The sequence below is a fragment of the Venturia canescens genome, chromosome 6, assembly GCF_019457755.1.
Source record: "Venturia canescens isolate UGA chromosome 6, ASM1945775v1, whole genome shotgun sequence".
NCBI lineage: Eukaryota > Metazoa > Arthropoda > Insecta > Hymenoptera > Ichneumonidae > Venturia > Venturia canescens.
This window is the reverse complement of record NC_057426.1, coordinates 8602296-8674384: the sequence shown is the minus strand read 5'-3', so window position 1 is coordinate 8674384 and position 72089 is coordinate 8602296. Positions and strand designations below refer to the sequence as shown.

The following is a 72089-nucleotide window of genomic DNA, read 5'->3' as shown; positions in this document are numbered from 1 at the left end:
TTTCTCCCATAGTTTCTCTCGCAGGCTCCGTTCGATGGAAGAAAATGGTCCGATGGCTCCATCGTTGGATCGAGCACTTATTTCCGCTGGCCCTAGAGCCCCCACCGAGCCTGTGGCCACCGGAGGTGAATTCCTCGGGGATGATTAACGCCTGTTAGCTATCGAGCAGCGTGTTTCCTGGCCGAAGCGTATTTTGTACATCGAAGTCCCCTCCGCGTCGATACACGCCTCCCGAGTCCGTACATCGATAAGGTCGAGGAGAAAATGTTCCCATCGAATGGAACATCCCTTAAGGACACTTCGGTGGTGCAGTTGGCGTTAAACGTGTGCCAAAATTACTAAAAAAATAAGGCTCGAATGGAGACTGAATATGGCGTTTATCCTTTTGGAATGTATTTGTCTTCTCCCACCAGAATATTCGCCTCACAAATAATCTTTTTCTATTTAATATCGAAGCGAGTGAGGTCGGATAATATTCGCTCTCCAGACTGCTCGAGTTTCTTAAAAGGGCTCTGGGAAAGCTTCCCGAGCGTTTTTTCCAAAGTGAACTCACCGATGACCTCTTTTTTCACAGCCCTTTTAACGCCTGCGCAACACGTGGTCAATTATTTGCAACTCGAGCAACGTCGAACGACGATCGCATGGGTGTTGGAGATTATGGGCAGTGCGAGGAAGTTGAAGAGAACCTGAGGAGAATACGCTCCACTGAGCCATACCAGACACACCTCGGGTCACCTCGGCTCGGCTACGATGACGAGGCACATACAAAACGTTCGACCTTCTCGACACACCACAAAATACCTCGGCCTGCAACTCCCTAAAGGTTCTTTACAAATAATTCGTCTACCATCATCGATCATTCGCGACGGATTGAAATCGTCGGGTCATTGGACATGTACGCGGGGGTACAGGTTGCCTCAAAAAATCTTCGGAATTCCGGGGATAGGAGGATTCGGGATATCCCGGAAATGGGAGCTCCTGGGGGACCCGATTTAATCGTTTATTTCCCATTCAATCATATCCGGATCGAAACGAACTTGAACCAAATCATTCAACAGAGTGCGATCGTTCCATCGGAGAAAGTACTTCTCCGGAGGACCAATCGGTCGGCAGGTAGCTTGAAGAAAAATTTTCAAACATCCTGTACATTCGATACCGTCTCACTTGGAGCTCCCTCTCCCAATTATTCGAAGCTTGCCAGACTCCTAGACGAAGCAGTAACCAAGGGTCATTGCCTCGAGTGTGCTTTAAACTGGATTTACGACGAGTTCGACCTTGAAGCCTTCTTTACAAGCCTGAAATGATGTTTTTGGTAACGGGCATTCCTCGGACTGGGTTCCACCTTGATTGTATTGAAATCGATTATGATTTCATTATATTGTGATTCGGAATGATTGATCGATTTCAACGGAGTCAGTGTCTAAAAGGTTTTCGATTTTTGGCCAACGCATCATCGGAGAGCAAATCATCTACGAACGTGTATTCGAGGATCGTCAAGAATGAGACGTGTCCATTGTGCATCTGTCACCGTGACTATCTGTACCAAATGAATTTCTGTCGACGGAGCACATCGAGAGAATCAACCCCTGCTACGACAGTATTCCAATAGTTTGGTGCAACCGCACCACATCGAATAGGGCGAGGGCCCTAAAGGGAAGGGGAAGAAGGAGCAACGTGCCACATCCGGTCACAGATAGATATCCGAGTCTGTAAGATAGACCGCATTCTATAAACGGGACTTGGAAGCACAGATCACCGAGGGGTTCCATTCCCCGGTGTTTCGGGCAATTTCCGATGATAAGGAGCTCTCCTCCTGCCTCCTCCTTTCCCAAAAGCTAAACGGAATATGAATTTTGGCCACAACTGTCATATCCCCGAAGATATATGTGTATGTGAATATAAATAAGTGTATTAGTGAGGGAAGAAAAAATGAAATAAAATAGAATATTTATTCTTTGACGTATAGAGCAAACACATGATCACGGGGCTTTGGAAGATGAGCTGAGACCGGCAATAATGGTGAGTCCCTTTTCAGGTTCATTCTATAGAGATTTTTTCTTAATATAATGTATTCAGACTGAAAACAGGTAATTTGTATGAAGATAATAAAATAGGAGGAAGGTGAGCCTGTAAAATGGAGGAAATTACGATGGTACGATTAATTCGAGGCTGGAGGGTGAAAATAGCCTTAATAACTGAATTAAGCTTCGGATTAAAATGATCGATAAGGGCTGAGGAGGACGAGGAAAAAGTTGAATTAATATTCATTCCGGTTTCACGCTTTTAATACATATTATATCGGGAGCCGAGGCAGTCACACATATTAGCGAAGAGCCTCTGAGGGTTGAAACGGGGTGGTTTTAGGGGCAGCAGCAGTGGCAGTAGCAAAAAAAACTAAAGGTCGTTTAGTCTTGAAATATTCATACCAACAGTTCTTGGCTCGCGTTTGTAATAAATGAGTATCGTAGGAAATGACCCAAGGGGGATGCTGCAAAGTCGAGGGTTGCAAAACAGAGTAAAGGGATGGAAAAAAGGGTCTGAACGAGCATGCCCAATCGAGATAGGCCAGCCTACGTAACTGTCCTCGAAAATAAGGGCAACCCTTTAATCGACCAAATTCTTTAAGCCTCTTCCTCCCTTCCCCCTCCTCGCTTCTTTGAATCGGTCTTCCTCGTACTACAACCACTTCTGGAATTTTCCGCATCTTCGAAAATACCAAGGACCACCGCTAGCTACCCGTAGAAATTTAATTACAGCGTTAAAGTGAGTCGTTAAAAGTTGTGTCGGACGACGAGAGCGAAAAACCACCCTCTTCCTCCTCGTTCCTCCTTTATAACCCTTCTTATGGACTTTTCTCTCTCGTCCCAAAACCTTCGGATTATATCACGTTTACCCTACTGTCCTCGATGTACTCTGACCTTCAGGCCTTAAAACCCTCCATTTTTATTCCCAAAACCTCCAATTTTTATTATTAAACCCTACACCCAACCCCCAAAAGCTTCAATCTAATTTTTCTGTGGATTTTACTACGACGAATTTATACTTCTCACATCCTTTTAGGCATTCTCTTCTCTGAGTAGATGGAAATTGATCGTCAACTCGAGAAAATCATCATAAACCGTGAACTGAACGTAAACACGTAAGCCAAGCGTGCCATTCGATAAAGAATTTTCCATCATAGCTGGAGCGATGGCTAACACCTGAGCCTCCACTGCGGAGGGAAGATGTTTTTAACAGTTTTAAGGTACATTGACTAAAATATTAAAAGTAAAGTTATTCCCATCAAATTCAACGGGTAGAATATTTTCATTGTAAAATTTCGTCCACATAGCTCTGCCGTAACTTGAATTATCATCGGAAAAATGTGAAAAATGACTTTTCCGAATATGAAATAACAATCGGCAAAAATTTGATGTAAGAAGATAAAAACGAAGGGGAGCTCATCTCGTAATCGAAATAAAAGTGAGCGGTGATCGCACAACCGAAATATTTAGTGTCCCAGTTCCCCACAGAGTCAGGGAGCAAAGAGATAAGCTTCGCGATGTGAAACCGGGGCTAAATAGTTGGATAGTCGGAGCGCGTAGTTCGGAGAAAAGGATAAAGAGGTAAAAGCCGTAACAGCAGGAAACGCTGAGGGCAAATCGCGCGGGCAAATCGATCGGTAAAAGAGCGGCGGAGTGCCGGAGGAGCAGCGGAAGTTAGATTACCCCTCACGGCCTCAAAAGTGCTCGATGGGCGGTTTCCGGCCTGGAGAAACGCGTGTATCCGTTCGATTCTCGGCGCGCAACCTCAACTGGTACACAACGCAGCAATAATCCGAGTTTCCATCGACGTATGAGTGCGATGGAACATGAATTAACTCGCATGATTATGGGCTTGAAAATGTATGAGTGTAAAGAGATCCGAAGGGAGGGAGAGGCCCGAGGAGAGGGGAGAGCGGCCTGAAGGTGATCTAGAAAATGCAGCGGTCAGGTAAGCAACGAAGAGGACAGGTCATCTACACGGGTGGGTGGATTCAGAGCGAAGTTAGTCAGGTTCTGCCGGAGATCTGCTCCGTTGAGTTTGTTCGAGTCCCTCTCTTCGTCCTCCGTGTTCGCCCTCGTTCCACCGTGTCGTCCATCCTCTCACACCGCAGGCTTCACTCATTGTTTCTCATCCTCAAGTTGCATCCTTCGGGCGGGCGAGCGTAGGCCGCTTCTTGGCTGACGGGTACGCGCTTCTGCCAAGCAGGAACTTCGTGATGCGTCAATTGGCCTGAGGCAACTTCGGCTTTCAAAGCAACTGTGGCAGGCATGAAAAACTCGGCTTCCTACATGCACTCGCACGTATTAAGAGGGAGACAACATCCTCCTGCCATTGTAGCCATTAAAAAACATGAGCCAACATGCCACTCGTTAACTCGACAGTCGCGTTTGCTGGTTAAAGCGATCTTCGGAGCTTCTCGAAAATTGGATTTAAATGGTCTTCGTGTGAGAACTGCAGAGAGAAACTTCCACCGGAATATTCAACCTCCCATTCGACTGGTCTGCGTCCATTTTTTTCCAAACATCGCCTTTTAATGCCAGGGTAATGACGAGAAAACTATCCGGCATGGCACTGCTATCAAAAAGTGTTGTGCTTCTGAGAAATCGATGAGATTCACTTCCGTCGTGTGATGGATTAGCTTCAATTGCTTCTGGTTCATTGCCTCGGTGATGAAGCATCATCGGGTTGCGGAGATACAGTTGGACATGAGGAGTCCATCAGCGCAGAAGGCATCAATGTCTATGTGAAGGAACGCCGAGGAATGGTCGCGGTGGTGGCCCATCAATATCGAATGAACGACGAATCGTCGAGCCAAGTTCGAACGTAGTAAGAGCGCGATGAATGGCGAAGCACAGGGTAGCACAAAGCTGCTGCGCGTTCTCGTATCAATCAATGGAGAGGCAACAATGTTGCGGCTATCATTGTGCCTCTCGAAGCGGAAGATCAACGCGAAGAAGCCGTTCTCTAAGGTCGAACCTAACGACACGGAAAGCCGCGCTCCTTCGATCCCGTGGTTGGCACGCGTGTAACGGTAAACCAGTTGAACATAGAGCGAAGACGGATTGGAATGGTCGGTAGAGCGCGCGACGTACTTATTCATATGGAGGAGCCGAGCTCCCATGGCCAAGACTCGATCCAAGTCCAACGGAAGCTTGGACACGTGTTACGTGACTGGTAAAGGGGTTACCCGTGTGCTACGACACTCGTTATCCATCCGCCGTTTGACGAATCGCGTCCCGTGTGCCTTGGAGCGTTGCCTTTGAACTTGGTGTCCCGGACAATCGCGGGGCTACTGAAAGGAGTCACTTCCAGGGGCGGGGGGAGCTGATGAAATGGTTCACCGAAGCTGAGCGCCGATTCGTGTTAATCTTTATTCAATCGTCAGGCAGATTCACTCGGTTCATCAAAGCCATGTATGGAATGATCCGTTGCGAAAAAAAGAGGTCGGAAAAGCAGAATGCCAATGAGCCAGGAGCACCCCTTCGAGATGATGGATCACGAACGCCCTGAAGAAAAGCAGCGCGTGTCGAATCGACTTTTGATGACGAGAAACCTTCGACAATCGTCTCACGAGTTGGCCGTTACGGGGATGAGAATCCTACGACAAATTGGATCTCCTGCAAGTTCTTTCGGCTACAAAGTCTTACCAGAATCGCAGGCTGTTTTAGCCTCGCGAGGAGGAAGTCACGCTACGAAATGCAAGCTCGAATCGAGCCCAACGCGAAACCGCACCAGTCAATCTACCTCTCGGGAAATACGCTTTCTTTCAATTCCGCGATGCAACGCTCTGCTTGTGTCGGATGATCGAGGGTGCGCATATAGTCAGGAGACTGACTGGATAACGTGTGTTAAATCGATGCTGCTGCTCGTGTCTCGAGGGGGATTCGTGTGGGATCCTTCCCCATTCCCCTTCACCTTCTTTGCCCTTGTCTCTTCGCTCTTCGCGAAGATTCGCAGATCCGTTGTGTACAGGAAGTTCGAACGATCGGCTGGAGGATCCAGGAAACAGGCTCCAAAGTTCCAGCAGCAAAAATCCTTCACTGCGCTCTCGATCCTTTTGTCGTTCAACATCAAATTAGTAACTCTTAACAGCCAAAGCTTCTGTCGATACAAACTGACTCGATTATTTTTATTGATTCATATCTCATAAACGATCCGTGAGAGACAAGCAACCGCTTATTAAGTCTCCTCGCTTCGAAGGCACTCGTTCCTCATAGCCTCCGATGCGCACCTGCAATTTTTGGCTCGCCCTGTACGAGGACTCACCTGGATCCGGAGACTTTTCCCAACGTCGATTCGAAGCATGATTCCGGTTAGGTTCTCGTGTCGTTCTATCCCTTCTAGTTACATTTTTCGTCCTGCTTCTTTTCATTCGCGTGTTATTCCTCGCTTCGTCTTCATTCGCCTCGTCCACCAAGCTGCGGTGACGGGCAGGGTTATCGCCGGGAAGTTACATCGACATTACGTCCCAACGAGTGCTCTCATGCTAGCTCCGTTTAACACTAACACTACTAGCCGGGGAAGCGAAGCAGCGGGGCTGAGGCATACCAGCGAGCTCGGAGCTCTCTCGCAGATCCTCCCGAACGATCTCTCCCGGAGATCCGATCAGTACGTGCGACAGAGCGCGAACCAGCGAGAAACGCGTCCATACTTTTGTCCGAGATCCCTGATCGTGATCAACGAGACCTGTAATTACATCGTAATTTATGCGTGTCACGGTCCTTCCTCGCTGTGTGTTTGTACTCCGTATGTGTTTCACGTGATCCGACGCAATCGAAGCAGGGAGACGCGGAAAAGAGATTTTAATTTATTGTCGGATGGGATTTTACGCTAATACGATCATGTTTATTTCACTCGGTGCCCAGAAAGCCTGGAGAACCCTCCGAGATCCTCGCGTTTACTCCGCCATTTATCTCCCAACTTATGTTTACCTTTAATTACTAGTTTCATTGATTTAAATGGCTCGTTAAGTTATGGGAGGTCGCTCTAAAACTGCGTGATCAAATATTATAATTAAATAGTTCTCATTATTCGTTAGGACTGTGTGCAAGAATTCGTAATTCCCTGCGGGACCGAGTATATTGTGATCGTCACAAATGTTAGTCGAGGCGACTTCAAATTGAAGAATACTCGATCGTAGCCGACAGCAATTTTAAAGCCCAACTGGCTCGCAAGAGAGCGAAACGTCTTGAATTCGTGCTCTCTACAACCCCCCAGGTAGCCGTTACAGAGGACTCTCGTTTCCATACGGTCAAGGGTACAGCGTAGGAGAAAATATTTCGCTCAGGGAATATCACTCGCGAAAGCTTTGAATAACTTTCCGAACTTTTTTTTTCTCGCTTAAGCAATTATTTTTGTCGTTATTTTTGTCTCACTCGGGCGTATAACGACTCCCGTTTCTGGTCAGCATTTGAGGAAAAAAGGGGCTTGATCTACCACGTCGAATTTCGATCATGCGGAAATGCCTTTTTGCTTTATTTCGCAACGGAAATTGCTCCTCCGTGACCTTGATACCCGCCGAAGAGAAGCGGTGTGCTCGGAACCACTTTTATTTCCCACTGTGAATCACGCTCGAATTTTCCACGCGAATCAGCGGATTTTCTCACGACTGAATCCTTCCCCTCGTTACACAAAAGCCTCGTAACTCAGAAAACCTAGAAAAAAAATCGAACCCCTTCACGATTTTCTATTTATTTGGTACTCGAGAAAATTGACACTTGAATTCGACGCGTGAACGGGTAAGCGGAGCAATAAGTATCGCACGAAATCAATGGCGACCCTTTTTGTGCATTTCTCAGTTTCCCCAAGCCTGAACGAACCCCCGAAAAATGAAGGGACGTACAATGGAAATCCGGAACATTCCCAATCGTCTACAACTAATACCAGAATGAAAAAGAAAGCTTTGCACGTCGTTCAATAACAATAAATATAAACATGAGTTTTGACTTAAAAGCATCGACAAAAACTTGTTAGACCAGCAAACAAACGGATGCTGAACGTAATCAGCGGTAATCGTTCTTCGTTTTATATCGAGTTCGAAAAAAGGTGAATTCAAAACGACAAAAAAGACGGATTGAAAAAGAGGAAAAAATCGAGAAATAAATAAACGAGTAAGACGCGAGCGAGTCACCTTTTAGTACGGTCCATTTTGGAGGGTTGGTGGCTGGGAGCCAGGAGCACGGACCATTCCAAGGCTCGGTCTGCGTGCGTTTACTCTGTGATTAAAAGAACTGACTCCGTGTTGTGTTTTCCGAGGGAACGGAGAGAGGCAGGAACGATGAAAAGGAGGACATTCACAAGGGTCGCACAAAAAGAGGGAAGGAGGGAAGGAGCCAAAGGAGAGTGAGAGGACTTTAGTAACGAGGGGGGTTTTCGGACGAGAAAACGAAAGAGCGAGGTGGTGAGAAGGCTGAAACACGAGGGAGGAAATTCGTGTAAGGGAGAAACGGACCGAGAGGCTGAGGGAGAAGAAAGCGTACAGCTGAGGGAGGAAGCAAGAGAAAGCGAGGGAGGAGAAGGAGGAGAGAAGCGGTGAGCTGGGAATATTGTGTATTCGGTGGGTATTACAATGGCGGCTGCGGGGCTCCAAATATATTAGTTAAAGGGGATGCACAGACGATGAAGAGGGCAGATCCATATAGAAACAAAGGGTGACTGTCTCGGCACATGCGTCGTTATTTTGGCTTTGCACAGCCTTCAAAAATATCTGCGGGCTACTGTTTATCAAAAAATCATAAAAATCCTTCCACCATTGTTTCCTCAAGGATCTTTCTCCAGACGATGAAGCGACAGAGGTCATGGCCCATCTTTCCGATACTTCGGGACAGCCTCGAGAAAACTGAAAAGAATTGACTTGATCCGCTGTCGACCCTCGAAATTATAATTTGTCCGTGTAATTCGATCATTGACGACTATCCAAAGGGACAGAAGGTTTATGTTCTGTTACAGTAAATCCCCTGGCGACGGTTCCTTCTCCAATCGCGTTCAGCAGCACAAAGAAGTGATCCTGGCCGTAGGACTGTCACAGAATGGATCCGGTGGCTGGACAGTTCCATGGGATGTAGAGAGTAACCAAATTTTCCATCATTCGAAGCCTTTGCTGTAAATGCTCTCTCCGTAAATCATGGCCGATCGCAGGGTACAGGAGGCTGGGGCCGGGGCCGATGATCCCAGAAAGGGCGGCCATTGTAAGCTCTTCAGGAGCATAATTAACGCGGTCGGGATTATTTGAGAGATCGGTGGCACAACGGTAGTCGTTAGGCCACTCCGGATGAACGATCCCAGAGGCCGCTATGAGAAATAGAGTTGAGGGAGAGGAGATCGTGAACAGAGCCCAGGACGTCAGGTGGTTGGCGTTAATCATTCGCGCGCCATGCTGATCCCTTGCTCCCATGTCAAAGGGCACGTTTGGTCAGAGTTACAGGAGAGCAGGGCTTGAGCCTGGCCAAAAGCTCGATGCAAGACACTCTCTCACTTTGTCCTTGAAGCCGCGTGCGGAACAGAACGGACACGTAAAGCTTGCTTATAGTTCGGACCTCGTCAGGGACGAATTGAAGCGGGGCTGAGCATACAGCTCAGCTGGCATTCAAGCAACGCTTCGGGCCAGAGCGTACTTTGCTTCAATCCTGGTTCAGATGCAAATCAAGCACGCGAGTATTGCCCACGGAGTCTGCTTTCTCGCTTGAAACTTCGAAAGGCTTTGCTGATGTGAGAACGACCGTGTGGCTAAAGTGCTTTATGGATAGAGCAACGATCACGGATGAGAGAGAAAGAGAGAGGGAGAAAAACCAGGAGCAGGAGGGAGCAGGAGGAAGCCTTGTTTAGCCCTTAGGCTTAGAATTCAATGCTCCAGGACCACCGAAGCCGATGAACGATCCCACCTACCAGTGCGATCCAGTTCACCAGCCATCTCCAAAAAGAGAAATACACGCTCAAGGATGAATGTACCGCATGTACCCGAAGGACACAAGCGCACACGTACATTCTGTGACGAGAAGGTGAGTCGGGATGCGAGGGACACGAAGGACGCATTTCGAGAATCGGGGTGCTTAATGAACGTCGATGGTGTGCTAGGGTGTTCGAAGTAGGGCTCAACGCCGGATCCATACACTTTCGATGTACCGGGTGGCCTTTCTCGATCCAGCGATCCTCCAACTGCTGGTTTCCCAATTTTTCGAGCACGTTTCTACATCGTGGGCCTCCAAAATTTCGATTAAATAGAAAATCCTCCAAACCAGAGTCGTTTATCTTTTCCTCGCCAGTGTCTCTCAATCACAGCATTAGAAGACGTCAAAAAAGGGGGTTTTTCCCTCAAAATTTGTATTCGACTTGCACGTTTGCGTGACAACTCCAACAAGCTCACTCGTTTTCCCACTCTCTTTCGTGTCTAGCCTCGTTTTTTCGATTTCACAGTTTTTTTCGACACCCTGTACGTGGAATCGTGTATACAGTCTACGCAGTATAATAGACCAGAGCAAAACCCACCCCTTATCAGTGGGGTGAGCAATCCCTGTGTCCTCCCACGCTATACCGGAATGCAGATGTATATACGTATCCACAAAGGAGGAAAAGCCGCGATGTTTAATTGAAATACGGTGAGCGAGAGGCAAGAGTCACACATGTTCATGCTCCGTCCGACCCTCCATCATGTACCGGACCACAAAATTCTGTACGGTCACGTTCGATATATAGGAAATATAACGAAATGAACGACGCGTCACGCTCTCTCCTTTGGACTGAGTGCTTTCGTGGTAATTTGGCATTACACGAGGTTTCGAGGAGTGTTCAAAGTCGATGGAAACGTGCAAGATAGTCCGCAACGAGGAGACTCTGATCAGCCGAAAATGACGCTGATTCGAGGGGCTGGACCGGAAAGTCCTGGAATTTCGTATTCAATCGAACGACATCAAGGACAGCTAGAAGTCAAAGATCTCTAATAGACTCTCGGAGGTGCGAGGTAGCCGTTTTCGAAAAAAAGGTTTCGAGCTCGTTTCACGAGCAGTGCGATCACGCGACCCTTCTGCCATCGCGAGAAATCAAATCGAGTTTTGAAACAAAATAAAATGAAATAAAAAAAGGGGGGAAAAGTATAAAAAATCGTACTCGGACGCGTACGTCTGTCTTGCGGGCTGCTGCGACGTCAGCCGAAAAATTCACGTCGCTGGTTATTTGATGCTGGGTGACATGAGAGATCGTGACACGAATTTAAGAAGGGGACGGGATCTTCTTCTCTCTCCTTTTCATACTCCCACTTCCAACGGCTATCAGGAGCAAAAACACATATTTCTCGTCTGCAAAATGCGGGAATCGGTTCGATAGGGAATAATCGATAACTAACTCGCGAGTTACGGTTTCATTGAAGTTACGTAACAAGGAAAACTATATCGCACTCGATACGAAGATTGATTACGCGGCGCGCAGCAGCCATAACGGAAACTCAGAGAAGCACCTTAATGGACGCTTGCCCATATCACAGAGACCGATTCCACGTAATACTAATTAATTTAATCCTCGCGTTCGAGGAGCGTGTTCGTGTAAGGGGGTTTCAATGAAAGCAAACCATAGGAGAGAACGTACACGAAAGCAGTGAAGTGTTTTCATAGTTTGAACATGTTCGTATATATACTTGGGTATTGAGATACTCGAGAATAGCTAGCACATCCACTCGTTCATCTTCTCAACCAGATCCAACCCCATTGAGGCTCTCTACCTTCAACCCGTTACAAAGTCCATATCACCCTTGTGCGGGGAAAGCTCCGAGTAAACGTCGAAATATTAGCCCGACCGAGCAAGTTGTCCGGAGAGTTTCTCCTTGAGGAATTCCTCCCGGTGCGCCCTTTGTTTTCCGAGAATTCTCATTCCACAACGAGCGTGGGGCTGATAGCGAGCGGGAGCAGCTAGTTTACGATACGCTTTTCCCGCCCCCCGTTCCGCCTTCCTTTTCCTCCAACTCTCAGTCTTCCATTGAACTTCACTCACTACGCGGGGAGATGATGATGTGACCCTACAGCTCTCATTCCCCAAAACTCTTGTATACGGACTATCTCTCCGCGTTCGCCTTATTTTTTAGCATTCTCCGAGGTAACACTTGTTCAGAATTTATGGAGCGTATATAGTGTGCCAAATTCTCAAGTCAAAAGACCTCGGCCCTTGCCCCGCTCTCCCTTTTTTCCGATTTACCGTTGCTTAGATCTTCGCTAATTAATTCCAGGCGAGATGCTCTCAGCAACGAGCACGCTCCGCTTCCTCAGCATCCGAGTTGACTGAGTAATAAAAGTTTGAAAAATTCCTTCACCAGAGACAAATTCGAGTCGAGAGACTTTCATTTTCCCAATTTCAGTTATACACGCTGCTTGTTCTTTGTCGTTTTTTTTTATGGTTATTTTTTTTCATTTTTCGTTGCATTTCTAACAAATTTTTTTCCTATCACAGTTCCGAATCCAGGCACTCGGTTTCTTCCACACCACGATCGATTCTCCGTCGCCTCGCGTTACACGCGAAGCATTCGCTTTTTTTCTCTCACTTTAAGGGGATAGACGCGAAAAAAGAATCCCTCGACCACCGAAGCGTATCATCGGTTTAGCCTTCACGATTTCGTTCCTCTCCTCGAGCCTTAATACTCGTTTCTTTTTTTTCTTTCCTTTTTTTTTTATTTTTTAACTCTGAAAGTGAGTACGAGCGAAAAGAAGTGCAGAAGAGCACGCGGAGCGAACTTTTTCTTCTTCGACCTCTTTGATTTTTCCCCGGAGATTGAACGGGCGAGGAGCACAGCAAGCGAGGAAAGTCTCTCTGATGACTCGCCCGCAATAGCTCCGCTTCTGAGTATCCTCAAATTGGGATAAAGATTTATCTAGAAGGGAGAAAAAAAAACAAGTGAAGTAAAAAAAAGAACCTCGTGTCCTCGAGTGCGCGAACTGTGAAGGACGATTCTGTTTGTTTTCCGACACGTAACAAATCCCCCATGTTTTTATTCCGCTATTCGAAAAACATCCCTTTCTCACTCCACCTCTCGACCCCATTTAATGCTACTTTTCAGCCCCGCCGCCAAGAATACATATTCAGCCGGGGGCTATTCGAGGGGGGAAGGCTCTCTGTTCTCGCTCATGTTCTGTTTAGCTTCACTCTCTTTTCCCCTATCAACAGACATCGTTAGACTCGAAAGCTTTGAAGTTCGCATATATTCTGCGTGGCTGTATCGCACTACAATATTTTCTTATAGCGCAATGCTCTTTCGCATCCGCTCGGCGTCGTTTAACCCGAAAAACAAAATGCTGATGGAGTACATGCGAAAAAGAGTGTTGGAGATTAAATAATCGACGATTCCGTCGATCTTTTTTCACCTGCAATCAATTGTTGATGAAGGAAATTTCTGAAGGCTGAATAGTATGAACGCGGATCATCGTCGTCTCACACCACACTGCGGGGACCACAGAAAAACCCACGATTCCCTGCATCGATCAATTTTATTAACGATTAGATGAAAAACCCGGAGGAAATTCATAGGCAAACTTGTACACATGAAGTTGCATAAGAGAAACAAGCGCAAAGGTCTCCGACCTGGATTGTCATGAGCGATAATGTTGCCGACAACGACAAATCACCGGATACACTCGGCTCGGAGCGTGCCCGAATGAGTAAGGCAAGCCAGAGAGACGCGTGCTAGGCTCGTGCGCCACGGAAATCTGCATCCTAAAGCCCGATAACACAATACGCGACAACGAGTGCTTGCTACCAGTGAGTAAGGAGAATACGAGAGCTACCGCGGTCGCACAATTTCTTCGCGTTAATCCTTAAATATTACTGCGGAATTGTGCCACGAAGTACTTAACACTGATGAAAAAAAGCTGCATTAAGATCGTTGGGTCATTTAAGCCCGGCGCGTAGCGTAGCGTTCAAAAATCTCGATTGAGTCGCAGAAACGGTGAGAACACTAAATTTCGAAGCGAAAAGTCCCTTGTCAATTTTTTCTCCGACCGACCAGTGACGATATATCTCCCAATTACGACGTGGCCAATCCCCCGGGCCGGAAGAGCCAAGTGGGCGTGACCCACCGGCTTCCCCCACTCCATATCGACAAACTACTTTATCTCGAAAAGCAAAGATCCTACAAAAAAACGAGCAGAGACTCATCGTCCCGAAATCTCACGATCTTTTCACCGGCGAACCGGGAACTCAACTTTTGCAATATCCTGTATAAGAGTTAAGTTTCTGTTAGGAAGCCGCGCGCTGAGATGCTTCCGTCCGCAGTATGATGCAGAAGCTTCGCTACGAGACGTACACGCGACCTTCGTCGTTGACCCGCGGCTCGAGTGTGGAGGTAAGTAGCTGCACAGTTAGTCAGCCTCTCACATCAACTATACCTCTTACATGTGGTGTACAATAACACCGCAGAGTCTACAACCGCGCGCGGTCGCCACAGACTCGCGTACGTACCTGAGCAAACACATTACAATTTAGTGAAAGAGACGCTCGATCGTTGAGAATCGCTTGAGAACGAGCGCAAAAGGAGGAAAAACAATATCACAGAGACATGACGAGCTAAAAATTTACGTTCGAAGACCGCTAGATGGCGACGCTCGAAGGGTTTCTCGTGAGCGAACTCGACGCTCCGAAAGTATATATGAGGACTGTGCATATCTCACCATTATTTTTTCGAGTACGAGCCTTAAACGAGCGACGATAAATGAAGTAATGCTTTAATTCGAAAGACAGTTAGCGCGACTGGAGGATTTCCGCTCGTAAACTCTGACTTCCAGGCGAAAATGGCAAGCTCGAAAATGGTCGCATTCGAGTTTAATGTTTCTCGAGCAACCGAGGCGCCGATTAGAGACATCGCTGGTTAACTATACAGCTTTACTATCGTCTCTTCATATCCAGGTTATGATTCATCTAAGCATCGGCGGAAACTCTATCGCGACTGCAGTAAGGCCTTTCTCGTGTTATGTTTGCTGCCATTTCTTGTTTTACTCTTTTAAATTGTCTCGCTCTACCAATTAAGTGTAATCGCCGAAGAGCGAAAGAGAGGAGGAAGAAAGGGGGGCGGGGCCCGCTCGCTCGCAATCGGTACACTCTCGCAACGAGTGAAAATTACCGAGGAGACGATATTCGCATAAGCACAAACATCAACAGCGATCCTCACCGCGCTCTTTCCCTTCGACGCGTCTTCGCGGTTTCGTCGCAACTTTGCAACGAGCCAATTATCATCTCGGGCGGTCGACCAAAACCGAGGGAGACGCAAATAAACAAGGAGAAATTAAAGACTCTGAGGCTGAAAAAAAAAATTACCGCATTTTTTTCGGTATGCGATCGTTCTTTTTCAAATTGGAATCAAAGATTTTCGAATTTTTTTTCAATTAACGATACAAACTGCTGCATCTTTAGACTGAAAGAATTTTTCTATCAACCGATTTAATGAAGCCAGAAAAATCATAATTATTCATTCCCTCACAAACCATTCAAATTTATCTTAAGAAAATCACATCCCAACATCATAAAAAATTAATAGACTTGTTAACGAAGGTCGAACGACCTCATAAAGAAATGAATTTGAATAGATATTTTATAGTCTCCTAAAAAATGTCTTCAAAATCTCGTTTCCTCGAAGAACCATTGAATCAATATTTGTCTTAATTCTCTCGCGCGAATGGCAAAATGGAGGAATAATTTTTCAGAAAATAGAACGACTGAACGCGCTATCGAATTCGATGATTATCAGTCTTTGAGGAAATACTGAACCTGTTCATTCGAAGAGCAGTTTTTAGATAAAAAAAAAAATTCGAACGATCACGAAAAACACTTGATGCAGATTTTCTACAGAATAATGAAATCCCTAACGTTTTTTCGGCCAATGTTAAAAGTTCCCATGGCGTTTTTTGCCATGGCTGGAGTTCCTCGACGCGAAAGTCTTAGCGGCGATCTTTTGATTTCATAACCGACAAAATTGTCGATAGATCACGTTGGTATCCCCAGTCGAAAAAGAATCTCGTGGATATCTCGTGATTCTGGGCTCGAGATAAACGTCGAGGACATTCGGGCTGATCTATATGCCTGGCCACGTACGATCGTAAGTCTTGTTGGGGCATGGAGAGGAGGCCCCGTGCTCATCCGGGCCTCCTGAAAGGGCCCTAGAACGTTGAATTAATAATTGAAATATTTTCGAAATCGTCTGCGAGTTCGAGGACGCTGACGTGATTTTCTGTAGATATTTCCTCCTCGAGCTGCTAACTTAGCCGTTGATGGAAAAACATTTTTATTGACACTCGAATTCCTTCGAAAATAAATTACCAATAAAAAAAATCAGTTTTAACACTAAATATCGTTCTCCTTCAATTCCTCAACATTGACAATGAACTTTTGCTTCGAGAGGTTTACCCAGTCAACCGGAAAACAGCTCTCAAAATAGCCCTGGAAATCTCCTCGTTTGAACAAAACCGTGTCCGATCTTGAGGAACGAAAGAACAAAAAGAGATGAACGAAAAGGGAAAAATGAGACGCAGAACGCAGTAATATAGGTAACTCCGTGAATTTCATCATTCGCGCCCGGGCATTCGAAAAATTCAAACACGTTCGTGCTCGTTTCTCGTGTCGGTTAATTAGCCAATGGCAATAATTTTGACGGCGGTCAGACTATAAAAAAATCTTGGTTGCTGGATGACAGGAGGTCATCGGAAAGTGGGCGAAATGTTTTTTTTTTTCTCTTCTCTCTTTCTCTCTCTTTTTTCATTTATTTTTTCAAGCTCTTTTTTTACGAGGCGGCGCTCCGAAAAAAATCGTGGGCTCTGCGCGCTATTTAAGTGGACATTGCTGATGATTCTCTCGCTGATTCTGTACCGTCGGCTTCACAGAATATTGCCATAAAAAAAGGCCTCTCTTTTTGCTATTTATTTTCTCTCGCGCTCGCTCTACCGACCTTCCAGGAACTTCGTCTGACTTAATTACCCGCGTTTACAAGTCTTGTATTTGTCACTAATTTTCACTTTGTCGGCGAACAGGCGAAGACAAAAAAATAAACTACAAATTAAAAAAACAATTCAAAATAGAGGAAAAGGGAGTTAATTTGTTGCTTCTTTCGCCCCGGACCCATGCTACGCGTACCGTATTTAAGGATCCGAACGACCGCGTCGCCAATAATATTAATTTATTCATTAACCTCACATCCAGCGTTCCTAAACTGATAACCTATTAAAAAATCGACGCCTGGCGACGTTCGTCCGTGGACCACCGTGGGAGATCGAGCCATTCGGTGTCGACTCGCTTCCTCGTCGTTTTCATAAAATTTTATTAATAATAATACAAAGTTCGATAAAAATTGACTTTTCGTTCGCATTGTGTTCTCCGATTGATTCTCTGCTCGGTAAAAAACGGGCGCGAATTCCATTTTCGACGAATGTTTGACGTAGAAAAAAAGGATCCTCGATGACATCGCGATCTCGAGTTTCCTGCTTTTCCGAGACTGCACTCGGGACAGATGTTTCGGGTATTGCAAAAAAAAAGAAGAAAAAAAGGACAGTGACGAGGAGTGGGAAAACGCACAATGGCTGTCGCTCCGCCGTCCTGACGCTGGGAAATGAAAGGAAATTTTTCCGGATTTTTCTGAGACCCGGTTGTAAAAGTTCATTCGATCGAGAAAAGTGCTTTGACGAAAGCCGTTTTAGCTCACCAGCTCGGAATAATCAAGAGGCCATTTTGCATCGGGTCAGAGATTATGCGCAATGAAAAGGAAAAAGTAGCGTCTAATCAGGTGAGAAGTGCATAGAAAAAAGAAACAAAAAAAGATTTATATTCACCTCGAGACTCATTGGTGACGGTTAGTGTAAACATTTTTTCTTCATTCGTGAAAACATTGAAAAAAACGAGTGAAAAATCGCTTTCCTCCATTCGGACAATCGTCTGTGTATTCGCTTCGTTGCTTTTTTCGACCTTCATACTACTTTCGATTAATTATTCGACATTATCTGATTTATTGCAAGTAACGATATTTTCAAATTTTCTATACGAAGTTATTCTCGGTTCGAATCAACGTTACTCGGCTAATGTACCGTGAATGATTAAAATCGACAGGAACTGGAAAAAGAAAATTCGAATCTTTCCTCACCGGAAGTTCACGCCCCTGTTTTTGGATTGATCGAACGCTTGCTCGGTGCACGAACCGAGAATCATTTATCAGGAATCGAAATGGCCGAAGTAGAATAAAAGTGGATGCTGTTGAGCGAGTTTTATTCGGCTGATGCGAGGTGCATCAATAATTCGTAAAGTTGAATGTTGAATACTGGAATAAAAGAGTTGGAGGATCAGGAAGTAGTTCGTGGCTTTCGAGATTTTCATTCGGAAAAAACTTTTGGTAGAGCGAGTCGTGGCGAGGAGTGGGATAAATCCTCGGATTAGGCAAATGGAATTAGGTTTGTTCTGGCAGAGGGAGCACTCTCGACGACTGTTTTTCGACTTAATCTTTCGCTTGTGCTTGTAATGGGATTTAAAAGTCAAGACTCGTACCCCGTCGGCGGAGCTTTTCGAGCTGCGCAAACCAGAGAGTAGAAAAAATCATTTTTTTCGTGTCGGAGGATTTTCCGAGTTTCGCAACACTCTTTCTCTTCGCCCGGCGTGACAACGGCTCCCTAATTAAGCCCGAGTTTGACTTTTCCTTCCACCTTTTCGTCCTCGCATGTTGCTAAACTCTGCTGCTGGATTAACATTGACAACAAGCAACAACGGTTCACCAGACGCGAACGAATACGAGAGATCACGTTGAAAAGTGAAAGAAAAAATGCTCTGGCTCAGCGGACAATAATCCATTAACTCTGAATGCGTGCTCGAGTTTTCCGGAGGAGGTGAGTTTTTGTTCCCCTATTCCTGGTCCACTCGCCCGTGTATTTTGCTTTCCTACCGGAGGGATGATTAAATCGTGAGTAGATCGGAAGCTCTCCAGCGCTGCTCGACGTGCATGCATTCGGGGAAAAAGAAAAAGAAAAAAAAAAAAAAAGAGGAAAGAAAAAGAAAAAAAAACGCCACGTACGTAGGTTTATTTTTCAAAAATTTTGTACGTACATGCACAATTTTTTTCTCCTTCAACGTACACGCGAGGAGAGCTGCATCACTCGAACTGTACGTGCCAGCTGTGTGACATAATGGTGGTCGGGTACAGGGGCTTCTGCGATTCAAAGAACGCCATCTTCTCTTTCCTTGGTGGACGTGAAGAGCGCACTCGAATGAGAGGCCGAGAGAGAAAGAGCATTGCGAGAGGAGAGCGAGGAAACCTGAGCGGCACTTTCACTTTGATCTCGAAACAGAAAGCATCGATAAGCAGCCGTGTACGAGTGCACTGGACCTATACAGACATACTGGCTCTCGTCGATCAGAAGTATGCTATAATATCCCTCGCGTTAATACGCTCTCGGGGACCGCGGGCTTCTCTACTCGACCTCGTAAATTTCCATCTTCACTATTTCTCGGAACGAGTCAATCGAAATATCGGGGAAAAACGACTTTTCGAGGAAAATTTGTCGATGACGAAAGCGCGGGAAGAATAATGGGATTGCGGAGTTCCGGGGAGCCCGGGCGGAGAAAAGCATGAGAGGATCAGCACCGATTTCGGTGTTGTGACTTGTGCTCGACTCAAGAAGTGACCTCTCGTCTTCTGGGAGCAATCCGTCGAACTTTCGACCTTCCTGGACCTGGCATTCGGTTCTCCGACGTCACTAGAGCCTTAACTCGACGATTCGAGGTTCGCGGTTCGCTTCGTCGAATACACTTGAGAAGTTCGATTGATTCCGAATCGTCGAAAAAGCGAAGATCTTCGGCGGCAAGAAAGTCTCGAGATTTTATGGAGCCAGTCGCACTTCCTAGGCGTTTGAATTTTCAGATTTGTCGTCCGGCACACGAGCGAGGAGGCTGCCAAGTGTACCTGAGCGATTTTGGCAGGTCTCACCGCACGGAGAGGCCACCGTCGCGCGTAATTCGAAACCTCGACAAGTTCTCTCAGTTTTTCTTTTATTTTTCATCGCTCCACAGGGGATAGGAGCGAGCAGGAAGGGACTCGGTTCCACAGGGCACAATGTCCATGTTCTCGGGCGTGTATAGAGACTCTCGTACACACACACGGGCGCATTTAAAATCCGGTAGGTCTATTGTCGTCTCATAATCGATGCTAAATATGCCGGAGAAATCCCTCCTGCCAGGAGGTAAGCCAAACCCATGAGCCTCCTTAGGGGAGCCGGGGCCAGGCCATATAGAGACATTCGATACCTGCGCGCTCCGAGAGCTGGACTCCTCGGGCGCTCTCAACGCGAGACGGAGCTCAAGATTTCGTTGGTAGTTTTCAAAATTACGGGATCTCGCTGGCCCTCGTTGGGGACAAGATTTCGTTGAATTTTTATTTCCCTCCGAGCTGTCGATTCGTACTCGAGCTTCGAAAATTCGACGGATCTGAGGTAAATGCAAGTTTGCATATTAAAAATGTAGGAAAATAGAAAGTCGCAAGGAGTCGAGGGACGATCGGAGCGAATCGAGTGGCCGAAGCAAGTGCCAACTTCTGCCAAAGTCTGTGCTCACTCGAGCTCCGATTCGCTCGTAAATTCAATGGAAACTCGCAGAGCGTCGGCGCGCGCGGAGCTCTCGAGATCGCGAATTCAACGAGCTGAAATCCAACGCAAACCGAATTTGAGACGAAACTCAAGCAGCATATCGATTGCCCGGAGCGGCGAAGGAGCACCGAAGGTGACCAGTGGCGGCTCCGCGTTCCTTCAAATATGGTCTTTCAAAGAGCGAACAAACCCGCACTTCTATATCGAGCAAGCGCCATATAAGAATCACCGGAGGTGCTGGAAGAAACACCTCGCGGCTCGCCCAACATGGCCAAGCGCTCCTTTTCCTGTCCGCTCCCGAGGCTTCCACCAACTTTTTCCATCTTCCGCGATCGATCGGCTGATTACGCGACTAAATCCCGGGGAAATTGAGCGATTAAACTGCTTTTTTATCCTCTTCCGCCGCTCCGATATCAATCCATAGAGCAAGTTCTTGCGTTACTGCCGCACTTCTGCCAACGCACGAATGCCAAGGTCGTTCGCGTTTCAAGGTTACTTCAGGACCTGGGAAGCTGCTCATGGAACGCATTTAAACCATAAATCGAAGCTCCGGTCTAACAAGCTCGCGGCTCATTGAGTCCAAACAATCGAAATCGGATCCGGACCAATCCGATGGGATAACTCGACCAAAAAACATCAGACTAGTGGAGCTCCAGCAGGATCATTTCTCCTTCTCAAATAAATGAACAAAAACCTTTTTCCCCGACCACAATACCATCGCTCATAGAATCAGCATCGATAGTCGCTTCAACCTATTTGTCGAGTCGCTTATAATTATCTCGTTTCAAAAATGGGCCACGTATCCTTGAAAAAAAACGTCCTAACACGATCGAGCTCGCAACATCCTTTCGCTGTCCCACGTAACAGATAAGAACTTGTCTACTAGATTTTCAGCTATCACTGACTTATCTCATGCAGCTGACGCGTCTCTGTGTATTGAGTGACCTCGATCTCGGTAGCAGGGAGGTCAGAGCACGTGCCAATTTTTATCGACCTCGGATGACACTCGGATTATTTCAAAGTTACTTAACGTCGTATATTCTCGTAATGTATTCTTCATAAACCCTTTTTATTCTATTGCTCCGTTCCAACATTGTTTTTATTGACGTTCATTTTTCGCGCGCGAGAGAGAGAGAGAGAGAGAGAGAGAGAGAGAGAGAGAAAAAGATAAGGCGAGTGTTCTCGACACGAAAAACGCGAGATGAAGGAGAGCACCGTGGATTAGTGCTGATCTCGAATCGAGATGAGCGAGGAATCTATCAAGATTCAATTAACACATTCGCGGATGTCATAATACATAAAAATTTAATGGAAGGGGTCCGGAGGGAGTGTTGGCGGGGGGGGGGGGGGGGGGGGGGGGAATTATCAGAGCTGCCAGCAGCTGTGCAGCAGCGTTTCGACTGAGCGATAGAATAATCCAATTTCTACTGCGTAAATTTATTGAGTTTAAATGGCAGGGTCGTTCGGTCACGATTTTCGTGACGTTTTATTTTGTCTATCAAATCGTCCAGTATTTCCGGAGTTTCATTAAAAATTACGCCGTTTAAGGAGAGCTTCCCGAATGAGCTCGTAGATTACTTTTTTGGAAAAATCATTTCTTTCCGATATTCCCCTCCGTTTCTACAGCAAAACCATCACCTGCTTTTTCTCTTCATACTTATGACATTTTCTACCCATAATTTTCAACGATTCAATACGAAAATATATGCATGAATAAAGTACGTGAGAAGTGTACTAACGACATGGTTTCTGGAGGTTTATACGAGGCACGGGACGCGATCGGGGATCAGATCGTGTCGGACGTGTCGAAAATAAATTACTGAATAAAAATAATAACGGGTTGAGTTGGTGAAGCGAGTGGTCCTGTTCGTCGCGTAGTATAGCGAAATATACAACAAGGTATGCCCACACCTATAATCACAAAGAAACGAAAAAGTTTCTTACTTTCCGTCTCTTTATTTCACATTATTATATTTATTCATACTTTTTCACTCTTTTTCTTCTCTTTTTTATTATTCTTTTTTTTTGTTTTGTTTTGAGGAAGTATGTAATTATATGCTGTCGAACGCCGTTACGCTTTTGCTGCTGAAGCCTGATCCTAACGGAGATTAGGGCCTTGGGTGTGAACCTTCCCTTCTCCCCTCCCCTCTTCCCCTTCGCCGCTTCGCGACTCTCCCTTTTTTCAAGAAAGTCCCTTCCGTTACTTCTAGACGAGATGATCCGATACCGTATCTCGATTTCTCGAATGACACAGATCGGAGGCTTGAAAAAACTCAAAACAAAACGTTGGAAAGAATTTTTTTTCTTCTCTACTCGCAGGAATGATGCGTTTCGATGTATTGAAGATGATCTGAATTTGAATTGAATTGAAGGCGAGTTTTTACAAACATTCGTTGAGTAAAATTTATGCGAGTTTTCTTGAGATTTATTAAACGAAATAGCACGCACTTAAATGGGTGATAATGCACGCTCGCTTTGAACCTGAAATTATGCTAATTTTGACTTACCCTGATCTTGAGAATGTCGTGGATCGCCTCTTTAACCGTAGCGAAGTTGCCTTTTCCCAACTCGCGAATCATTCGATAATTGCCGACGCTGGAGAGTGATTTTTTGCTGCGATTAATTGGGCGCTCAACAGCCGTGGCATCAGTCCCGAGACTGCGAGTGGATCGAGTCATATCGCGGGGAATTATGACGATGACTCACAGGGAAAGTGTCAGAACACCGTACGATGAAATATAAAGTTGAGATAAAAAGAGAGAAAATATTGAAATTTATTCAGGATAGGTGAAAACGTAACTCGATATGCCACACGCACACGAACACACAAACGCGCGCAAACAAAAATTCACAACGGTCCCGAATTGACCGACGGATCACAATAGAAATCCGCGACACTCGTTACTGCACTCGTATTTCTTGCCATTTTTAGAAATTTCCATCACCTCGCTTGCAAAAAGGTTGAAAAAAGGACGTTTGATTTTTGACAGGTGTGACGAGAAAAGAGCCGCGTGAAGTTGTCAAAAACAGTGGATTGCTCTTTCTCTCTCTCTCTCTCTCTCTCTCTCTCTCTCTCTCTCTCTCTCTCTCTCTCGATTTTTTCTCTTCGAAACGAAATTATTGAGCCACGAATAGAGTTGGGATAGAATTTATTCCAGGGGATTCTCCATCCCGATAAACTTTGCATTAATTTGTTGAAAAAAATGCTCGGATTCGTTTATAAATAACGTAAACGCCAGAGGCTCATTTAATTATGGTAATAATTTGATTATCTCATTGCCACAGCTCATTGTCCATGGTCGCCATTTTGATTCATGAGATTTATTTATAAAGATCCTCGTGTTTAAAAAAAAGATCTCAGCTGAATGTGCTTAGCTCACGGATGAGCCAAATCCCCGCTTCGTTTCACCGTGAAAGTATTAAAGTGGCGCGTGATCGTTTTATTTATAAATCTTATATTTTCATATGCACATTTCAACGATTTTATTCAGGGTTCAATTGGAAAACGATCTTTGATATTTTCTCTCTCTCTCTCTCTCTCTCTCTCTCTCTGTTTCTTACCTTCGTTTTTACCATAATCATTATTGGAACCTTAAATTTATCGTCTTGTACGCTTTTTGTCTCGGTTTTCTCTCGATAATTGTTATTAAATCGCGATAACGTCGTCCTGCATTGAGCTCTACACATTTTAATCGAAGATAAAATCTTTTAGCGTTAAATTATTCGCGCAGTGTGTTCTTTTGTCGTATATAACCTTTCACAGTTTTGCGGGTCCTGCCTGTTCGCATTTTAATTGACCAATATCGTATACACGCGTTTCTCCTTCTCCGCAATTTATGTAGCTAAGAATGTTGCAATCCGCCATAAGTTTTCCGTATCAACATCGAAGTTAACGTCCAAACGGACATCGGTACCCGCACCCTCGTGGAGTTATTTTTTCCTCTCGAGCAGGAACACTCTTGCAGCATCGTCGGGAGAAAAAAATTGTGGTTAAATCCGGGCGAGCCTCGAGCAAAACTCTCTTATTCTGTAACTTTATTCTTGTTTGTTTCCGAGTCGAAAAAAATGAGAGAAACTCTCAAATTTTGAGTCGCTGTTCGAACTTTTTCTCCAAAAGGTTTTCAGCTCAATGATCGTTCGAAAACCAGTGGACTAGCATTGCAAATAAATGTTGTCGAGTTTGCGACAGCGCGAGAATCGTTTCGTTGTCAAACGGTGGAGTAACGAAATTTCGAGTTCTTCCTTCGTGGGCAACTTGAGTCGACTCCTTTCTCACGCTTGATTCTCGCTGTTGAAATTTATTGCCTCGAATCGAAGCTTGATAAATGACATTGAGGAGGCAAATGAGGATTAGCGGAGATTCGAGCAAAAGAAAAAAGGGAATGAAATAATGCTCCGCGCAGTCGAGTTCTATCACCGTGAGCGATTGTCGAGAGAGAGAGAGAGAGAGAGAGCGAGCGGAGATCGCGAGAGGATCTTAACCGAGAACTAATGCACTCGAGGTCACCAGGAAGTAGCCGCGTGAGGCACGAGACTCTCGGATATGGCTTTAGATAAGTATCACTCAGATGTATGAGTCATTACCCGTCAATTCGATAGCTCCCGCGATCTCCGGATCATTTTTACTATTGCTACTTCAGCCTCGAGGCATTCGAACTTTGGATAGAAATTTCTCGATTATTCAAAAGCGAACGTTTGCGTAGTCCGGTTTTCCCTACTATCTAATTGTTTGAATTACAATTCCCGTTTTCCTTCGTTCGAAATCTTCGAAGATGTAATAAAAAAGAAGTACGAAATTATTGATACCGAGTTGGTAACAATTGAACCAGCATTACAGCCGCAGCAAACTTATTAGAAAGTCGTCAGTACGGTTAGCCAGATTTGATCAGAAGGATATGGGAGGCCGGGTGAAAAATATGATCGACATCGCGCAACAACCAGTTCCAATAAAGCTTTGGAAGCCCATGATAAGTGAAAAGCTATAAAAACAACGTGAAACAAGTTGGAAGCGCTTGAAATAAAGTGAGAACGAGAGCGGTACCTACGAAGGCAAACATCGCAGGAGTTGTCGATTCGCTGGTAAATAGATGGTTTAACTAGGGGCAAGCAAAGTCCACGAGATAATAAGCATGTCACATGGCTTTAAGAGCCATTAAATGTGAATCGAGAGCTCCTTTTGGTCGCGCGCGTTGATCCTCGCGGTCCTGTTCCGCCATTGGAAAGGGGCCCTCCATGAAGAGCCCCGGGGCACGAGTCTATCTCCCCAACAATGTACGAATCATAAATTCGTGGAAGGATTGGACCGCACGTTGAGCTTCGAAACTGGTGTCGCGTGCTGCTGCTCTCCACCTTCGCTGAGGAAGAGGAGAGGCGGAAAGACGCGGGCGAGCAGGAGGAGAAGGAGGAATATTCGCGAGGAGAAAACTTGGCGAATGATTTCATCGTCGGTCTTCGGCACACCTGCCCTGGCATGCATGCGAAAGAGAGAAGGAAACGGGACAGCAGGGAGAGGAAGGTGGTCTCTTACCTGTGGCGAAATCTGCATCCGAGCCGGTTTAACGAGATGCGTTCATCGAGAAGCTCCCCTTCCGCCCCTCGCTGTTGTTATTATCACCATTATTCTCATAATTAATATTTTTATTATTAATTTATTGTTCTCGTTTGGGCTGGCAGAGGCTCCATTTTTTAAGCTCGTTCATCCCAAATGCAGATTCGATACGAATCAAGATATTTTCTCCCCCCCCCCCCCCCCCCCCCCCTCGCCCTCGGGCGCGAGGCTCCCTCGACTCTCGCGTCTATTGAATGAAATCTCGAGCTCTCTGCTGCTTAACGAAAGAAAGCCCCGGGAGTAATAATATACCGTTCGGTTGCTATCGGAATCACGTCAGAAACAGCTAAAACCGATAATCCATGAACTCGATTGAGGTAGCAACGAAACGAAAAATAGCAACGCTCCGGCCACGACACAAGTGTCAAATAACTCGACACCGACTAGGTGGTAGGTTAATACACATCGAGCGCAAAGTCTCGGAAACTAATGGCAAGTTCACCAAATGGAAAATACCGGGCAAACCACTCGAGACCGGCGGTACCGGTCATCGCGGCTCGATATAGTTATACGCGAGTTTTGTGGCGTTTAAACCCGGCGTATCCCACCTGCCGGGTCACGCAGATCGTAAATAACCGCGATCGTAAATGAACCCGAGCGATTTTCTCAATATCGTATTTATGGATGCGAAGCAAGTTATTGCCAGCTCACGCAACTTTTAACTTCATACGCACATAAATACACATTCCCAGGTACTATTTCATAGAAACTCAGTACTTTTAGACTCTTTTCATTATACGTTAAACGCCTGGCAGTTAAAAGAGCTAAAAATCAAGGACAATTTATTCATTATAATAAAACGCCGATGTTTTTAACTCACAAATATTAATACTCAATAAAACGAGAGGCTTTTATTTATAACGGTCCCCCTCACTCGTACGAGAAAGCAGAAGGAAAAAATTCGAGCCTCCAAATGGACAAATGCCAATAAAACTTAATGGAAGTCTCAAAAAATTCGTTTTTTTCTCTCTCTCTCTCTCTCTCTCTTCCGGCGAGACTTCCTTCATGGACCGTGTAAATACTCCGAAATAAGAAATCTTCCTCATCGCGATAAACGAGAATACACCGCCTCGTATATAGGGCGATACGTTCGAGAAGTCAAAGAAAGACAATAACGATCGCGTATATGCTGATGATTCACACGCTATACGTGAAGATAAACTCACCGTAATTGCGCCTCGCACTTTGCCCTGGCCCGCATACGATGCACGTGTGCCTAAGAAAATGAACAATTCATATACGCGTTTATATGGACTATAAATAATTATATATGTTACACTCACTTATCTTTTTCTTGCTTAATGTACACATTCATTTATTTTTGTACGAATGCCTGCGAGCGACAACCATTCAAATTTTATGTCAACATTTCTCGAAATATTTTCTTGTTACAAACTCTCTTCCGGCAGCCTCGTCTCGATTTCTCTTATTGAACGAACTCTCAAACGATCAAATAATTTGACGTAAAACAGAGGATTCCAAAGGACCTTGCCGTGGAGTCAAATTTTCATTCGAACGTCAAAATTCTACTTTGAAAATGAAATTGAAAATAAAGAAAAAGCCATTTTCCTCTCGTCGGTCTTTCAGGGATTCTTTTCGCAGATTTTTCCGTTTTTTTGTCTCGAAAAGCTTCGATTTATAACGAATGAATTTTTACGTTTCGAGCACTTCGCCAAATGGACCAAAACTCGTTTTTCCATTTTGAATTGTCTGCCAATTTTCATCGTAGCTTTTTTGTCTTTTGAAAAGTATTTTCGGACCGTTCATCGTTTGGATGTTCGAGGGAGGTAAATGTGCTTTTGGAATAATGGAAAAACGATTTGTACAAAAATGATGAATCGCATCGCAGTGAGTAATGTTCGGATCGACTGCAATACAGAGCTTGATGCGCTGTACGCGGAGTTATCATTATCCACGACAACGGGCGAATATAATAATTCAACAAATCCCGACATTCGTTAAGCTCTCCAGTCCCGATAGCCAAACTGCGCAGTGAATTAATTCATTCTTTGTTCTCTAATGGATCTATCGATCATTACAGTGCAGATGGACGGTCCTGATAACTGTGTCGTTTATGACGCTTCGTAAGCGCTAAAATAAATACATAAGAAGAAAAGAAGAAAAAAAAACGAGTAAAAGTGAATGCAAAAAAACGAGAAATTGACGCACAAGCTCGGGGTACGGCGCAGTCAGGAAATGAGGTCAAATTAATTTGCTCTATTAATCACGCTTCGGTTTTTATTCCATGTCCGTAATCATATGCGCTTCGGGTGCGCATTAATTTCGTAATGTGTGCTCAAAATCGAGTCGACGATCGATAAGAATATCAACAATTTATTTAACCTGGAAAAACGAGTTTCATTATCTTTTATAACAATGAAAAAAGCAGATGACGAGTCTGCCAACAAACAATAAAAATGTTTCTTCGATTACAAAACTTTGGAAAGTGCGACGAAAAAATCGACGTCGAATCATCAACGATATTTTATTCTGAACAATTCTTCAGTGGCATAGAATATTTATTTATTTTCTTCATTCTCAAGGATACTGAAATAGACGCTTCAAATGTTCATTATACCTCGAGGAAATCAAAGCCCCACACTTCCCTGAATTACGATGGAGGTATCGCGATAAACCGCGGACTTGATGCACGTACCGACATCCCGCTGTGATTAGATTAAAGAGAGAATGCATATGAAGAATGCATGAAAATACGATTTTTCAAAACAACAATCGAATGACAAATGACAAAATATTTCATATCTTCGAGCACAACTAGGTTGCTCATTTTTTCTTATGAAAATGTTCGATAGAAAAGTCAGGTAAATGTCTGAAACTAAAGAAATTTATGAGAGCGCAGAAAGTCGTGGGAGATTTGGGCCTCCGTCGTAGCGTGAACTCCGACGCAAATTGATTCAGGAGAAAAGACGCTCCATCGCTTTCGTGTTTACGAAAATGCTCCACAAGACTGAGAGAGACGAAAAGGCGAGAGGAGGAGAGTCGATTTCCCCAGAGGGGACAGAATCCCTGAGCAGATAACTTCTCGAAGTGAGTGCACATTGTTCGCAACATTGCTGTGGGCACCGTTCTCCAAGACCCCGAATTTCAGCCCGATTCAGTCTCGAGCCCTCTCCTCCTTAATCTTTGGTTAAAAAAACTAAAAAAACGGTCCATGGACGGGGGTAGGAGGTGAACGAAGACGGGATGAATGAATCATTTCTGAGAGTAATTATGATTTCAATATTGCTATTTTCAATAGTTTCTTTTCTTAATTCATGTTTTTTATGAGGTTTACAAATTTTTTTGCCTCTCCCCTCGGCAGCTATTGGAATCGGTTTTTTTATTTAAGTACTTCATTTCATTTTATATTCGCCTTTTTGCATTTTTACCGAGCTCTTACGTTCCACGATATCGCGAGAAAATAATAACATGAATTAGCATGCACATTTTTCGTGGAGCCCGCGCGCACGGAATAACGGGCTTTTTCAAAACGAGTAAATCACGTAAACGGTGCCCTCGTGCGCACTCGACACTTCCACCTCAGAAACTGGCGCGTGCTGAATTTTTTTCCTCCACAAAAAATCAGATATAATAATAACAAATTGAAAAGGCATTCCGCTCATTTCGTGGCGAACACGCGAGAATTATCGTACGTTTTCGTGAAGCAATTTTCAAGCTTACTCACTACGATGAATAAAGATGTTCCGGTACACGAGAACGAGAATTTATCGAATTACGAACTCAAATCTTTTGTATATTTCCTCGAGCTCTTATTGCCCCATTTCTATCAACTGTTAACGATACAAAATCGCAACTTTTGAGCCCTCATTACTCGAGAATCTCTCCACCACTCTCTAGACTTCGGGTGTGTTTTGGAATCTACCTGAGCAGACTCAAATGCCATCATTCGATCGTCAAAGTTCTCAGCCAGCTCGAGCTTGACTGAGAAAAAGCAGTGGAGAAAATATTTATCAAAATCTGAGTTGAGTTTAAGGAAGCTCATGTACGCAACGATTTTCTTAAGAAATAAGTCTTGAAATTTACACAGAGTTTAAATGGGTAGTCGACTGGCACGCGTATCAAATTTTAAAGGGTTCGTCTTATTGATTATTGAAATAAACGTGTTTAAATATGAAGAAAAATACACGTAGTTATAGGGATGCGCAAAACGAATGAACGTTTCTGACGAAATTTATGAAAAAGTACAAAATAATAAAATATAATGAAGATTTGGGAAATAATTCGAGACGATTGTCTTACTAGTAATAAAAATATATTACGTTAAAGATTGAACGAAATTGGTAATGAGCACTCTTGTAACCTCACATTTGCTCATGGCTTGGGCCATTTCCGTCATAGCCTTCTGTATTTTTATTAACACTTTTTTCTTTATCCATTTCCCGTTGTGTTTTCCCTTTGCACTCTCTGATACAATTTTTAAGATAAAAAACTATAGTTTTTTCGCCAGGGACGAATGAACTTTGGGGTTCAGTCAGTGATGGATCCCCGATTAATTAATGCATGGCTTGTAATTTCATTCGGGAAATAATAAGTTGAAAAAATGTATTTACAATTTCGAATAAATAACTCTGACGTTAATTTAAAGTGATAATAGTAAAAATCGACCCAATTTAGACACCCATAAATTACGATCCCCTTCGGGCATGATCTACCTTAAAAATTCGATGATTAAAATACCTCTCAGCACGATGGGAGGACTCCCAAAGTGGGTGAACGCAACAATTTTTTTTCAGAGTGCAAAAGAGCAATAAAGTGTTCTCAACGGAAGGATCGAAGAGATAAATTTTCTCATATTTTTCCTCTCTTATCAGCGTCGCAGTAAGATACGAAATTGGTGTAACACGTGAGAAGATCGAATGTCATAAATTCGTTCGCATTTTGTGGGAATGACGATCGAAGTGCAATCCGATACGAATTCGTCACCACGAAAGCAGTGTAAGCAATCGGTCAAGCATCATCATCGCTCTCTTCATTATCTAATCAGCCAGCAGTGAAACAGCTCGATGCCAGCATATCCGTCGCGCGGTCTCCAGTCGTCATAGTTTAAAAGAAAAAAATATCGTGATAGACGCCTCGATAGTGTGCGGAGTGAAACACGAGAACTTGCAAATCAGCGGTTCTCGTAAACAGGCGAGCGAAAAACAGGTTAACTCGACCAGGCTTTTAGAGATTCTCTCAACGCGTTTTTTCATGAACGTAAATTCAAAGTTTATCGGAGCTTCCAGTAAGACGAAACATGGGTAGATCTGCTTGCCTTTTTTCTCGGTTGGCCATAACACCAAATCGTAAAATCGGGTATTTTTGAGTGACGAATTTTCGAAATTTATTACGTCACTTTTGAAATTATACAGACATTAATCGACGAATGAAAATTCCGAAGCAAAAGGCACTTAGAAAAAACACTGTGCGGTTGCATCTACATGAATTTGATAAGAGAGAGAGAGAGAGGGACACGGATTTTCGTTCATATATGGAATAATACGTGACAGCGCGACCGTGAATCAGCGATGATTCACTGCGTAACGTGTAGCCAATGACATGGTATTTTATTTTAATTGAAAAAAGGAACTGCTGACTATGGACATTCGTATACATTGATAATGATAATCGGTCTTTTTCTTCTCTCTCTTTTGTGCATTTGGCGGTACGGAAAAAACTGCAGAGATCGGAAGTAGCTCCAATCACGTCACTTTGGATTTACATGATTCACGTGTTTATGAAAAGAAAAAACGAAAATGCGAGCTCCGAGAATTTTTTCATCGCTACATTTCGCAATTCGTGTCAATGACGTCATTGCCACGAACGAGTAAGTTTTTTCAATAATTCGCCTTTCCTTTAGTTCCCTCTTATTCTATTAGTCGAAAATCGACCCTGAAAATGAACATCGCAGCATCAATTCAAAGGAAAATTTTTCCAGTATCATTGACAGTAGTCCGATAAGAATAATCAGCAGAAAATCTGAGTGGCAGCCAAACTGACCACCAAGCATAATTTTCAGACATTAAGGGGTCTAGCCTAATTAGAATTTTCAAAAAATCGATTTTTTTAATTGCATTTTTCCAAAGTATACATATTTAAAAGTATCATACTAATACTTTACAAAGATCTGAGCAGTCTAAGTGCGATAACGGCCTCTTTATTCAAACGTGTTTCTTCTCAAAATTACGTTTTTGGACAGCTCGTTGATAAAACCTCCGAAACTATTCAACCGATCCTCACCGGAATTCCTTACCAAAGCGCCCATCCATTTTTTTGGGACCTGTCTCCTCCTCCATTTTTCGGTACGAAAACTGAGTAAAATAAAAATAAAAAAAAAAATTTTGTCTATTTCAAGAGTGTGTTTTTGAGGCCCAACACTTTTTATATTCATATTTATGAATTATACCGGTCAAAAAAATTCGTGAAAATAGTATTTTTTTGGCCGTCTGATTAGGGTAGAGCCGTGAAAAGCAATTGGCAAATCGAAGCGATTAGAAATCCCTCACATCGATGACTCGCAGTTCCAATCGAACCTCGATCCGCGATCGTAGTTGCCACTTGATTCGATTAGCAGACGAATGGAATTGAGCGTCTCTAGGATTGTTGCATTTGGAACCGGAATAATCTGATCGTCCTGAGATCTGCGAGGCTTCAGGATTCCAAGAATTCCCACATAGAAGAGGACATGACACCGAACCGCGATAGAGTATAGCGTGTCCAAGGTTACTTTGGATTGCACAAGAGTATTGATGGTTGGTTTCCTGGAAGCGAGCAGGTCTCGTGATTCTGCCAGCTTGAGAGATAACGAGCTAGCGATAAGCTACGACGCAATTTCCCCTCTACTTTTTCTGGCCAATTTTCGCCTGGTAGAGGAAGGTATATATGCCCTGACGTCCAACTTCCGTGTTGCAGTATCCGCGAGGCTAAACCACAGGCTTGTTACCGATCAGCTTCTCTTAAACTACAATTGCAATATTCACAACTGCACGCCAAGCCACTGCAGTTAGTACTTTTTACGATTGTCCGGTCATTGGTGTTTGGAAACCAATAAAGCGTTTGTGTTCGTAGAGAAAAAAGGACTGGGCCAGCTGAGAGCCAGTTGGAGTTGTAAAAACATTTGTGAATAAGAATTCTCCAAAAATTCATATTTGAATGTGCATTGCGTTCCACTTCCTGGATCCTTATCTCAACGTTGTGAGCTCGTCACAGTTATCTCGAGACACTTTGGAATCCATTATTGGAAATTCATAGAAACCGAGTTGACACAAAAGTCATTGCGTGTCGAATTTTCATTGCGTTACGTTGTGAAACACGAACATTGTCTGACACCTGCAGCTGTCGGCTGGTTCTCCTTTGCGAGGAAACGGCAACTCGATATTTTCAAATTGCTTTTATTTGGTTTCAGAATAGCTATGCCGATGGGACGGGGAAATATCGTCGTTGTGGTGGAACCAGGTCAGCCTGGACTGCGCAGCCACCATGGCTGGCCATCCCATCATCATGGCCCACCGGCCCATCATCATGGCCCATCGGCCCACCATCATAGTGGACCTCATCACGGTCATCATCATCATCCTCATGGAGAACATCATCACGGTCATCATCATCCTCATGGAGAACATCATTACGGTCATCATCATCATCATCATCGTGGAGGACATCATCACGGTCATCATCCCAATACAAATCCTTCGGGTCACCATCATTGGCTATTGCCCCATCACCAGAGAAACTGTCGTTGATTTCAGGCCCAGAAGTGTCCTTCCATTCAGATATTGGGCTTCCATCACGAAAAAGCTCTAAAATGATCGAAAAGAAATAGGGAACTTTAGGTTTATGGTCCAAAGGGATTAAAAAACCTGCGTTTCCCTAGAAATATCTACGATCGTCGTAAACGAATAATTAAAAAAAAATGTTATGCCGATCTTGTAACGCGAATAATCTTGATAAATAAAATCGACGATTGTTAAATAATCGAACATAATTCAGTGTCAATTATTCCGATGTAATCGGACGTCGGCATCCCCCAATTTCAATATTCGTAATCGACATAATATTTGATATGAAAATAATTGCAGAATACATAATCACGACGCGGTACGAGTACACTCTGCCCGTCAGGCTGCACGAAACACGCTCTTTTCTCGACGATGCTGATAAAAACAATGCCTTATCTCACGGTATCTGCAGGTGTAATCGTTCTTATCACCACCTGACGCATCATACCGTTTTAGCTCGTACATTAATACAAACATTATCGAACCGAGGCGTTGCTCCCGGGTGCCCCCACTGTCAAGGTCGAACACTGAATTCACTACTGTTCCCCTGAGCTCGTTTAAACTTCCGTGCTCGCCGAACAGGCCAAACGAGGAAAACGTTATTTTATTGACATTTCGAATGCCGGTCTCGCCAACACTTTTAGAATAATTTCGGACCACTTTTCGCTTCGATTTTTATCAACCTCTCGATTATTAAATGGAAAATTCGAATTTGTATTTTCATAAGATTGCGTGGGACGGTGATTATTTTCGAATGATTTGACACTCATTTACATTCGAATGAAAAATCAATTTCAATTCCACAGTTTCCCAGCAAGCTTATTGTCGTTATGACAGGCCTTGGATCAATCGTGTACACTTATGTATTCACGCAAAGGTAGGGTTTCAGAATATTATAATATTTGGTGACAAACACATCTGAGCAACCCGACTCCGCAGACGTTGGTATACAATGGCTGATTTGCTGCGTTAACACTTTTATTATTTCTGTTCTTGCTATACTGTGGTTTTAAAACTTCTCGCGAATTATTTGCTCGCATCGTGAACCGGCAGGTTTCATAGTGTTACGCACTAAATGATTGGCGACCGGAAGAGAAGCAGCGTTTGTCAATTAGTAACTGCAGGGACTTGAATTGATAATTCGACGAGGTGCCTCGTGTCTTTATTTATCTCTGGAACGAGGGTGAGCGCAAGCATTTGCAAAATTCAGATGAAACAACGAAAGCCTGAGGTATAATAAGAAGGTGGAAAAGTTACATAAAAACGGTTAATTAAAATGGTTTCGATGCGTTCCTTTTTTTGCCAGTGCGCAACGAATTATCTTGGCAATCTCGATTGCAATGGGTAGATCTGTGGAACGTCACGGTCCCCACATAATTGCGAGGGTTATTTACGTCGCTGGATGTACGTGCACGTAAATGTGTACACACTTATGTACTGTGTAGAGAAACGCGTTGATGGACTCGTGGATCATAATTTTCTTGACAGGTAGCACCTGCGTAATGGAGAACGCGGGCGCGTACATGCAGACCGCGTGCCGGTTTGCTCACCCGACGACGCGAGTTCGCAATCCTCTCACCTGCCACCTGTACGCGTGGAAACTTCCTCGAAGACACTCGGTCGCCTCGTCAAGGCCGGGTTCCCGAGTGGCCGATCATGCCGGTAAAAAAGGTATCGAAACTATTGGGAAATTGGGGGAAATGGTGAGCACTCGGTGGCTCATCGCGTCGAATCGGCAGCGGTTGAACGAGCTGCCGGGACGAGAGTCCCGATCGTTGGTGCAACGTCGGCTCGCAGAAAAGCAAAAATAATATTTGTAAATTCTCAAAAGTACAAATTTTATGGTCGCAACAAGGACTCGATGTTGTCGAGGAGATTGTTGGGTGCTTTTCTAGGATGCTGTGACTGCGTCTCGGGCCACTCACCGCTCTTGTAATCACGGGCATGTCGACATGCCCATCGGGTTATACGACTGGGTTATAAAGCGAACTGTAGGGAATTGCGAGCGCGGCTTTGCCCGTGGGGGAATCACTACGCGGAGCCACAACGTCTTGCAACTTTTCTCGTAACCTTGCTGCTCATGCACCATCCAGAATCAGTGAGCATTTTATGCGTGCACGTTTACAGTGTGGACCCAAAGTCACATCCTGGATTGAGGGAGCAGGGAGCTCGCGATTGCTTCGAAGCAAGAGTTTTCCGCTCTTCTCCATCGTGATGCAACATCCCTGAACAAATTTTCTATTGATAGCAGCCAATCGCGGACGCTTCTCGACGAAAAAGCTCGGAGGAGTGGGGCCCACTGGAGTCGTAGCTGTGCCACTCGCAACGCAGAGAACCACCACAATTCATTTTCTTTCTATGAGCGAGGTAGGGTAGAAAAAAAAAAGAAAAAAATTTTAATATTCAGTGATCCAACGATCTCTCAACAGTCTGAAAGTGAGTTTTAAGACAGCCGGTAGATGGAGGTTCGAATGAGCTGAGACATCAAGCCGGCAGTTTATGATCGTTTAACGTTTGCCAGGAGTGATGCCAGGAAACGTAGTGCTTAAGGCTCTTGGAAAAAGCCCCCAAGAGTATTACACAGTGCGGTGCGTATATATAGGATTGGAATACATTTTTTCCATTGTCTACAGAGCTCGGGCAGTAGCAAGTACCAGTCAATTTCGACAATTATCCGTAAATTGATGATTTTTTTGGGCCGTTGAATGGGAGGAGTGCGCAGCGAGTACACGAGACGTCTTTAATTGCGTGGTAGAAAAAAGGTTTATCCGGAATCGTCGGGAAAGCGAGGTTAGGGTACGACCGTGAGTGGAGAAAGAGTGGAGCAAAAATCAGAGTAAAAATAAACGAGAGGGAAGGAGAGCATCGAGAGGTGGAAAAGAGTGGATAAAAAATCTTGTAAATCGAGGGTAGAGTAAGAAAAATCGGAAGGAATGAGGGAGAGAAGGTTGAAAAAGGAGGAAAGAGGTGGAGGGCAAAAAAGAGGGATAAAAAGGAGAAGAGGAAGTGCGGAGAGGAGGAGAGAGTGAGAGAGAGAGAACGAGTTGAGAAAAGGAGAGAGGTAATTACTCTGGCGACATTGACCTGAAGGTGACCCGACAGCCGCTCTGGCTCGTTCATTGGCTCGCTCGACTCGCAGCGAGCTTTTGGCGGGTGATTCGCTTCTAGCAAACTCTTCGGCTCACCCACATATACACACCGACTTGCTCACTGAACTCTGCAGCTTCACCAAGACTTTGTGAGAAAGAGAGAAAAAGCCTGAGAGAGAAAGGGAGATGGAGAAGGAGAAAAGGAAGGAGAGAGTTTGTGCTACAGGCGAGCGGGAAGAGGCAAAACACAGGGTATACAAGCACGAAGGAGAGAGCATGGTTCATCCGAGTTCACTCCTCGATCGCCGAACCCGAACACACCGCGAGAGCTCGAGGCATAGACCGACCGGTCGTTCGGTCGTCATCGTCCTCTTCTTCTTATTCTCGTACTCTTGTTCCTCTTATTCTTCTCATTCCTCTTCTTCTTCTCTTCTTCATCGTCCTCTTCACTTCTCTTCTTCGTTTGCGCCACTGTTTGATGCTTTTCCATGAAACATCCTCGTCATTACGAACAGCTCATCTTCGTCTTCTCTCTCTCCCTTCTGGTCTCGTCTCTCTCTCTTTTCTCATACTAATCGTCCCATTATTTTCATTTATCCCGGAGATCCGGTGAACGAACGTATTCAAACACTCAAGAAACAATACTCTAATGACCTAAGATAACGTATTTTTCCAGCCTTCGGTGAGAATTTTCAAGCAGTTTTTTTTCTCGCTCGCTTGAGCTTCCTCCGGTCCCGCACTCTCGAACTCGAGAAATTATTATTCACTCGCCAGTCGAACGAATGAACTTTAAAGTAGGAACGAGCCGTTTCCTACGAATCTCATCACTTCAATTGAGGCTGCGCAACTCCAGTTTAAGACTCATCACTCAACTCAAAACTGTGCAACTGAAAAGAGATACTCAAAAACGTAAATCAATCATCGCGCGCAGTTATATGAGCAGTCGATGAAGCGGCCTCGTGCCCACAGCTCAATCGACCCAAATATTTGTTACTCAAAATCGAGGCAACAAAGTGAAACTTGAACAAATCTAGAAAAGAAGAAACCCGAGTGAAGTAGAACCTCCTTAAATCCACTAGAAGTTGCACGAGTTAACAACAAAGAGGTGAAATATGCAAATGAATCATCGCATACACGCAATAACGCAAATATAATAGCGTACACGAGAACGAGTATCTTTATCGCGAAAGAAAAAAGTGAGTACTTGCCTTGCTGACTGGGTAATGAAGAAATATCGCCGTGAGAATAAATTAGATCTTAGCAAACACGAGTCTAACGTGATTGAATATCAAGTTATCGATGATTTGCGAGGTTCGTACGAGACGATATTAAATGGGGGGCTGAACGATGATACCGATAGCGTGTAATGGGCTGAATTAATTAACGAAATAAAAGAAAAAAAAGTGGAAAAAACGGGAGGGAGGGGGAGGGGAGGAAAAAGAGGAGCGAGGGTGAAGGCGAAGGAGACATGTAAATTATCGTGGTAATTGAATTGTGTGGGCTCTTCTGACGTGTAAGACACAAACATGGTAGGTACGAGTGTGGTACGTCCTGATCCTGATATAATGACCGGATGTCGTCGTGGCTGTATTCATAAGCGCCATATCTCATCGAGCCAGACTCCCGATGATGTAGCAGGTGTCGTATAAAAAGTGTGTGTGTGTCTTTTTTCTCTCTTTTTTTTTTCGTTTTTTTTTTTTTTTTTTTTTTTTTCATCGTCGTCCCGCAGAAGATTGCCATCTTCTCGCATAATAATAATCCATCGGTATAGGAAGATCTTTATGGTGAAGATGGATGTTGATCTTGATTCGATCGGCGCGAGTACCGATCATAATCGCGTGTTTAATATCGTACCCCTCAACTCCTATCAACGGTATTAAGGACTTGGGAGAGGAAGAGCTCAAAAGATGCAAGCGCGAGTGAATAAACGACCCACGCAATCGTCCTCTGCCTTCTTCAGGGCTCTTTCTTTCTATTTCTTTTTTCTTTCTCTCTGTCGCTCTCTCTCTCTCTCTCCCCATCCAGTCTGAACATTACACCGATCATCTGAGCGCGTCTCTTTAAACCCAGCACGCGCTTCTTCCCATGATCCTCTTCCTCTCCTTCCTCGCTCTCTCTCTCCCTCCTCTTCTCACTTCTCTTCCTTTTTCACTTTTTTCCCATCCTCTGTTGCCCTCCGCTCCACCACGGATATACACCTACCGGGTGTACCGTAAAATGCCCACGTAACGGAACTATTAAAGAGCTCCCAGGTGGCAACGGTCACGCGAGTACACGACGCAACAGAATTGTTGCCTCCGTCTCCTACTTCACGCTTCCTCTTTACCTATTATTTTTCACTGCAATGAAACTACCAAGTTCTCCATTGTTTTAAACCGTTGGCAAACGTTATTGGCCCTTAAGGACTCGGATCCCTTCGAGAGAGCCGGACTAAACGAAACTGCCCATTCTTCTCATCGTCCCTTCAACAGCTCGTCACTTAATATTTTTCAATTAACTTAAGCTTCCCAAGAACTTGGAGAGCTCTGTGACCAAACCCAAAAAAATGTCTGTCCATCCATTAAGTCTGTTTCATTTCAAAGTACTTCGATTCCAATTCCCCAGTAGGAGCCAACACTCCAAACCAAATTCTAAGCCGTTCTGAATTCAACAGATCGCTAAAAGATCATCGATGACCCTCGTTGTGGCTGCCACAGGATTCAGGAGCAGCCATCAGGTGATGCAGCAACGTGATGAAACGGGAACTCGGAGATCCGACAACTTTGTAGGGCACCTGTTGGCCCACAGAAGCATCCGGAGGAGACGGACTAAAAGGTCCTGTACCTCTTGCCAGGAAGCCCCGGCAGCTTACTAGGAACAGGGAATGGGGATCTCCCAGCCTAGAAATAACAAAGGACCCCGTGCGCATCGGTAGTGCGCAGCTGGTTAGTAGTGCGCAGCCAACCTGTTTCCTCCTCTCTCGTTGCCGAGTTTATTATGATTTATCGTGTCGTCGCTAAAGAGATGTATTGTTGTGACGTTGTCCCTTTTTGCTCGCGTGCTTTGCCAACGGTACATGGATCATTTGGGCGAGAGGAAGCCGGGGAATAGAGCAGGGGAGGGGGAGCGCAGGGAAAAAGTGTTCAGACACTGGCGAGGATCGCCTCTCGCCATTCCGAGTGGATTGAAGCTGCAGGAGAACAAGAAAGGACTTCCTAACCGGTGGCTTAGGGTGAGTCGGTATTAAGTGGGAAATATCTCTTCATTTTCCATGCCCCTTGACTCTCCCGCCTTTTCTCCAGCTTCGGATAGCTCCTGCGGACTGGAGGCTGCCTTTAAAAGGTACGACATGCGATGCTTCTGGGCACAATAACTTCGGGGGCTGGTGTGGGGCCATCGTCTCTCTTCCACATTCGAGCGGAGTGTGACACGCCAATGATTGAAGATCGATCGCTCCACGGATTCACCAGTTACATCCAGAAATATAGATTCTCGTGTAAGTGTCGCCTGGAGAGGAAAAGAAAGGAATTGAGTCTGGATGTGGCTCGTGAATGACAAAGTATATCATTGCAGTTTATTATTCCGCAGGCTGGTCTCATTCTTCTCGAGAATTCAGGCCAAGAGGGTGTCGCCCAAGAGGGTCCACCGTTCCCCTCCTTTTGAAAAATTCGATTGTCATGCTCACGAGTTTGATTAGATTCCATACTGCTGGGAGGATTATGGCAGTAATCACTCTTGATGACGCCTTTTGGGCTACGACCACAGTTACAGATACAAATTCACTGCTGCACTTCGATTGACGGGTCTTCCCTTTGTTTCCGGTCCCTTGAGACTTTCCATTGAATCTCAACAGCCCTTAAAAGCGATGAAAAACGGACCATTGTTTCTAAACAAGCACTGGAAACGGTTTACGTTAACGTACTTTATTCGGACTTGCTTATAAAACGCTCGCCAGGTTCAGAGGATCATGGCTGATTTTCTCGCAGGCTTGGAGCCCCGCAAAATGATACCTTTTAAGTGCAATCGTCTCACGTACCCCAGTCGCGATCCCAATCGAATCGAAAATCATCGAACCCATCAGGAAAAGATAGTTAGCAATGCGATGCGTTGCCCCGCTCGGTGAAATGGATGAATCGAGAACGATGTGAGCAGACAGGCAACTTGACACGTGGATCAAACCTTAACGAAGGGTAACGAGGAAGTATTGCGACGCGGGAAATCTTTCTTCGCAATGTGTACTCCGGAGCTCCAAGCTGCAAAGGAAGAAGTACGTTAGGAGGGTGCAGTATGGAAATAAAAAAGTGCGGGGAAAGTCACTGGCCAGGGTGCGGTTGCGTTTTTTCTTTCTTCCAACGATTGCTTGCACGTGGCCTATTCGTCTGGGGCGTATCAGGCCGTACCTCTGAAAGGCTGCTACTTTTTTTCTTTATCATGAAGTGGAGCACGCCGAGAATTTATTGCCACTGGGTGTTGATCCTCAAAAATTCATTGTACAAAGAATCCCTTCCGGGCTTAAAGAGTTTTCGTGCCAACTCAGTTTGCTCGGCCTACTCGAGAGGAAAATCGTTTGGAATGGATTACCAAAATCGTTACATCGTCCTCCTTTGTGTATCCGGGAAAATGATCCGGGCCTGGTCTACCATCGACCCACAAAGGGACCATGAAAGGGTTCAAGCAATGCTAACGTTTTCAATCCCTTCGCGACATTGTTCATCCACTTCCCAGCCTGCGCTCGCCTTTATCGACAATAAAATACGTTTTTCCTACCATCCGCAATATTTTCTCGACCCTGTCCACGCTCGTCGCAACTTCGACCTCATTCCTCCGACAGAACATCTCACAGCTAAAAAAATTAAAAGTGCACTTTTCTCCACCAGAGGCTCGCGAAACGTTCGAATTTTGGTCCACCCTCGACATTGTGACAGCGATCCCACCATGCTCGAATTGGGTTTTTTGCATCCAAAACTAAACTCCCATGATTTTGTTCCAAAGGAAAGTTATAACCAAAAGCAAAGACAGAGATTAATCAATGAATTATTGCCTCCACTCATAAAGCACCATTTAATGGGTACAATGGAGGGTCGCATTCGAACCCCATTGCCTGCTCTGCCACGGATGCATAATTATCATTATCGCCAATGAGTTTTTTTCTCCTATTTTTCTTCCTGCATCTTTCCTCGTCATTTTAAATAGAAGGAACCTTCCAATGTGTTTATTATGCAAAAATAAAGGTTTCCAGGGCGTATCGGGGTTGAATTCGTGGGGGAGGTTCAACTTTATGAGCACCGAAGTATTGGGAACTCGATTCTTCGTCACGCACCAGCCATTAAGAGCAGAGATCCTTTGCTGGATAGGATTTGACGTGGCGATGAAGCAGCATCGAATATCGACTCTCGTTTTTCGTCGCATCTGTGACGAGAAATACTTTCCCTGTCAAATTTTCTCTTCTCCTCGTATTATTGTTTCCCCTCTCCCCCGTCACGCTGCATATTGTGTTCATTTTCTTAATTCACTTTTTTCTCAACGAGCAGGTCTTGCAGAGTGAAAATTTATGGAAAATAAAATTTATTCTCCGAGATTTTTGAATAAATTTCTTCGACTTCTCAGCCAAATGAGCCAGCTCATTATTCACTAGCAACGATTCACTTTAAAATAATCTAAATAAATTTGATTGAGAAAATAAATACGAAAATGAACGCTTTGAATGAAAAAATACATGAAGAAAACACAAAGATCTTTTGATGAATTGGACGCGGACAGTGTTTCCAATAAATAATCTGAGAACCTAATGATTTGGAATACTACAAAACGAGTACTTAACGGATGGCCCATTTCGGAGCTCCTGTCGAATGCCGATATCGTTGGAACGATGTAAACCGACGAGAAGTCGATTCACGCGACTCTTCGCGTAACAATTCATGTTAATTTATTCATCGTTCGAATTGATCGTGTCGCATGTCGCGTGTTGACAAAGGCCCAAAACAGTTTTCTCGTTATCTCCGTGAGCCTAAAAAAAACGATACTTTTCATTATAAAATGTTCGACACAATATTTTTCGTCTCGTTAATACGTTTATTATACGAAAATGATCGTTTTTAATGGCGGAACGTGACGATGGAAAAAAAAATTAGTGTGTTTGCAAACGCACCTTTAGAGATTACACGACTTTGATGATGCAACACGTTGATGAATCGATCCAGCCAATTTTTGTTTCCTGTGTCCTCATTCTACTTATCGCCCCATAAAATAATTCCAAGGCGTCAAGTGACCTCCAGTTTCTCGACGAGCTACTGACTGAAACGTTGAAAATGTTCATTTATTCGAAAAAAATATTGCACCGCATGTGGTCAAAGAATTTGTCCGATCAAGGAAAAATGATACATCGATTTATCCTTTCGAACGCACAAATGCAGATTATTTCTCAATGCCAGTAATGTCGTAGATTCGTAACGTGATTCAGTTGCACGTGCAACGTGTGCATATCCGCGTTCGTATGCACTTACATACACGTGGCGGCTCACGGCTCCGTAAACAATTTAGTTTGGCACTATGCCGATTTCCTTTTTGCGCTTGATTTACACACGTTTGCCACCTGTTTTTCGTTAAACTCAGCGCGAATACATTTTTTTTAACAAACAAATAGTCGCGCATTTGTTTTTTCAAGGGAATAAAAATATTTGCACGCGTTCGCGCACATGCAATTTCAGCAGCGCTGCGTTCATGGGGGAGAAATATTTCACAATTTTTTACCTTCCTTTATTATTTTCTTAGCCCCTCAGATATGAAAAATCATTTTCGATTCAGTGCTTCAACGCTCTCTCCCATAAATATAAACATACGGACGTATGTACAACAGATATGCATAGTAAACACCGAGAATTATCGTTAAAACGATTCTCTCTTATTTTCTTTTTTTTATTCGTCTTTGTACCTGCCCCCGTGAAACGTGCCTTAAGCTTCCCTTCTCGAGATAAGCCTCGGTATATGGCTAATGGCTTTCGGTCGTGACATTTCTCTCGACTTCGAAACCATTAAACGAAACTTTATATATGTGCCCGACGTGCGTCGGGTGACGAACGTTGGCTGACGTATTATTCTCCATTTTTTTATCTGTACTCCTCTACCCCTGATCAACATTTTTTAAATACGAATAAGAAATGCGCTCGTTCAAAGATGCCTCGGGACGCGGATGCAACGATTTTTCGATCTTTTTTCTCTCGATCCCAGCATCCAATGTCGTTTTGTAAAACATTATTGCTGTTCGTGACATTTCTGAGATGCCGCGAAGACTTAATATTTCTGTCATCTGCCATTGGAATGTGACTAAATAAATAAATTGTATATGAAAAATCGAAATTTTTTGCAAGAAAAGTTTTTTTAATAGTTAATTAGAAAATTCAGTTTCCTTCGATTGATTCGAAAATTGATGAGTAAATGAGCGAATTGGAAAAAATGATGAATTATCGCTTCCAGAAGTGTACGAAGCTGGGAAAATTATGTAAAACTCTATCGGATGCTTCGACGCTTATTTTTTTATCAATTTGAGAGACCTTGGAAGCTCGATAATGAAATTGAAAAATGTTGAGCTCAAGCAAACTGCTTTCTACTGTTTTTTCCTCAAAGTCACGTAGAATTCAATCGGCCTCGTATTTCAATGCGTCAGTTGATGTATCAGCGATGCAGTAAAATAAACAATATTGCCCGTTCGTCTAACTCGCATCTAGAGGCACTGGCGATAACACCAAAAAGGCAAAACAACTGTCGCAACATTTCAATTTTCTTATCTCATGGTAATTGATTCCCTCGTAATACTGCACGCTTCTAATCTTTCATTTTATTATCATTCGTCGTTTTGCGCTGCTGCGATTGACCCTGTCATCGTGATCCCTCGATAGTCATTTTTCTAATCACTATTTTTCAATTCTTCGAACATTTTTGTTGTACGTTCGTTGTCAATTCAATTGAATCCTCATTTATTGTTTTGAATTCAAATCTCCTATGAATCCCTCTTAAGCAAGGCTCCACGAACAATTCCGATCTCCAAATATTCAAGGATTACCAACGAGCATTGAAAATAAATTGTCAACCAACGAATTTTTGACAACGTTCAAAAACCCAGTGACTTTTAGCTCCTCGCAGCATCAAACTGCGTGCCAAAGGATCGTTATTTTTTGCACTATGTTTCTTACCAAATTGGATCCTCCGCTAAATCGATCCCATGCATTTTCAGCGAGTTTCTAACCGTTTCGATGCGGGATTCCCTCCCGAAGTTGCCAATGCGTAAATTCTTGAATAAATAATAACTCATCGGCGTAAGGTTGAATCGAAAAACATTATTGGACTTTTACAGTGTAAATTCGGCGATGGAATGGAGTTTAAATAATTGATCATTTAATCTCTGGGACATCCTGTATAACGGTTGTGAAAGGTTGTCGCAGGGATACGCGTGCAGACACGAGGATACTGGTAAAACTTATCTCTGGTAGATCGAGCTGGTTACACTCTCGTGGTCCACAGAGTACGTTAAACGTTCTCTCGGTGGGCGGATTCCTGGCGCCTCGAGATTCTATCGTATGTAGCCAGCATCCACGCTCTTGGATCTTGTATTATCCGAGAGGGCCTCTTGTAAGCCTGTTCCAACTTACTATACTTATATACTTACCTTACCTACAAGCAAACAACAACGAGTCGAGCAGCAAACGCTACAAGATCTTCCAGCGATCTAATATCCCTGGAATACCCTTTTTCATGGGTTATTTTTTCTTATTTTTTTTTCTTCATCTATTTCTCATTCTATTATCGTTATTATTTATTTATTTTTCCAATTATAAATTTTTCCTCTATATCAGAGTCCTGGATCAGTTTACATTCTCAGCTCGAGCACGTACCTCCGCGCAGTTATTTATTGCTTCTACCTGCTTTTTATATATGCGAACAATACCAATTTGTAAGTAAATCATATCCGAGCATCGCATCCTTTGTGTTTGGGCTTTTAAAGAAAGCTGCGACTGACCACCGCTGAATATTTGCATGAGGCTTCAAACACAGTCATAAAATTGTTCGAGCTGAAAGTAAAAATGGCGATTTCTTACGCGGCGATAATGAGATAAGCAATAATGTGAATTGGCAATGAGCGAAACGAAAAACACGCGCGAAAGATTATCGCGAAACCAGACTCAACTGCCAGCCGGAAAAATTGCAAAATTATCCTCAAACGAATCTCTTACCCTTTTTTCACCATACGAGAGTATGCGTTTACGCACTCAGCCTCGTCTAATACGGATTTTCGCTTCGCGGGACCTGCAATATTTCAATCTCTTTAGTTCGCATAGAAATTTCGTGCTGGGTTTTTTCTGCTCAGTCCCATCAAGTTTTTTCAACTTTCCTACGAGTCATCCCAATTTTTTTTTTTCTCTTTTTTTTTTGTCTCCGCATTTTTCCATCGTGCACCGATCGATGGCTATAAAAATTGCGTTCTTCTTTCTCATCTTGCACCAACCTGAGCTCGTTGCCAGGTCGAAGCTTTCCAGGATGTACGATCGAGTCGAAGGGCGGGCGATTGTGCGGTAAGACGAGAGCGAAGTAACGTGTAGTAGCGAGAAAATGAAAGTCTGGGAAAAATATTCCGCGGTCCAAAGATCGAGAGCGACGAGTAGAAGGATTTGGCTGGTTTCGAAAAAGTTGGCTACGAGGAGGAGGCGAGTTTTCGATCGGAGCTACTTCCTTTAGCGCGAGCCAAAAATAAGCGGCCAATAAATATTCCATAATTTATTGGCAAGGCCGGGAGCGGAGGTTTCATTCGGTGGGAATCAAAGCATTTTGTTAGTCTTGAGAGGGGGTTTCGTAGGCAAAAAGATCGGTGCTACAACGGAGCGGGGGGTGCTGTGATCTCGAAAACCTCAAAGCAAACCGCTCCGGAGCTGGTTCCAGGTATAAAACCTCGGCGGATCCCGAGTCGTAGTGTGATGCACGTCGGTAACGTTTTCAAATGTAAAAAAGCACACGGAGGAGCAAGTGAGCGCGTGCACGTCCGTCTAGATTCCAATCAACGGGTTTTTGCGAGCTTCCCAGGACGAAATTCGGTGTCCTCGTAATTTCGGTGGTATCCGAGGTTGGCTCTTTTCGCGCTATCGCGAGCGAGTCTTCCAAGAGTTGGAATCCCGTAAGTCCGCGTGTCCGAGGGGTTTGCATCGAAAAATCGAGGGGTTCGCACAAGTGGGGGGCCGGAGGGAGAGGGGGGGGGCCCTTAAAGTCAAAGTTCAAAATGGGGGATCGCCTCGAAATTTGGTGAAATGTGCAGCCCCAAATATCGTTGGCCTGGAAGCTGTCGAGTGTGTTTGGGCGAGACAATCCGACGTGACAAAAGCCTCGAAATAGCAGAGCCTGACATTCGCTCTGTGAGAATATCGAGCAGCACGCGCGATCGCAATATCGCGGACGATGTAAATCCGGTCTGCTGTACGCGTCGATCTGGACCAGCCGGTGATCGATCAATATTAGCATAATCAATGTCATGTAGTTTACTCTCGATCGAGCAATGTATATTCCGACGAGGAGCGAGAGGCTGGACGTCCGGAGTGCAGTGAGCCAAATCATCGACGAGGACTCCTTCGGTGGCGTGTTGTTTCAGACGTTTTTGCATGAATCTGTGGCCACCTGCTGGCTCGAGGGGAGGAACGGAGGGTCCTTTCGTCCTTTGAGGAAGACTTCGCCTGGACGCGCGCGCGCGCGCGGGGAGCTGTTGTTTTTTTCCTCCGCTTTCAGAGCGCCTGTCCGTGTCGCAAGAAAGTTTCGAGTCACTCGAGCGATGATTGCAGCCTTTCTCTTTCCAATCGTGCTGGCTGCTTTCGTGAGTGCAAGAACAAATATTCAAGGACCATACTCACGTGGCCAAGGGTAGTAGGTGGTGAAGTACGAAGGGGTCGTCGAGATCGATCGATGATAATATGAAGGTGCATTACCCTCGAGGGTTCATGCGCTCCGCTACAAAACCAACCATTTTCGCTCGTCTAGCTCTGCGTATCTTCAATAATTCCGGGTTGATAGCACTCCGCTCACGCAAGCCCTGTGCCCCACCTCGCGCGGAGGGAAAGTGATCGTTCGATATTCCGAGACTACACGGACGGTGTACTTTTGTTAAAAAGCGATACTAACGTCGAAACTACCGTTCCGACAATCCGCTTTTTCTATCCCGTCTCCAAATCCATCTGAAACTTTTGTGTGTTTTGTTGCACACTCGAACTACTCCCGTTGCGAGAGAGCCCCCTTTAAACGTCATCTTTCCAATCCCGTGAGCGAATCGCCCGGCAAAAAACACCTCGTATATTGAGGAATGACATTAGCCTGGACCCAAAAGGTCAGATTTTTTTTCCAGACTTTTCGACCGTAGTACATCATCGGATGACGTGTGGAAAACCAGTTTTTTTGCTTTGTTCCTACGGCTTTTCATCGCAAACAATGACCGAAAGGAAAGAAACAAAAAAAATAAACAGAAATACGTTAAGATGCTTGGAGCACCGAAAATATTCATGAGCCTTGACGTCGAGGCTCCTTAATCACTTTTGCAATCCATCATTCACTCATGCCTCATCTTTTTTTCGATTAGAATTCTTTCATTATTTTTATTATTATCACTTTCATTGTGAGTATTTCGTTTCGAATGAATATTGACGTGAAATTTAATTGTCGAATTGATCATTGATAGCCGCGACTTTGGTTCTTTCGAATAATTTAGATTCTGGGGAGTGTGATTTTGTCATTTTTTTTCACCTACCATGGTTCGAAAACCATTTTTGTATTAGTATGTAGAAAAAGGAATCGAGCGTTGATGAAAAAATCATATAAAATTCTACAGCTCTCGGGAAATAAATGTTGAAGTTTGAGAAAAAGCACGGTGAAGACCTTAACGCTATATTTAATTTCTATGAAAGTGCGAACAGAGTCCTCGGTCTCTTTAAATAAGTACGAAGGCTGTGCGAGACATAGATATTTATCTCCTCTTTATATGCCCAAGAAACAAACGCTTTTTTAGGATGACACGTGGGAATTAATAACGCATCATGGCACATTCCATGTCGCTTTTTTTCTCTTGGCTTGCAACGGTCACCATCACAAAGAAGAGACTCGGGAATGATGGCTTGCGAAGTTCGTCAGTGCATTTCCCATGTGTCACTCGGCTAAATACTTTTTTCTTCTCTTTTTTACTCCTCTTTATCTCTTTTTCTTCGCCTCTTCCCCTTTCCTTTTTCCCCTTCTATTTGCGCCTATTTTTTCTTCCTATCGCCCTCTCGCTCTCCTCGCCTCTCTGTCACGCTCCTTCTCCCCACCGCTCGAAAATAATACAGCTGAACTTTAGCGTCGTTGAATTGATGGAATTGCCACTTACTTCACCACTTTAATGAGTCGCATTATATTCTGAAACTTCAACAGACTCCAAACGACCACGAATCATCATTATTATTCATTCAAATAATGAAGAAATAATATTTCCCCGTCGTTTTCACACGTAGAAACAGCCTTGAAAAAAAAGTATTTTTTTGACTTTTACAAATGGGAAGCTTTTGCAAAGATCGAAGTGATTTTTTAACAGGGATAAACGAGGATTCCAGGCCTGAATTTTTGACGCCCATTTCGTGTTCTCGACGACACCATATATTTCGTGTTACTCTTATTCCAAGTGTGCGTTGAACAATTTTGAAGCTTTTCATGCGATCATCAGACGACAAATACGCTCTTCGGAGCGTAAAATACGAGATTACGAAACCTTTTTAACCCTACTTCGATATACGGGACGAAAAATAAATGGAAAATGGCGGAGAGGGGTGAGATGGAAGCCCCTGCGAATCGACTAGGGCGTGACGATATTGAATTAAAATGGTAAAACTCGCGGGAATCTCATTCCACTTTTGTTCAAGGTCGATAGCGCTCTGATGGTGAAAATTCTTGCCACTCGGGCTCTCGACGCTCCCGAGAAAGGCGAGAGGGAAAGAGAGTTTTGGTTAAATTGGTACTTACATATCTCTTGTTCGCGTTGGCACATATTTGGCACGTTACCCAAATCACATCTGCGGTTCTCCAATTCGCGTATCTCGTTTTTCGAGGACGTTTTTAGTCCAAGACCGCATCTTCCACGATAACCCAACACCACTCTCTCACCCTCTTTTCTTCCCCATTCTTTTTCTATCCTAACGATCACGACGAACCCTCAAAACTTGCTCGATCTTCGTTCTACCGAATTTTCAACATCAACATATCGAGCATCCAATCAAATCCGTTCAATTATACTTTTCTCATTAACAAATTTTCATTCAATTATATACTGATCGAACCGAGCTCCAACGAAAGGCCCTCGGATTCAACCATTTTTCATTGGTTCACGTAACCGTAAAAAAAAGTATTTGCAGTCCCGAAAACGAGACTTATTAAATGAATAATTGAACGGATCATTGGAAAACGGTGATTCGATTGAGCCGAACACTCTGATTTGTCTCTCGCGATAACTGCTCATTTCCGACCAACCGGCGCTGTTTCGCCAGCACGATGAGCGTTGCCTCGCGTTTATTTTCGCGCCACGTTCGACAATCGCAAATGCGTTTTGGTGAAAAAAAGGGGTCGTTTGTAGAATCGTATTTTCGAAATGCGAGCGAAAAAAGGTCATGAATCGTGGCTGGGACGGCCAAGTAAAACAATGAGGAAAGCCCCTGTGGACGTAACGGCTCGTGAGATGTTGTAAAAACTTTATTAATCTTGAGTCGCGGAGCCTTGAGCCACATTATACTTGCCCTCGTGCTGCTCGTGTATTCGTTACGTTTTACGTTTCTATGTATATCTCTCTTTTTCTCGTGAAATAATAAAAAGTGAGGAAAAAAATTGATAGCTCTCCGGACGGCGAGGGGAGGAATCTGAATTTAAATTTATCAGGGAAAGCTCGCGAAACACACGTGATCGTACGAAACATTGTTGAAGCGCGTTGGGATCTCGGCAGCTTTTCACCGCCTTCGTTTCAACCGGAACAATTCGATGTTCGCTGAAACGAAAGATTTTTCTTCTCTCGATCGCTCTCTCCACAGTCATTTCTATATCGTAGAAAATTAAACTGCCAAAGATCGTTGGAGAGTTCAAATAAAATGATTAACGATGAAATTTCTTTTATCATTTCTACGTGACTATCATTCATTTTCCCTCGCTCGTAAGACCCGTCGTAATCGCGAACATGCGTGATAGCTGTAATGCATCGCGAGGAGAGCGAAAAATATATATTGCGCAATTATAATTCTCCCTCCCGACTCCGCGTAATGACGCCTAATACACTCGTTAAAACAAAAAAACGACACGAATGAACTCTCGCAAATGCGTAGATACGATTTTTAGCTATTAATTTGCGAGACGCGATTTACAACGGTTTATGTTCCCTCACGCTTGGTTAAGTTCACGGCTATCGACAAAGAATCACTGAGCGCTTCGCTGATAACATTGTGAGCCCCTTCTTGAGATATTATATTAATAATTAATGCGATAAAGCAGGAATAAAACGATTTAATAGCGTCTCGATTGTGGGTCGCCAACGATTTGCATAGACGTCATTTCGAAATTCTACGAAACCGAAGATGCTTTTTACACATTATTAGAAGAGCCATTTCTTTTTCGAGGAAACAAACGCGCGATTATCGATATTTTCGACCGCCATTACTCCCCTTCTGATCAACGGATCCGGACTCAATCGGCGCGTTTTCTTGAGGGCATGAGTAGAACACAAAAAACATAAAAAACACTTTCATACGGACAGATCAATTATCGCAAAATCGATGAAAGCAAAAACATTAACTCGTCGAAAAATATTAAAAACTCTCGAGAAAAGAAACTTCCTCAAATTCGTCCTAATCAAAATTTCTCATGTTCAAATGCTTAAATAAGCCTGCTCCACGTCATCCGATCTAGCAGTAAAAAACTGAAAATTAAAAGTTTTTTTCAAAGATCGATTTGTCAGTGAAGCAAGTGATAAAAACTGAGTAGAATGTTACATAAAATCGAGAATTATCACGAGAACAATTTGTTTTTTCTCGACCACACTTTTTGAGGGATTCCGACAAAAAAAATGCGAATGGGAAGGGAGCAGGCCGCGAGAGGATCGAGAAGAATTTATGAAATATTTGAAACTGAGAAATTGCGATTTATTCTCGTTCGATAACTCGAGCTCCCCTTCTAAAGGTCTTTCGTTCTCTATGTCGTCAAATTATAATAAGTTACAAGTTAATGCGCCATTTCGCGAATTGGCCTGAATCATCGTCGCATCCCGTCAAAGAGGCTACCGCGTTTACAATAAATTGTCGTTATCAACGTTGTTAACATTAACTTTCTTGTCGTTCGATTAGTAATCGTAGCAAACGAACGAGCACATATTAGTGGACTCATATTCGTATGTCCACACATACAGCGACGTCGATACCAGCTGCAAAAAATCTCGTGTTTATTGCACTTCGACGAATAAACCAACGAGCACGAAAGAGGGTGATGTAGAAGAGAAAAATTAATATACACGTTTGTGCATTAATTCTTATACGAGATTTCTGTCCGCACATGAGCCGTTTCGAGGAGAATAAAAAAACCTTGCGCGCGAGCCGATAAATTTCATTTGAAATTGGCGATGAATACGTTAACTAATATTTCCATAACTAGAATCCATTAGTACGTCGATTTAAATATATCGAATAACGCGCAGAGCAGTTTAATGCACAACCATATGAATTCATACATCCGATCGTTACAATTTATTGTGTATTTCAATATTTTTTTATTCATAACCAGCGAATTGTTAATATTTTCATTACGAGAATCTTGATAAGCAGCTCAAAACGAATGGGGTAGATCGATAAAGTTGAGAAAATGGGAAATCAGATGAAAGCCGAGCGATTTTCGCTGACGTCATCGGGACGTTGCGTTACTCAACGACTTTTCGTCCAACAGCGATAAATTGTTGGCCACCGAGAGTAAAATTGTTGAAAAAGGACTGTCAGGATGTGGTTGATTGATTTTGGACGGAAGAACCCGTGGACGAACGCTGCACACATGTACGTAAATCAAGCTTGGCTCGCGGAGAGGAGACGGAGGGGTATAAAGAGGCTGGAACAATGAACTTGTGTTTTATAACGAAACTACGTGATATCGTGGCCCGGGAAGGGGGCACGAGAGTGAGTGACGAGCGGGGCACGCGCCTTTCTCCTCTCCCTCTCTCTCTCTCTCTCTCGCGTTCTCTCTCGGTCTCTCTCCCGCCTCGTTTCGGCTTGATATATATATTTTAATCGGAGAATACGCTGAACAAATTTTCGTCGAATTAATTGCGTGCTAATTCCTCGTCGTTTGTCAGCTCTTCTCGCATAATCTGGAGGCGCGAGTGTGGAGAAAAGAGCGAGAGAGAAGAATTTTAATGGGCTGGGAACTATCAAAATTTCGCTGGTATCGTGACCCTCACCTTCGTACCAACAGCACGTTTTTTCCTGCCGTTGTGAATATTGATAACTCAACGAAAATTATTACTCAGGGTTACGGGCGAAGGCGCGAGCGAGAGAAAAAAACGGGATTGAGCGGTTTCGAAACGTGATGAAACGCTGCACGAAAAGACGACGCCGAATGACGTTTGGCCTGGCACTCGTGCGCGCACGGCTCCGCGGCCTGAATCGAAGGCTCGCGTCCAAAGTTGAATCGAAGTTGACTCAATGATCAAACGCAGTTGCCTGCTCGATCGAATGAACCGTAGTACAAAGTTCCGTTGGAATTGAATCACTCGAAGGTCGCGGACTAAGAAGCGAGTCAAAGACTCAACTTATCCCGAGCTTGCTACTTCCCCGTGGAAAAAAACTGAAAAAACGAGTCTCCAGTGAAGCTGGAAGCGCGCTGCTCTCACAGGGACCACGGTAAAGCTACTTTTGTTCAAAGCTCTAACTTTAATCCGTCAAATCAACAGAGAGATCACGCCGGCCCATTGTATTAGGAAAAGCCTCGGGGAAGTAGGTCGTTTGAGCAAAGCCCGGACTCGGACTCGTTCATGCAGTACAAAAAGGTGAACACACAGAGCGACGCGTGTATATGCGCAACGCTAATGTGCCTCGTACCGGTTGATTTCGCGCTGGCTTGTCTCTCCTTCGCCCGCGTCGTCGATCCATTTTATCCCAGGGAATATACGTAATGTCGCAAGCTGTGTGTGACTAAGAACACTCGGATTTTTCACCGGCGAACTAGTTGAAAAGGAGGAAAGAGGCGGGGGGCGCTCGAAGGGGGCACGGGAGGCTTGCAGCAAGACATAACTATGGAGGCAACATATTGCGACATCACACCCACACTTCGATTAGATATCGCCGAGTGCCGCTGCACCGCGAAACTTCTACTATCAGCCTGAACCGCCACGCGTACGAAGTTCACTCTCTTCCAGGCCAATAACGCTCGCGGACGCGCGTGAACAACGCGCACGCCATTATTTTGGCCCCCTTGGGAGCCTTCGAGCGCCGGAGATCCGAGGGCAATTTTGCATGGAAAGAATGGACGAATTTTCGTCGATTATTCGCCTCAGCCGGGGGAAAGTTTCGACTCGTTTTTGTGGGTCTCCCGATCCTGCGAGGCTTTCGAATCGGTCCCGGATCCCCTCGAACTTACTTTTTCCATTGCAGTCCCTCGGCCAGTCGATTTCCGACGGAAATTCCTGCGGATCCTTCGTCAGTGTTCTCCCGTTCGCAAGCAGGAGAGTAATTCACTGAATTAAATAAACAAACAATGATTCATGGAGGAATTATTTGGGCGTGAGCATTCAGCTGGAAAGCTACCGTGCGCGCTCGGTACGAAAATCACTGAGGTTTGAGCCCAATAAAAACTGGCTCGATACTAAATCACGATAGGAACACACACACGGGATGAAAAAAAGGGAATTATTTCTCTCGTACATATGTAAGTACATAAAAGTATTATTTCAAAGTTTTAAACAGCATCGCGGCCGGTGTCGCGAGTCGGGGCCCGACGTCTGTCGTTCGACTTTATAAACTCGCTCGGCAAGAGACCAGATACGCGCGCGCGAGTGACATTATAATAGATGCATCGGGTGATTAACGCCAACGACTCCGGCTCGAATTGTCTTTATTTCAAACCGCTTTAACGTAGCTACGCTCGTGTGTATCGGAATCTGCGATCGATCGATTGCAAAAGCTCCTTAAATAACGTGTATTTTATTTATTTGTTTTATCCCTTTTTTCTTCTGCGGTTATTTATCGGTTCGTTCCCATACGCCGATGATTTTATTCGTAATTCAATTTATTCTGCTCCTGATTCATCGACATTTTTCGACTCGTTATAACTTTGTAGGAAAACATAAAAATCTCTTAAAGTTGTTGCTAAATATTTTTAGAGGGTGGGGGTGAGAGACGGAGCTCCCGTGCTATTGCATTGAGTGACGTCAGCAAAATGCCACCTTATAGATATACTGAATGATCACTATTCGGATGAAGAATGCAAAAATTTTCAAGTGTGCGAATGATAATATTAATTATTATTCAGAAATACGTTTGTTTTAATCACTTGATGGAAAATGTATTCTCGGTTATTGAAAATTGCCTTGAAATAAAGACGAAGTTTGACAACGTTGCGAAATTTCTTCGTACTCAGCTGTTGGGTCTGATGCGGTGAGCCCTGTGCCTCGGTGCACGCGTCAAGTCAAAACGACTGCCTGTCAAGGAATTGACGCAGCCACATATTTTCGGTGATTTCTCGTCATTTAAGTTGGTAAAATATTTTTGTTCTTTTCAGTAAAATTGTTCTATATATCGTCCTGATCCGAACTGTCGTATTTCAAATGAATTTTTTCATTCGAGTGAAGCAGAAAAGTGTGAAGGTAACGCCTTCGTGCCGTTAAACCGGTGCAATGAAATGACACTTTGAGTCAACTTTGACATTTAATTTCTCCAAAATGAGTTCGGCAACCTCGGTTTTCCTTGAAACAGTACATTCAGGAGATGTTAATCAGCAAATAGAAAGATTTTTATAGACATCTATTGAGCTGAAAAATTTGAAGCAACAACCTTAAGTAAGTGAGTAAGAAAATGGGGAATTTGTAATCTGTAAAGGATTGAAGAAAATATTAATGCGAATATGAATTTCGAATAATACGAGTTTTTCGAATGAAAAAGAACGAAAGACTTGAGAAGTTCTCGAAGATTTTCCTCAGCTCGAGACTTCCGGTTCTCGACCTATTCACCTTTTCATTTCCATTGTAATAATTGTACCGCGACTAATATCGCTTTAGATAGGATCTTTTTAGAGCTCCGAGTGCAACAATATAAAAGAAAAACACAAGAGTCTCCATTCCTTACGCATTTCCGGTGGGAAATGCAACTCTGTAAAATAAGTGGACAAGATAGTATTTTTTTCGCGCCCATATATGGCCACTCTTCTCGCTCGTTAAGTTCGCAACTCGTTAAGTCTTTGCGGGCGAAAGATCGATTTGTTGATTTGATGAATCAGCGTAACGAACACTTCCGATACTTGGGACTGTGAACGCCGGGCAAAAGTGCTTGGAGTCGTTCGTCCTTTGCGGAGCTTCGGAGTTTTGTGAGTTCCTCGTTTTATGGGAATTTTGATTGAATTCTCACGGAGGAGTTCCCGAACCAATGTGCCAAGTGCTTTTGAGCTCGAGTTCATTTATCGTCTTGAAGAAATTTGTTTCCAGTGACCTTGAAGTACAAGTGTCACCGACGACCTGCAAAAGCTCTCGTGAAAAAGCTCAACGACCTTGGACAGCCGGGTCCCCACTGGGACGGGCTCAAAACTTGTCACGAATCCTTCAAACGCCTTTCAACAGTCGGAGCGTGACGTTCAAGCGACGAAAATTCATTGGCAACGCGCGAGAGGAAGCTCGCGAACTCGTACAAAATTTCACGTATGCACGCCACTTTTTCATCGTCAAATCGACAATTAAATTCACGTTTATAATGCGCCGAAAGACGTTGCGTACGCGAGAAATACACGAAGAGACTTGGTGGCGTCGCGGGGCTGCGATATTTCGAGAGCACGCTATATTTCCGCATCACGGCTTATTTATTTTTGTATATTTTCCAAGGTCACCGCGCGGGGCTGTCACTTCAAGATAGTCCGTTCGCGAGCTCCGAGCACGCCCGCTAATCCGTGATTAAACAAGCCGCCTTCTGGAGCGATAAGGAAAAAATAACGTCTTTGACCTTGACGCTCAAAAGTTTTTTCAACGTCGGATCAGTAATCTTCCGCAGTGAGTTTTTTCGATTGAGCAAACTTTCGCAAATTCAATGAAAGATTTTGCAGACTCGTGCGCTAACTGTAGAAATGAAATTGATTCGCAGAGCTCCGGAGCAGCATTTTTCATCCCTTTTTTCATCGATTTCGATTTCACTAATAAAATATTATTCGAAGGAATAAATCGAGCATAAAGTTGAGTGTGTTGGATGAGGGTTGAACGCCGTCTGCTGGCGCAACATCATCGACTTCTCGCCCGAAAATAAAATTACGGGGGATTCGCGGGCGCGGGTTTGCCCGTATATTTTTAGGGCTCCTCAGGACATTCACTTTCGGCTTTTTGGCGCAACGACAATTTTTATTTTTCCCTTGAGAAGCCGGCGGCCGCAGTAGCGCATCCGACGCGCTACACCCGCGCATTTATTTCATTTCGCCTCGACTGCGGCGACGAGGAGAAATTTCAAAAATATATACGATCGTCACATCGAAAAGTGATGCACTTTGATCAATCGTTCGGACCGAGCCGCGGCGCAGGCCTTGGAAAGAAAAAACGTCAAGCTGTAACAAGAAAGTAGAAAATTTTCTTCGAAATGCTTTCCTCAAATTGAAATCCAAAAAAGAAAATTCAACAATTCGAAATTCGCTGTCGAGGCAAAATAAAACATTTTTCACGTCTTTTTTCATCCTCAGACAAACGTTACCAGCACTGGCAGAATCCGCAACTCTTGGTTAATGTCATTTTTTATAGGGACGGTACACATAAAGAATCCTTAAGCTTTCCTAATCGTCGTACTTTATGAAAATAATGAGCCGGCATGAGGGTAAGAAAAAATAAAATTTGCGAATGTGTGCCCCCGTTGAAGAGCTTTTCTTTCGTTTTAACGACCTCGTTTATTTCTCCTCGTGTCGTTTTATTCCCCTCCCTCTCCTCTTTCTATTTATTCTTTTTTTCCTCAACACGCTCGAACGCCCTCTGTGCACAGTTCGCCTCTTTTTCTCCACCCAAGAGACAAACACACCCCTGGCTTATTCGCTATCAAAAAAGACTTCACTTTTTATTTATTTATTTTTATTTATTTTTTCCTCCTTTCCCAGTCATCACTCTTCCACGATCCAGCGATACCTAAGCTCGCGTATCCCCGAACGTTTGTGCTTGCAGTCTCTTTGAGCTCGTTTGCTCGCGATCCGGCTCAATTGCTCCAGAAAGACGATTCAAAAACAAAACGAACGAGATATGCGGAAAATACGATTGGGCAAAAGTTACGAATCTTCGGTCTCTGTGGCCCAAGATTTTTTCCAATTTTCGTTTTTTTAACGAAAATATTTATCGATTTATCCCTGTTGAATCGGATCTCGCTCGGACCGCGTCGAAACTCGTAGAATGTAAAAAAATATCTCATCGGAATCGGAGGCCCCGAGCGCCCCGGAGGGACCGGGGAAATATCGTCGAGTTTGTAATAAAAACATAAAAAAGATGAATCGAGAAAAAATGTGAAGAAAGAAAAATAGAAAAAGGAGGAAAAGGGGCCCGAAGAAACCCGGTGCGAGGAGCGTCTGGTGGGCGGACGAGATCGCTGCCCCCCGCCAAGGACACCCGCAGTCTTTCCAACACCGGAGCTGCTTCTTCAATTCTTCTTCCCTCTCTCCCTCTCCTCCTCCCTCCCTCTTCGTCCCTCCTCGTCCTCTCTCGCCTCTGTATAATCGCGAACGGCCCAATGATGCTTAAGCACATTTCGATTTTAATTAATGAAATATTTTTCGTAAACACAATACGCTCCTGCATTTCTATTTATATATTTCCACAGTCCAATCGCTCGTTCTCTCATTTCTCACGTTCAATTGTTCGAATACCGATAGATTCGAAAACTCGCAAGCACCCAATCAATCATTTAAACCTTAAATTTCCCATTGTTTAATTCAATTTTCTTGCTCCTTTCGTCTTTCGTTTTTTTCATCTCATGCGATCGAAATAATTTTTTGAAATTCTTACCAAATTCTCGTGAGTTTTTAATGAAAATTTTCTAATTCCATAAGATTTATGTGGTTTGGATTTTCTTACGAAATTTATCGGATTAAATGTTGTCGAATTCTTCCCAGATTTCAACAGTGACCTTTCATCAAACTTGTGGAATTAAAATTCTATCCGATGAAATGATTGCGATTTTTGACAACGTGGTTTTCGATTGCATTTTCGAAACAAACCCTAATAAAATTCAATACAAGAAAAAACGGGGAAAAAACGATGCAACGCAGATGCAAAACAGCGGATGATTAAGTGGAGAAAGAAGTTGCGAAGAGACAAGAAGCGAGAAGAGTCTCAGGCTGGCTTGTTGCGTCGTTTTCGTGGAATCACACGGGCGAAAGCGCAATATAGTATCGCGATAAGGATAAAAATTGCTGAAGAACCTTTTCGAGGCTTCTCCTTCGATGTTGTATCTCGCGGAGGTTCTCCCCTTTCTCGTTGCTTCGCCACCTCGCACCGTTGGGCCAAACGTCGTAGGTATTACGTGTCTGAAGCGCGAAGCGAGATTACGATGGATCGATAACGACACGACCATCGCATTATTGATACGTCCGCGGGTTTCCAAACCTCCCGACGCGACGGGCACGAGAAAATCGGAATTGAGGGAACGAGAGAAAGCGCGACGAGGAAAAGGGAACACCGAATGTGGCGCGTCAGCATAAAAACTGCGGGATGCGAGCGAATGTTGAGCTTCGATCGATCTCAAAAATGAGAAAAATTCCGAATCCAAGTGACACCAAAGTTCCGAGATCGTGGCAGTTGAGAAGATTTGAAAATCTCAGTTATTTGGAAGTCGAACGGAAAGAAGTTGAAACTAAAAATCAGTCTCGAAAAAAGTGTCTTTCGAGACTTATTTGATCATTTATTGGAGATTGTGAACTCGCTCGTTTCTGAGCTTCCTCAAGTTCAATGCGGATTCGACCTTGAATCAAAAGACTGCTCCAACTATCAAATATTTCTGTTCCTGTGTTCGAGGAAGAAAGAGCGAGGGAGCGTCAGCGAGGGGGCGATCGGGTGAGACGAATTCGCAAAAAGTGGTGCTGGAACGCCGAAAATAGAGCGAGGAACCCTCGGGGAGCGGAGTCTTTTGGCAAGCTCGCAGGGGCCACACGCAGCATTGACAACGGAGACCTTCAAAGTCGCCTTTTCAAAGTGTGTGTTTTCGGAATTTTTATTTTCAACTAAGGATGTGCCATAAAAGATAAGAAGAGAAAAATATACGAGGTTTTATGTTCCGGTCGTAGAGAATCGGCGGATTTCTAACGGGGACTAAATTTGGTATCGTTCAATCGTTCGCGTCTCTCTGTAAGCCTGCAGGATGAGTCGATCGAGGAGAGGAAAAGTATCGAGTAAAGTGGGAGGCTAACGGCGAGGTGTTAATTGATGTTGGAGCGGCCCGCATAATAAACGGAGATTCTTAGCTGACAATAAAAAAATACAAAATGCGTGTCAACGTGCGGTTTGAGAGGGATCCGATACGCCCTTTTAGCCCCAACTCCCGATACACGTAATCGCGCCGAGGTGCTAATCGTGAAAAAGGATTGGTCAATCGTTAACGGTTTTTTAATTGTTTCCCGTAAGCCTTCAGCGATGTTAATTAATTCCCTTCTGAGTTGCTCTCCTCGATATGTATCTTCGCGTTAAACAACACACGCGTGGACTCTCGGCTGGCCCATCGAATTTTCACGGGTCTACAGTTATTTCGGTCAACGATTGGCTGTGCACTGCGAGGAAATCTTCGCGAATCTCCAACTTTTATTCGCTTTGCCCATGGTCCCGAAAAGAAGCGATGCGGAACTATCTCGTTGGCGAAAGGATCTTTCGCCTTTTTTCGGTATCGGCGTTTCGATCGTTTTTTCGTATTTTTCAATCTTTACAAAAGTTTCCTCGAATCTTCTTCGCTTTTTCGACCTTTTTTTCTCCTCTCTCGTTCGTGGCTTTGAACTCGCTCGTGCCATTCCCTCGTTTTTTTCACTCGAGTTACCTGCTTTTTTCTTTTCAAAGTTGAATTCGTTCGCCACCGCGAGCGAGGACGTGCTTCCGAGCTGCAAACAGCAATAGGCCCCTCGAGAATGTAAAAAACGTAATAAAAGATCGGAAAAGCAAGAGGAGAAAGAGGAGCGCGCTCGTAATGGACCGGAAGTCAGGACACACACACACCACAATTGTACTACATGCACCGGTGAATTCGAGTCGACGCGCGACCGGACTTAAAATTCGTCGCTTTCGGGGCGTAACGCTCATGTGCCTCCGCGTAATACGCGCAACCGGATTTCGAGATACGTGCATGCTGTGTACATGCACGAAACAGTTGCACTTCGAGAGTTTTAACCGGGCGGAGCAGGGAGATTGTGGATTGCGCATACGCACGAGTCGACCAGCCGACCGAACAGGGAGGTCATGTTAACTCGAAACCTCGCTGAATCACGCTCCAAACGGATCTCACGGTGGCTAAAATCAGCAATAAGAAGGCTAAAAAGTTCTCGATTCGCTGGTAAATCATTTCAAAAAAATCACAAACTGTCAGAAACAAAAAACCAGTAAAAAGTCGAAAAAAACTTTTACATGGACGAATAGCTGCTACGATGATGCGTCGAATACTTCAAAAAATCACGGTATTAAATCCCCGGATGATCGAAGTCGGAATGAAAGATCGATCGAATAAAAATGTAAAAAGCGAGACGCGAAGCCGAAAAACGAAAGATTGCAAAATCACAGTGAATAGAAGTCGAGGAGCCGAGAAGCGTGGATGAAAAAACTCATCGCGCAGGAACCGTAATAAAGGAGCGAAAATAAGCCGCAAATTCGAAGATCCGAAGATTTTATTAGGCCGTTTGGCATACACAGCGACGAAAGAAACTTCATTTTGACTGTAGTTCTTTTAATCGAAGGAGTCGGAGGAGGATGTGCGGGAGTGTGTCCGCATGCGTCGAGCTCATGCAAACATCATAATCCTGCAATAAAATGTCGACTGATTTATCTGCCAATAAAGGCTTATTGGGAACATATGTTTAGGTCCGGTGCCAAAACCGGTTCGTCTTAGGGTTCCCGGCGTGACGCTCGTTCCAGTATATAACGATGGTTCGGGCTCCTCGCGGAGCGATCCGTAAGGAGCACACATGAGGAAGATGCGCGACTACTTCGGGTACAGGCCGAATCGAGCAGCAGCGGCAACAGCGGCGGCGGCAGACTCGAGGATATTCTAAGTAATGCGCTCGCTTTTAAATTAGACGTCGTAAAAGAGCCACGCTTCATTCTACACACGTGAAGTTCATCCGGCCGATGTGTGCGGAGACGCGCCAGACGCTGGTCCCTCCGAAGGAAACGAGTCCTCGCGCGCGAGCCCAGGTAACGAATCATTTACGAGGCATTGTTTGACTCTCTCGCGGTGTCAGAGCTAGCAGAAGAGAGCGCGTCCTGGGCTCCGCTTTCCAGCCGGCGATTATCTTATCGCGTGTGTTTTCCAATTTACACCGCATTCTCTCCGCATGCTAATAAGGCTTCTCGAGAACTCGATAATCGAGTCGAATTCTCGCAATCGCTCCGAACCCAGCGATCGAAAAAGAGGCCGCAAAATAAGCAGATTTTCCTATTACTTTTCACATAAATCGAGTTTACAGGATCCTTCCAACACCCCCGCCCGCGCCGCGGGTGCGAAACACTCCAATAAAGTTATTCGGAGGCGTGGACCCTCCGAACTAATGCAAATACAGTGGTTACAGGTTATGCCTTCCCGCGTACACACAAATCCACGCGGATACAGCGTCCAACGATTTACGAGATCGTATGGGATCCTGCGGATTGATGCTGCTGCTCCCGTACATTACACGCGGCGCGCTATCGCTGTACAGAGCTCCTCGCTCGATGCACTCTTCGCCCGAGACATACGGTGCGCGCATATAACCGGATAAAGGCCCATCTCTCTCGCCTCTCTCTTGGCTCCGGGATCACCGCGCGCGCGCGCGCGCGCTAATCCACCAGCGATCCGATGCAAAATAATACCTTTTAAAAACGTACTTTCCCCCGTTAGCTCCGACGGAGTAATGGCTTTTCGAGCCTTCCCAGGCATATTTATACGCACGATATTTTTCGTCAAATAACCAACTCAGCTTACGCTACAACTGTATTTATTCCCTGGGGATAAATGATCGGCTAAACCTGATGAAATGTGATTTTTTTAACACGAATTCGGAAGGCCCGAATCCCGACGAAATTTCTTCCTCGGCACCCCCGAGCCCTTAATAAACGTTGCCATTCCGAAGCTGTCGAGCCGTTGAAATAGTTCTAATTAGAATTTACAATTGAAATATATTTCGGAGGGAAAAGCAAGTTTATTAACGAACGTACGCGCGGCGTTCGGTATCAGCAAACAAAATCGTCCTTTCGTTTCCCTTTTCGTACAGTTACACATGAAACGTATAATTCCGTAAATCATGACGTACGTCACTAATATGAATGTACAACCTCATACAGGCAAGAAATTCTTCGGTTTTGTACGTTACACGTAGCGTCATAATTTTAAAATTAGACGACGATAAATTCCACTTTTTTTCTCTTTCTCTTTTTTACCTACTTATTCTCTGACTGTACGGTATGCGAATCATATCCGTTTTGGTGTGTGCGAGGTTAGGGGAACGAGCGAGGGCGCCGCGCTGGGTTTCGACCGGGTGAAAAATTCTCCTGTCAAACGTCCCCGTGCATCCTCGCCTATATATTTATATACATTCGCTTTCTCATTTCTTCTCAGATTTTCTTTTCCATTCTCACCGCTCCGCTCCTTTCTTCCGACATTATTCTCAACATCCGCGGGCATTTTTCTTCCGTCTGTGCTGCCCCGAGAACGCGCACGCGTTTCGTCTTTGCACCAATAACGAAATATCGTAACTCGAGTCCCTCTGTCGACGAGCAAATCTCACGGGAATTCTCCTATTCGATTCCTCAGACGATGTTAGTTTTAATTAGAGCAAAAATATCAGTGACCTTGGAAAGGAAAACTTGGGGGCTCAGATAAACCCAAAATTTCATACGCCCGCAAACGACAAATTTTCTCAAAAAAAACACATAAAATCAAAGAATCGACTCTAATTATTACGACCGCCGAATTTCACACGGAGAAGCTAAAAAATAACGCATCGTTTGACGATTAGGTAAGCCGAGAAGTCAGCGGACATAAGAACTGCAAAAACGCCCACTCCGCGCGCGGTGCAGTGGACTTTTGGAACGCGCATATGCACTCGCGACCTCGGACATTGGCCTTTCCAAATTTTAATTTGCCAACAAAAAAAATTAATACGCGCTCGCGTATACGCATGAGAACGTATATACGTATATTTAGGTGAAAAGGAAGGAGCAAGAGAATTCGCGACGATGATAAAGCGGTCTCAAGAAGAAAAAGTCTGCATACGTATGCACCGCCTTCTCTGCACGTATACAGACGTATAGAAATTCGTGGTAAATACGTATAGGCCTCAAAACGGAAGAGAAAAAGAGCAAAAGAGGAAAGCGAGGAGAAGGAGGGAGAGAGAGAGAGAGAGAAAATGAGCGGAGATTCGAGTGTGAAGACACGGACGACTGTGCGTCGTCGACGGGGCCGATAACTCGCTTTTCCGAGTCGTTAACCCTGTCGTGAAGGGAGGCAAGGGGTGAGGATGGGCGCAAACGCCTACGGCCGTCTCGTCTGACGAAATTCTTTGCGGTCCCTGCTTCTTAATCCTTCTTTCGAGTTTGGACGATTTTTTTAAAAACTAAATATTATCCGAAATGGATTTTCACATTGGTTGCTCCGACGGCTGTTAGTTTCTGTAAATATCATAGTTCTGAGCCGAAAGAATTTTTTTGCCTTCGTGCTTTTCTCGGAAGGCCAGAATATCGAATAATTTATGATAACGAAGGAAAATAATTGGTGGATGGAAAAAAAAAGCGAGTTGGACGAAAATCAAAATTGCGACGCGAGCCAACCTCCCGCGAGAGCGACGCAGCAATTTTTTCCCAAATTTTGTATCTTTTTTTAGTTCACGGGGTCAGCGTACCGTAAAAAATCGAAGAAGATGTAGCATCGGAGCTGCGGACGGCACAACGACCCGAACGGAGGACACGACCCATAATCTCGTTTTTCCGCGAGAGCCAAAGCACACGGGAGAAAGAGAAAAAATGGGAGGGGGAAGAGACCGAGCGAGCGAGCGAGCGAGAGCGAGAGGCGCATTAACCTGACTGAGGACACGGCACATTAACCTGACGTCTGTTCGCGTCTCGGAGGACAGCGACGTCAACCCTGGAATCGCGCGAGAGAATGAAAAAGAGAGAAAAAACGGGGAAATGTCGAAATTCACGGGGGAGTCCGCGTGAGAAGAATGTGCAACTAAATTTCGACTCATCTTTGCCAAAATCGATATGTTGCTGCTGCTGAGACACCGGTCCAGAGACACTCGAATTAAAGTTTTCCAAGAACGATCCTCTTCGCGGAGGCGATTTCGCTCGATGAAAATTTTCAATTCGATCTTGAAATTCCTCGGGATTAAAAAATGTCGGTGGATCGATTTGACAGATGAATCGCTCGGTCCATGACAAATCAATGCGGATGCTGCAATTCGGACGGAAATTGGTGGAGATAGACGCGGGCAGAAAAGGAGCGTGGAAGCGTCTCGATGTCGAGGAAAATAGAAGCAGAGAAACATCGCCGTGAGAAAGAGACGAAGAGGGAGCGAGAGAGAACGAGAATGAGAGAAAAAAGTGAGAGGAACGATACGGGGGCGACTATTCTAGGAACGAGAGGCGCGGAGGTTGTTGTTTGCGGGAGGAAGCGCCAAGAGAGCAGGCTGAATCTCGGCGGCTCGGGGTTTGAACCCGCGAGACCTTGGACTAACCATTGCCCTCGATGGCTATATATCCGCGACTCGAGAGTCTCCGACTCGCGGCCAACGAGCGAGACAGAAAGTCGAGAGAGAGAGAGAGCGAGAGAAATTGAGGGAAAGAGCCTCCGGAGGGAGAGAGACGATCGTGAAGCTGGACAAGTATCGCGTCTCTGCGACTCTCGATGCCTCGCTGCATTCGTTGCACCTCCGCTCCTAAAAGGACCGGAGGACCAAAAAATCTGAATAATCTTTATAATTTTCCTCTCGTTGTCTGAGAGTTTCCGACACGTCCCTGAACATCGATGATTCCCTGAAACCTTTCAATTGTCCAATTTTCCAGTCTCACGGAACCCTCCAATCGTCCGATCCTCGATTTCTTGGGGCTCGAGAACCCGGACGGAGGCATTGCCCAAAGATTCAGGAGTCCCGAGAATCGGAGATTCAGACTTTCTCCAAGAGTCATCCTCGTCACCGGGAAATCGTGTTCAGGGCGTTTACCGAGGATCCTCGAACACCGGAGGACGCGGACGCTGCCGAGTTCCACCTCGGTCCATTCCACGTCTCGTCAATGATGACCTCAACCCGAATTATCCCAGTCAATTATTTTTTTCTTCCCCAAGCATCAAAGCGTTCTAAGATAAGCCTGAAAATAAAAAGGAAAGAAAGACGAAAAAAACGTTGCATTTTTTGTGCTCAAGGTATCCAGAGGATAATGAAACCACTCCGTCAGACACGCTCTAGCCGGATCATTAATGACGCCTCTGGAACGCTCGGTTATCTCGTATTACGTCCATCAGGATAGTCCGCGAATAGAGAAATTCGACGGTCGGCGGTGTATAGGAAAAAAAATGTCTGACAGTCGACGATGACACGAAGTGATTAATCGAATATGGTGACTCGTCATTTGGGCCCAAATATCAATGACTTGCATCCAGAGCCGCGCAGCCTCGAAACGAATTACTAAAAAAAATATCAACAAAAAATATATCATCAAAGATATATTGTGTCAAGTCAATTTCAATACATATTATTAATCGAATTATTATTGTTATTCAAAGTCGAACGAGAATTAAGGAGACCAGCAACGATCATGGAAATAATGAGTTATTAATTCATTCACGTGCGCGGATGTTCCTCTCCGTGTTCGCAAATACCAATGGCTCCGAGAATAGGAGAACGAAAATCCAAGTGCTCCAGCACCCATCGCGAGCGAACCCACCGATGCAATCGCTCGAAAACGAATGACCGCGCTTCGGTGAAGAGGCAATGCCGGCATATATAATTCATGATTCGATGCTCCGGCGTGAATCAACATTGCCCGGAGCGCAGTTACCGTGTGCTCGTTTTTTTTATTCGTTTTTTTGTTCGTTTCTTCGCTGGATGACTGCAAAACTGACTTTGCAAAGAAGGCGCACGAATTTCACTCGCGTTTGGAGTGACCGAAGCTTTTTCGAATTCGTGACTTTATTGCGGCTCATTTTTATTATGAAAATTGGCAAAAATGATGATTTTCAGCAGTTTTTGAAAATACTTTTTCCCTCTTATGTTCATTGACGTTCATTCTTTTTGCTAAAATTTTATGTGTAAAATTGAAAATTTGACGATAAAACTCGAAGTGAGAAAATATGGTAATAAAAAATGGAGGAAAATTTTTTTCCCCAGCTGCCAAAGTGAACGATGAGCGTCAGAGAATAAAAAACGAGATTCTGTTATTTTAGTCCGTGGGTTTGGTCGATTCTCGAACGAGTTGAAAGTCGACGGAGAGGGAGGTGTGTGTTATTTCGTATCGCTTGGCATGATTTCGAGGCCAATGATTCGCGATATCGTTATACGTTGTACCGGAATTATAATTATTTACGAAGGTCGAGGTGATCGTATCTCCGGATAAAAGTCTTGTCCTTGAACGGACCCGATAAGTCATCCTTTTGAAATATACAAAACCGCTCTATCGATGAATATTCGATTGTATGGAACGACGAGACTAGCTGAGCTGGCGCCTCCAGCGGCGAAACTTTGTACGAAACAATATGGCTGCGTGTCGTTGATTCTCAGGCCCTCAGGACACGAAAATGGTGTTTGGTTCTGATAATAAAAACCACTGTTTAATGCACAAATGAGCAATGCAAGCTAATTCGAGTGGATACAAAACTAATTTAATAAGAAAATAAGCAAATTCGTATAAATAAACAAAAACTTTGAAACGGACGTTTTTAAAGTTGGTCAAAAAAATCTGTCAAAATGGTTAACAACTGTGATGAATTTCTCGAGTTACAAAAAATTGTTTATTCCGCGTTCCCATGAATAATAATAATATTCGTATCGAGATATAAAACTCCTGAGTTGTGAGTGCGATAAATAACGGAGTGTGAACTTGCAAAATGCCTTGTTTCGCGTATGTTCTTTTCCCGTCATTTCTCATCTTGATTTTTTGTCGAGCGGTTGATTTTCAGAAGCATTCGACTGTTGATCATCCCTGAGCGAGATGAAAAAGAAAAGAAAACGAAAGAAATAAGCTGGAGTTGAGAACGCAATATCGATGCAAGTGAGTGGCCGGCCGGGCTTTCCTCGGTCTTGGTCGTGCTCGCGACCCGTTTACACAAGGATCATTCACCGGACCATAACGCAACGAGCCTGCCCGAGGTTACAAGCGAAAAAGAAAGATAAAAAAATATCCAAAACGGATTTTTCATCGCTGCCTACGCATAAATATTCAACGATAATGTATTCGATTGCAGGCGATACTGCGCACTTGCGAATAAATCTCATTTCAATTCCAATCTCTCAAGCATCAAATATACGCTCATATAAATTGTTTACGAACTGTCAGGCTGACGCTCGTTTTCCGATTTCTTTTCTTTCGATCCCCGTTGCATTGGAACTCGCTTTTCTTTCTCATTTATTTTCGTGAGTTCTCGAAATAACGAAACTTCAAAAATATGATGCGAAGCCTTCGATTTTTCGCTTTTTTCCCATCCAACTTCCGATCCAGTTTTCACGAATTTGACGCTTTCCTCGTTCATTTGAGTGGGAATCGACCATTAAAAATTAACCGATCATTCGAATCGTCGTCTTTCGAACTTTAATGGAAATTTTCAAAGGAATTTTTGGACGCGGCCAGTGTTACGAAATTCAGTCGGATTTTTAACGGAGTTGTTTGTCTATCTATTGAGACGAGGCGAGTGAGGAAAAAGAAACAAGCACAGATGGATAAACTTCCTGGACTATTTAAACACGTGCGTGTATTTTCGATTTGACGACTTGGCGGAGTTTCGCGGGCGCGAGAGGAGCTTTGTACAAAGTGAATTCTGAATCGGCGATGCAAATGGAGGGAGAGGGGGGTTCAGTGTCCCGGTCGGGGTTACCGGACACGTTTCCCATTCTTTATCCGTTTACCGCGATCCTCTCGGCAACAACTTTTGCTTGTTGAGGTCTATAAAAATAAGGTTGAAGGCCCAGAGCGCGGCCATAAAATCGCAAGAAGAAACATAGTAACTTCGCAGAAGCTTCTCTTCTTATTCTCCTTCTTCCTCTTCTCTTTCTTCTTCTTCTTCTTCTTCTTCTTGTTCTTAAACTTTTATGTGAAATGGTGGGAGCGTGGGTGGTTTTAGCATAGCCACTAGAACTGCTGACCCGCGCAACATGCCCGATAACTGAGGCCATTTTCCAGCGATCTTCCGAGAGAGCCCAACAGCCGAACGTTTTCTTCCCGAAGGTCGTGAACTCTGCTTACACGTGTTCGAAAGCTCGCCCGAGTTTGATGAAGTTGACAAGGATTGAAGGGGCCCTAAACATCAGAATTTCCGAGTTTGAATCTGGGATCGAAGACATTGAGATAAAAAAGTGTCGATCGCAGGCTCAGAAGGTCTCTCGATCGAGGAGCCTCCGTACAAGGCGAGTGGCCGTTTCCTCACTTTTTCCGCGACCCGTGAATTTCGAAATTTTCCATCGGCCTGGAAGAGTCAGAAGGAGCTTGAGAATTGTGCTTGAGAATAAGTTTAACGCCGCGGAATGGCTCGCCAGCGATCGTGGGCTCACAAGCAAAAAAGTGCAATGAAATCTTCTCAGGGCAATCCTTATTCCTGTCGCCTCATTCTTGTCTGGCGTTACGCACGTATCTGTCCGGATGTGTACAAACATACCTGCGTTGAAAAGAAAATCGTGTAAGCGAACAAGAGAATAAAAAGGGAAGAAAAAGAAGGAAATAAAAAAGAAGAGAGAAACGGAGGTTCTCGCGAGTGTTCAATATGGACGCGCGAACGTATCCGTAATCGCGGGAGGATCCACGCTTCGTGCCGCGAATCCGCACGAGGTTCTGGAAGCGTTTTTCGCTTAAACGCGCGCGCGAGAGCCCGGCAGAAAGAGAGAAAGAGCAAGCTCTGTCCGTATAATAAAAAGTCATCGTGCCTGACCTCCCGCAACGACACACACCATACGCGTTTCCCTTTTCCCCTCCGCGCGGCACTCCCACTCGTTTCTTTTCCTCGGCTCGATGTATCCGTTCGCGAAAATACGACGCATGTGTAACTTTCGCACTAATACGAATTCCCCGGAGTTGCTACACGTTGGGGTCGTTTCCCGGAGAGTTTTGACAGCGCGTTGCGGCGTCGCGCGCCTCCGAAAGCAGCACACGAGTGCGTCTAACCCACGCGTGATACTTTCCGCCGTTACTATTTTATGTGGATGATGTTCGCATGGCTTTGGGCTCACTAAATTATGGTCAAGAACTGCCAGTACGTGCGGCAACGTATTTACGGCCGCCTCTTATTCCTCCCGCTGGTAAATCCACTCGTAAACCCTTAAGAAACGCTGCACAAGCTTTCATCCCGACTCTATATTCTGTGACGATTAACGCGCTTGAAAAAATCGATCGTCACGGTGGTCCATGGCCAAGGGATCGCCGAGGTTCGCTTGGATTATCGGGAATTTCGTATTTCCCTAACGCTGCTGCTGCAACTCGAGCTAAAATCTTCGAGCTCCGCCTCTGCGGATGACAAAACGAGCAGAGTGCTGCAAGCGGTTCGACCTCGTACGGTCGTTCATGCGATTTTCTCCGAGTTCCGTTACTATTTTCTCGAACTTGACTTCGATTCGGATAGTTTTTAAATGTAACCTCGATCCCACGTTTCCAGCCGAGTCGTTTGACCGTCACAGCGTTTTCGGCTCGAGCACCCGAACGATAGTAACGAATCGCAAGCTCGCATAGGTGCCTGCACCGAAAAACAAGTTTGCTACGCAGACCCCTCGTAAAGTTCTCCCACGCTCCTCAAGTCTATTGACGCATGGATAGCGATGGAAGTTGGGCCGCGCACTCTTTAAATGCGCCGCCGACTGGGAAAATACGGTAGCTGCTACCGGTTTGAAAATCTGTGCTTTCGCACTCGTCATACGGTATCTTACAGCTAACACGGAGGCTGCGCCGAACCTTTTGCCAATAAATAGTTCAACTATATATACACGTAAATTTGCTATCTTCATGGCGCCAAGATATTTTCATTTATCTTTTCAGCCTCATCTCTTCCATAAATATTTAATCATATTTTATATCACGTTTATCGTCGTCTCGCATACGCGAATAACCGAGCGAGCAATTCGATGGCCTGGCACGTCTGCGTTTAAAGCTATTTATACGTTATTTCACACGCACTTAAAGCAATACCAATGTATAGTACGACACGCTACTCGCCACCATCTTTCACGATCGCTCTTGGGCGCCCTTGACGAGCTTTTGCCGGATTCTCGCTGATCCGCGATTTTCTTTCTTACTCCTCCTCCCCTCCTCCTCTTCCCCCCCCCCCCCTCTCTCTCTCACGTTCTCGGGGAGCCTCGTTCAGCTGCGCGAGCGAGCAGCATGCTCCGGAGGAAGATACCGGGGGACCTCGACGCGAATCTCCTGAACATTTATTCACTCTGTGAC

General features: G+C 44.5%; 1 protein-coding gene across 1 annotated transcript; it reads left to right on the top strand.

Annotated features, from left to right (window-relative positions):
• The first annotated feature begins 33082 nt into the window (after window positions 1–33082).
• On the top strand, window positions 33083–34190 carry LOC122412363 (histidine-rich glycoprotein-like). Its single transcript, XM_043421831.1, has 2 exons — window positions 33083–33213; window positions 33617–34190. Exon 2 carries the CDS (start codon window positions 33624–33626, stop codon window positions 33951–33953), a length of 330 nt encoding a protein of 109 aa, XP_043277766.1. The 5' UTR covers window positions 33083–33213; window positions 33617–33623; the 3' UTR covers window positions 33954–34190.
• The last annotated feature ends 37899 nt before the right edge of the window (window positions 34191–72089 follow it).

Bases quoted from the DNA above. Each gene is read 5' to 3' on its own strand.
- LOC122412363 (XM_043421831.1), top strand. From the start codon at position 33,624: ATGCCGATGGGACGGGGAAATATCGTCGTTGTGGTGGAACCAGGTCAG.